This window comes from Mytilus californianus, unplaced genomic scaffold (genome assembly GCF_021869535.1).
Source record: "Mytilus californianus isolate M0D057914Y unplaced genomic scaffold, xbMytCali1.0.p SCAF_4, whole genome shotgun sequence".
Taxonomy (NCBI): Eukaryota; Metazoa; Mollusca; class Bivalvia; order Mytilida; family Mytilidae; genus Mytilus; species Mytilus californianus.
The window spans coordinates 21,363,319-21,435,407 of record NW_026262690.1 but is presented as its reverse complement, the minus strand read 5'-3'; the positions used below and the strand labels follow the sequence as shown (position 1 = coordinate 21,435,407).

Sequence of the window (72,089 nt, the reverse complement as noted above, 5' to 3'; positions counted from 1 at the left end):
TTCTAGAGGTGCATTGAATGGAATGAAACCAAACATGGCATAAATGTTCCTAATGAAGTGCTGATGAAGTGCTGCTACTTTGTTGCCGATTTACTGTTCAAGATGGCCACCAGGATTTTTTATTAAATTACAGGGCCAATATTAAACCAAATTTGGCCTCAATCATTATTAGGGTATCTGTTATGATTTTAATCTATTTTAACATGATTTCCAAAACCAAAGTAGAATCAGGTGAGCGACACAGGCGCTCTATTTTAACATGATTTCCAAAACCAAAGTAGAATCAGGTGAGCGACACAGGCTCTTGAGAGCCTCTAGTTTTAAAGAGTTATGACTCTTGGAAATATTAAATTTATGGAAAATGGCCTTGTTAGTGCTCTCACAGGTACAATTCTTGCCAGATTTTTATAAAACTTAATAGTAAACTATCAGTAATGCCCTTGAAGGTCTGTTTGAAATATTTAGTATAGAATAAAAAAAATTGTTTTGCCCCCGCACATGCTTTTTATTTATAAATTATTTTAAAGAACAACAAAAAGTGTTTTTTTTTTTTAGTTATTGCCCCTGGATAGATAAAATATGTGCAATGCGGGGGACATTGGAACTCTGTTCTTTTATTTTAAATGCTTTTATTCCAATTCTTTCCTTTGGCAAGTAAGAGGACTGATACAATACAGTATGATAGATAATTGTCATTAATTACAAACAATTTCACTCAAAGGTGAGGAGTATTAATTGGAATCAATGCCACTGTAATGCCAATCTTAATTGACCACAGTTAATATCTCTTGTGTTACATAATTAAATACATACTTTATTTAGAGACATCTTGTGATCAATTAATTTGGCAATCGTCAATGGCAGTCAGCAGGGTTTAAGAACATCAGTTGTTCCACCTGTTAGTCAAATGCAATTTGTTAAAATATACTTTTCATTTTTTTGGTCTTTTGGAAAATGTTGTTTGTGCTGTATTTAGACCCCTCTACCAAGAAATTTGTTTTACATGCACATGTATAAAAATTGCGATGTTTATACAATGCAATCATAGGTTTTAATGTTGTTTTCAATTTAGACTTCTTTATTTAGACAGCTAACTTAATACACCTGACCTCAATAGTATACCTATAATTACTTTTGATCTACTCTACATGAAACTATGTCTCAAAGATGAATGTTGAAGGATTAAAAAAATGCATGTTTTTGCAAAGAAAAGAAAAAAAACAAAATATGTTTAAAAAATGCAAGCAAGGTCTATTTTACTTGTAAAATCAGTGTTATAATCTTCTATTATTATTCAATAATTTAGGTTAATTTAAGTTACAATTATAATTAATTTGCTGGAAACAAAAAAACAAATATGCATAATAAAAGCAATGTTCCTTTGCTTTTTGTGTGTTTTTTGCTGTGCATGTATACTGATTTTGTGTCATGGATGGATATCCCATATCCTTTGTTTTTCTATCATAACTCTAACCGGGGCATTTATTTGTTTATTCCCCATTAAATTGCTATTTAAACAGTGTAAGGTATTTGTACATGCATTCTAATACTGTTTTTTTTTTCTCAATGAAGAATAAACACCAATTAAAATAAAAATTAGTTATTTAACTTTTGTTGTTGAAAAAGTGCATTTTCAATGCCTGTCTCTGAAAATTATTAAGTAAAACTTCAATTAATATTATACTACACATTTTACTTTGAACATTTCTTTTTCCAATCATGTCCAAACCATTCAATTAAAAAAAAAAAAGATATTAAAAATCAGTACCCCTTCTAAAAATTGAAACATCAAAAGAATTTGTATCAATATTGAGAAATTCTCCATCTTTGGGCAATTGAATACAATTTTCTTAGTAGTATCATGAATGTGAAATAAAACTCTTCATCTTCAGTGTCATATACTTTTTCATCAAAAATCAATAAGTGATCTTAGTAAGATGAGTTAGAAAATTGCATACCAATGTTTAAACATAGAAATATTCCCAAAAGCAACCATTTACTTGTAAATTTAGGGAGACAAGCTTGTATTATCAACTGAAAAAAAAGAAACGGTTATCTTTCTGAATTTAATGAAAGTGATATCTATATCAAGTTCTTTTTTGTTCACCACAATACCTGAGAATATGATTTGAAATTATGCACACAAATCGTCGAGTCTTTCCATTAGTGATTTCGATAACTTTGATTGTCAGAAGTAACTTAGAAGAAGTACATTTTTTTTCTGAGAATTTCATGAGCAGAAAGAGTGATTTTAGAAAGGAAAAATAATGCTTATCTAAAGTTGTGATGTTTGTCTCTATAAAAATGTCTTACAGAAGCTTGTATAAAGTAAGAAATATTAAAAATGAGTCAAAAAAAATGTCCAACTAACTGTTGAGAAGTGTTGACCTTATAAAAATTGATTATTTAGATTAAGTACTTTAAAAAAAGCATTCAGAGGAGCAAAAAAATACATTTTGAACACATGTATACTCTTCTAAACCATAGATGTTCTAATTAAGTACACTAATGACATGTATAGGTATGCATTAGGTCCTCTTGTGCTTAAAATTCCCCATGAAAAGTTGGCAGGTATGAACTGTAGCTAAAATGGCTGGATCACAGCACCAATGATGCTTTGATTCTGAATATTTGATCATTTGACATATATTATTTGAAATGTAATATGCAATTTTTATTACACATCATATACAGGTCACACTATAAGCCTTCCCAAAACAACAATTTTAATTGCTATATATATAAACACCAAGCTCATCTATTGTTTGACACTAGTTCGATAAATGTGAATTCAATTTTTCAAATGTTGGAAAATTGTAAATAAGCCATTTGCATAGTATAAAGACATCCAAGGTACTCAAGAATGTTGTGTTAACTTATTAAATCTATGAATCAATAATTAAATTTTATCTGTTTGTGTTGAAATATAAAGATACTATGTATCTTAATACAAAGTTTTGAATAAAAAAAAGGTTGTCATGCATAATCTCCCCCTTAAGTGGAGCTGGAAAGAGGGAGTTCTCCCACTTTGTAGCTCCAAAAGACTGTCAGGTATGTAAATTCAAATTCAAGTAGGAAGATTCATAGTTGTCTACATTTATTTTACAGTAAGAAACCTGTTGTACAAGGAACATCCATTTCTAAGGATATGAAATTAGATAGACATTCTGAATCATTGCTGAAAATACTAAATACAACAAATACTGATGGATTTGACAAGACACTGACAGCTATAGTTCAACTAGTTAATCCAGATAACCAGATGTTTCAGATAGGCATGCATGTTGTTTGTTTGTTTGTTAAACAGTAAGTTGTTAATTATATAAAAGTCAATAACTAAAAAAATAAAAAAAACTTACAAAGTGCTCTCGTTGGAGCCAATATAATAGAAATACAGACTATTTAGATGCTCAAGTTTTAATTTGTTATCACAATTTATATAATAAGTGATATCTCTGACATTTAATAGAAAGCTGATCAAACCTCAGCATATATAAGGTAAGAAAGCAAACTTAATTTTGGTTAGATATTAACTATGTACAAGTGTATGTATATGAGAGATATGATATAAAAATCACTGATATAGTTAATATCCAAAGATATCCCATGAAAGTGTTACTACTTATTTCCTAAGAGGACCATTGAGTGTATAAGGTTTCAATTTCATTATAAATAAAAAGATGCAACATGGTATGATTTATAATTGTATTAATGGTAACAGAATCAAAAGGACTCATAGAATTTATGTTTTTTTTAGATAAAGCTACATTTTTTGTGGAAAACTTCCTGATCTTTTATTGATTTTAGTCAGTTTTAAAGGGCATTTTTGTCTTTGTTGCCTGAGAGGTATGCCTTTTTGATTCTTTGAATGACAAAATCACAATGTTCTGATCTTATGTTATATTCATGATGATGGGTGATTTTTCAAGATTTTTTTTTGGAAGTTCTCAGGACCATAACTAAATTGTTTTATCCTTTTTTAGCTCACCTGGCCCAAAGAGCCATATGAGTTATTACCATCACTTTTGTGCATCATCAGCAACCTAGTGTCTGTTGTCTCTTGTCTCTCTGCGGTCTTAAACTTTTTTAGAAAATCTTCTCTGAAATTTCTTGGCCAAAAGTTAACAAGCTTTACCTGATATGTTCCTTAGGCAATTTGGTTTTTAAAAATTGTAAGTAGGGTTTTGGATCCATCAACCAACATGGCTGCTGTTGCTAAAAATAGAACATATCAGTAAATCCTAGCTTTTACTTATATCTCACAATCTTATATTTTAAAGTTTTTGGTTTTTCTCTTGAAAATTATTACAGAGAGAAACTTTTCAAAGTAAAAATGACAAGAACAATAAAATCAACAAATAAGTCATCATGGCCAAAATCGTCAGTTGACCCTAAAGAGGAGTAATTACCCTTGAAGGATTACTTATTTCCTATTTTTTGCAGAAACTATAGCAGATCAAGAGAATCTGTTTCAAACAGAGAAATGGTAAATAGTAAAAGTGTTCAGATAAATATGCTCTAAAAATAGGTCAAACATGACCCAAATTGTCAATTGTCCCCTTATAGGGATTAAATTTTGTAAGGCAATTTTCACTGTTTTTATCAGAAACTATAATTAACAAAAGTATTCATCACAATAAAATAGGTTTATGGTTATTGACATTTAATGACAGTTTTAATTATTTGTTAGCTCACCTGGCCCGAAGGGCCAAGTGAGCTTTTCTCATCACTTGGCATCTGTCGTCCGTCGTCGTCGTCGTTACCTTTTTACATTTTGAACTTCTTCTAGAGAACCACTGAATGGAATGAAACCAATCATGGCATGAATATTCCTTATGAGGTGCTAACCAAGTGTTGTTACTATGTAGCTGATCCATCATCCAAGATGGCCGTCAGTGGGGACTTAGTTTAACATAGGACCCTACGGACAATACATACAAATGTCTTCTTTTAGAGAACCACTGAATGAAATGAAACCAAACATGGCATGAATGTTCCTTATGAGGTGCTGACCAAGTGTTGTTACTTTGAAGTCAATCCATCATCCAAGATTGCCGCCAGTGGGGACTTAGTTTTACATAGGACCCTATGGGAAATACATACAAATGTTTTCTTTTAGAGAACCACTGAATGGAATGAAACCAAACATGGCATGAATGTTCTTAATGAGGTGCTGACCAAGTGTTGTTACTTTGTATCCAATCAATCATCCAAGATGCCTCCAGCGGGGAACTTAGTTTAACAAAGGACCCTATGTGAAATACATACAAATGTCTTCTTTAGAAGAACCACTGAATGGAATGAAACCAAACATGGTAGGAATGTTCCTTATGAGGTGCTGACCAAGTGTTGTTACTTTGTAGCAAATCCATCAACCAAGATGGCTGCCAATGGGGGACTTAGTTTAACAAAGGACTCTATGGGAAATATATACAAATGTTTTCTTCTAGAAAACCACTTAATGGATTGAAACCAAACATTGTATGAATGTTTCTTTTGAGGTGCTGACCAAGTGTTGTTACTTTGTAGCTGATTTGTCATTGTCCTTATAAAGTCATTTTCTACAATTTCAATGAATTTATTGGTAATTTCTGTAAACTTTACAAAAGTCTTCTGCTTTTGAATAAATTATGGGGCCAATGTTAAACCAAATTTGGCCTCAATCATTATTAGGGTATCTGTTACGATTTTAATCTATTTTTACAAGATTTCCACAACCAAAGTAGAATCACGTGAGCGACACAGGCTCTTGAGAGCCTCTAGTTTCATTATTGCCTAATATCTTAAATACTATAATAGATAGATAGAATCTTTAAAAAGCAAAAATGTCAGCACAGCAAGATCTACATATAAGTTATCATGACTGAAATAGTTAGTCGACTCCTTATTGAAGTGATTGCCCATTAATGACAATTATTCCCATTTTATCTTATTTTTGCCTATTATCTTGAGAATGGCAATAGATAGAAACTTTAAATAGCATAAATGATCAGAAAGACTAGATCTAAAATAAACCATAATGGCCGAAATCTTCAGTCAACTCGTTATTTGAGTTTTTTCCCTTTAATGATGATTTTTACTAAAAAGTGGCCATTGTTGAAGATGCCGGTGACCGACACAGGCTGTTTAGAGCCTCTAGTTGTCTTTCCTTGAAATTAAGTATGCTGTTTCCATCAGTGTCAGCAGCAGTATCAACAATGTATTAGTATGTTATTAGGTCAGTTTAAGGGGCACCACTAGTGGTAGGTCAATGATATTTGGTATGCAGTTGTATAATCATTGGCACATCTCATTTCCATGGAGATTATCTGGCATTGCCCCCTCAGTCATGGTCTATTGAATTGATACTTTTGCATAGTTTACATGTCCAAGTTTGTGATTAGGTCAGTTTAAGAGGAACCACTAATACTTAGTTAATGATATTCAGTATGCAGTTGTATTAGCATTGGCACATCTCATTTCTATGGAGATTAGTTGGCCTTTCCCCCTCAGTCATGGTCTATTGACCAAGAAACTTTTGCTTACTTTACATGTATTAGTTTTTGATTCGGTCAGTTTATGGGGAACCACTAATGGTATGTCAATGATATTTGATTTGCAGATGTATTAGCATTGACACATCTCATTTCCAGGGAGATTTTTTGGTTCATCTCCCTCAGTCATGGTCTATTGACTTTGAATGTTTTGCATAGTTTGCATGTTAAAGATTGTGATTAGATTTTAAGATTTTAAGATAAACCACATATATTAAGTCAATGATAGTTGGTATGCAGTTTTATAAGCTTTGGCATTTCTCATTTCCATGTAGGTTCATTTTGCCCTGCACCTTCAGTCATGGTTCATTGACTTTGAATGTTTTGCATAGTTTACATCTTTAATTATAGCCTGAATAGTTTAATCAGTAATTAAATGCTTAAAACTGGTAATTGTGCAAATCTTTGGCAAATCAAATAATTAACTGGAAAGGAGAAAACAAAATTTAACTGGAAAGGAGAAGAAAAAGGTTAAATTTAATGAAACATGCAAACCCAGCAACACAAAAAGCCTGAAAACAACAAAATGTTATAATTTCCTGCTATCAAAACACAGGTTTTCTTTAGTTCTTATAATTTGCGTCTTTAACCAGGAAACAACAGCCTTAAAATAAACAAGGAACAACACAAAGAACTGCTTTATTGATAAAATATTCTTATATCAAATGTAAAATGCAATGAACATTTATTCCCAGTGAATTTTTACACCAGTAAAATCAATGATTTCCCTTATATACCTAGAATTTATTATTTTTTAGAGGAACAGTTGAAACAGACTATAGATGTTTCCGAATAAATGTAGAATTTGATGGTATGTAATGTTTATGCATCTACATATGTTTGTCTCATTGACGGTGAATTGATCCTGAATGATAATCCTTGATAATTTGAAATAGATGCAAGGAAATTTTCAACCTTAGTGAGCATATGTTGAAAGATGATTATGTCTCTAAGGAGTACAGAGACATTGCTTTAGCTGTATTCCTTTTCCTGTTTGTCAAGCCTGCAACATATATGTGTCGATAGCGAGACATAGCGATCCTAGATTCTGTTGTCCGCAGCGTCAACATTTAGGTTCAGTCATCGATAACTTTGTCAAACCTTAATGGAATTTTATCAGATTTTGGCATAAGCTTGTTTATTATCAAAAGACTGTAACCAGAGCAAAATTTTGAAAATATTTATTTACATTTTTTCCATCTTTTAACTGATAATTGGACTTTTTTTTTTTATGCCCCTGCTGTCACAAGAGGGTGCATTTAATGTAACCCTTGTCCGTTCATACGTATGTACGTCCCAACATTGGTACCCTTTCTCTAACTTGAGTTTGCCTTAACCAAATGATATCAAGAAACCAAATGATATCTAGACTTATACACAATGCTTATTACTTCAAACCGCCGCCGTGGTCTAGTCGTAGCGTGTTCGCCTCGAGTGCGGGAGGTCGTGGGTTTCAAACCCAGGCCCGTTCAAGCCAAAGACTTTAAAATTGGTATTTGCTGCTTCTCTGCTAAGCGTGCGGCATTAAGGAGTAAGAGCGAAGACTGGTCGGCTCGGAGTCAGAATAATGTGTCCGGGTAAGGTGATATATCTTCCTGCGGACTGTTTGTTACCTTGTGAACTAGCACGTTAAAAATCCGGCTCAGCGTGTCGGTCTAGTACAAAACAGAGTTAATATTCATATCACATTAACATGTTCTCATCCTGAATACGCATATTAATTTGACTGGACGTTAAGCAGCTATCCATCATCATCATCTTATTACCTCAAAACACAGATCAAGTTCGAATTTGGGTGGCTTTTACCTTTCTCGAGTTATGTCCCTTTATAACTTTATATGCAAGCGGGGCATCATCTCTGTCCCAAGGACACATTCTCCATTTATTTACATTATCAATTAAATACAGTCTGGGGTTAAAGTTTGTTATACATCAATTACTTTGTCAAACCTTTATAGAATTTTATGAAACTTTGGCAGTTGCTTTTTAGCTCACCGGGGCCCGAAGGGCCCCATGTGAGCTTATGCCATCACTTGGCGTCCGTAGTCGTCCGTCGTCTGTCGTCGTCGTCATCTGTCGTCGTAAACTATTTCAAAAATCTTCTCCTCTGAAACTACTGGGCCAAATACCTTCAAACTTTAAATAAATGTTCCTTAGGGTATCTAGTTTATAAATTGTATCCGAAGTTTTGATCCATCGACAAACATGGCCGCCATGGCTAAAAATAGAACATAGGGGTCAAATGCAGTTTTTTGCTTATATCTCAAAAACTAAAGCTTTTAGAGCAAATCTGACATGGGGTAAAATTGTTTAATTGGTCAAGATCTATCAGCTCTGAAATTTTCAGACGAATCGAACAACTCATTGTTGGGTTGCTGCCACTAAATTGGTAGTTTTAAGGAAATTTTGCAGTATTTTGTTATTATCTTGAATATTATTATAGATAGATATAAACTGTAAACAGCAATAATGTTCAGCAAAGTAAGATCTACAAAAAAGTTTTTATATGACCAAAATTGTCAATCGACCCCTTAAGGAGTTATTGCCCTTTAAGACAATTTTACACAATTTGTTCATCAAGTTTGCTAACATTTAAAAATCTTCTCCTCTGAAACTACTGGGCCAAATACCGTCAAACTTCATCTTAATGTTCCTTAGGATATCTAGTTTATAAATTGTATCCGAAGTTTTAATCCATCGACAAACATGGCTGCCATGGCTAAAAATAGAACATAGGGGTCAAATGCAGTTTTTGGCTTATATCTCCAAAACTAAAGCTGTTAGAGCAAATCTGACATGGGTTAAATTGTTCAATTGGTCAAGTTCTATCAGCCCTGATATTTTCAGACAAATCGAACAACCCATTGTTGGATTGCTGCCACTAAATTGGTAGTTTTGAGGAAATTTTGCAGTTTTTTGTTGTTATCTTGAATATTATTATAGATAGATATAAACTGTAAACAGCAATAATGTTCAGCAAAGTAAGATCTACAGAAAAGTTAAATGACCAAATTTGTCAGTTGACCCCTTAAGGAGTTATTGCCCTTTAAAGACAATTTTACGAAATGTGTTCATCAAGTTTGCTAACATTTAAAAATCTTCTCTTCTGAAACTATTGTGCCTAATACTTCTTAACTTTGAAAGAATGTTCCTTTAGGAATCTAGTTTATGAATTGTATCCGAAATTTTGATCCATCAACAAACATGGCTGCCATGGCTAAAAATAGAACATAGTGGTGTAATGCAGTTTTTGGCTTATATCGCAGAAACTAAAGCATTTAGAGCAAATCTCACAAGGAATTAAAATGTTCAAAAGGTCAAGATCTATCAGCCCTGAAATTTTCAGACACACCGAACAACCCATTGTTGGGTTGCTGCCACTAAATTGGTTGTTTTAAGGAAATTTTGCAGTTTTTGGTTATTATCTTGAATATTAATGAAGATAAAGATAAACTGTAAACAGCAAAAATGTTCAGCAAAGTAAGATCTTCAAAAAAGTTTAATATGACCAAAATTGTCAATTGACCCCTTAAGGAGTTATTGCCCTTTAAGGACAATTTTACACAAGTTGTTTTATGTTTTTTAACTTTAAAAATCTTCTCAAATGAATCTAGTATAAATTTTGTATTTCATTTCCTTGTACGTCAAGAAACATAGACACTATGGCTAAAATTGAACATATGGGTAAAAAGCAAAAATAATCATTGATGAAAGATTTAAGCAAAAAAAATAACAGGTGAGCGATTCAGGCTCTTGAGAGCCTCTTGTTTATGATAAGAGATAATGTCCGAAACAAAGTTTTGAAAATAATTTTTTTTCATTTTCAGTATTTTTCTGATAGATAGACTTAAGTTTTTTACAGTTAACATTTATTGACAGTCTGGGAAGTTTGAATTTTTTAAAATTCTGTATTTTACTGATAAATTGACTCACTTTTTAAGTCAACATTACACTTTTACACTGACAGCACCAATCGCTGGCGAGACACAGGGTTTCTCATGAACCCCTCATGTATTTTTGTTCTTCTTGTTTTGAAGGCTTTTAATTTTGGTTCATTTATATGTTTCAGAGTTTAGTGTGAATAGATATAAGAAGATGTGGTATGAGTGCCAATGAGACAACTCTCCATTCAAGTCAAAATTCATAAAAGTTAAAACCATTATAGGTCAAAGTACGGTGGTCTTCAACACAGAGCCTTGGCTCACACCGAACAGCAAACTATAAAGGACCCCAAAAATTACTAGTGTAAAACCATTCAAACGGGAAAACCAACGGTCTAATCTATATAAAAAAACGAGAAACCAGAAACACTTCTGAACCACATCAACTAACAACAACTAGATTCCTGACTTAGGACAGGTGCAAACAATTGCAGCGAGTTTAAATGTTTTAATGGTACCAAACCTTCACCCTTATCTGAAACAATAGTGTAACATCACAACATAGAAAGACACACTATGAAATATCAATTGAAGTGGCTTAACTCAATCAAAAGACATATTAACACCAGTGAAGTCCATTTTCGCTGAACTAATATACATTATTGTTTAGGGGCCAGCTGAAGCCTATCTCTGGTCGCAGGAATTTCTTGCCGTGTTGAAGACCCATTGGTGGCCTTGGGCTGTATTCTGCTCTTTGGTCGGGTTGTCTCTTTGACGCATTCCCCATTTCCATTCTCAATTTTATTTATTGCATTTGTGTGGTCCCTACATTTGTTAGTGACCAAGATCAACATATCATCCTACCAAACTGGTCAGACTAGATTATACTACTGCCAAGTTAAATATTAATTTTTTTCTAATAAACTTTGAAAAGTGGTGGAATTCCATATATTTTGTTCATCATTGATAAAAGATGTAACATTTATTATGAAAAGAATAGTCAACTCATTTTGGAGTTATTGCCCTTTAATGATAATGTTTACATTTTTTTGCATTTTTTGCCTATTATCTTGAAAACTATAAAAGATAAATAGAAATTTTAAAAAGGAAAAAATATGAGCAGGATAAGATTTAGAAATATGTCAACATTACTGAAATTGTCAGTTAACTCTTAATACTTTTTACTAAAAATTGGCCATTGTTGAAGATGCAGGTGAGCAACACAGGCTGTCATAAACAGAGAAATTTCATTACATAAACTTGCAAATTCCCCAGAAATCAGCCATTTTACTTGAGTCTTCTTGAGACAATGAATAAAAACTGAATAAGTTCAACTTGATTATGATTTACCATACAGATTTGTTTGGAGGATAGAGACTAATTAAAATGTAAAAGTATTATATGACTGATCTTCTTTTTACTTGTGTTATTATTTACTCAATTATTTTCTAGCTGACTTATATAAATAAGGGTCTAATCTTGTACTTGTTAAAAAAAAGTGGGGACACTTGTACACACGAGTATTGTGAAGTAAATAAAAGCAAATGACCGATTTGTTAAAAAATTATCTTTTCTGTGTCATTGAATTATAAGAGTTATTTTGAAGTCCCAATTGTCAATAGCCTTTCTAACAAGTTTTCAAATAATGACCTCAAGGTAAGATAACTTATTTTCTGGGACAATTTCTTGTCTTGGGCATAATTTATTTAGGCCCCAAATGGCTAAATTTGAGTTTCATACTTGTTAATTGGTCTTTGCAGGAGTTGTAGGCCTTGGACATAGATAAGTACTTAAAAATTTACATTTTTCTCACTTTTAACTATAATGCTTGATGAGTTCAGTTATAAAGTCCTATCATAAGTAGTTACAGATTAATTTTGAGTTTTTTCCAGAACTTTTTGACAGGTGGAATAGAGTAATGGATTTCTTTCACAATTTGTCATGCCTGGGCCTTTTAGAGCAAACTCTACAGTATGGGTTTTGCTCATTGTTAAAGGCTGTACAGAGCCCTGTATTTATTTTCATCCTTGTCCTTTGGTTCTGTTTTGTTTTCTTTTTCCTGTACTTTACTTTATAAAAGGACATATTTTTTGTTGTTGCTGTTAGCATCAAGATACAGTCTAGGGTAAAAAAAAATTTAGACATCAATAATTTTGTCAAACCTTCATAGAATTTATTGAAACTTTGAAAGGAGCTTTTTTATGATTAAGAGATACTTTCTGAAAAATAAATTTGAAAATAAAACATTTCTTTTTCTTTTTTAAGGGGGTAGGCCTTGGTAACCCCAAAACTTTCCTGTTGTAATTTTTCTTATATTTATAATATTGAAAGGGTAGGGGTCCATGCATCAGCTGGCAAAGTCTTGTTGAAATTCACCGTTGCATTTTTGTGTTTAGGGTATATTGAATATGACTGGTTTAGGGTACTTTAAGGAAAGATAAAAAAGCACTAGTAGGCATATAATAATGTGTGTTTTTGCACATGTTTTCATTAGGAATACCCAATGATGACTATATATTAAAATCAGGGGTGGATCCAGCCATTTATAAAAGGGGGGTTCCTAACCCAGGATAAAGGGGGGTTCCAACCCATGGAACACCCCCCCCCCCCCCTCTCTGGATCCGCCACTGAAAATGCATATTAGAAACGTATTTTAAAGCAAATCTGAAATTTCATGGTAATATTTTTACCTGAATGTAAATGAATTGTGTAAAATTATAGAATAAGTCAAAAATTCTGGGCAGCTCAGATATTGCATTTATTTTCCAAACTTTTCCAGAAAAAAAATTTATCTTTAAATTCCGGCAAAAAATTGCTGAAACAATTATTGTTTATAAACCTTAAAAATCACAAACTTTTATTGAATTTGACCGTTTGAAATTTACAAAATCTTCAAACAATTTGGCTTACGAAAAAAAATTATTTTGACAAATTTTTTTTTTTTTATAAAACCTTCTAGTACAGTTTCTCTTTGCATTATTTTTGTGTGCATAAGTGAAAATTGTATGGTCCCAATTATAATTGTAGTCAAGTGTATAATTTTATAATTTTTTTCAGCTTTTGATTTTTGAATCTTTATATATAAGAAATGCAATTCCTTAATTTAGTGCTTGGTTGAGTGAACATTGTACAATTTTCTTAGAAGCTCCTGCATCATTCTCAAAACAAATGTAAACAACATAAATGTTTAACCTTTGTTTCAATAGACTATTTTCACATTACTGACTTTTGACTCCAGATTATATAATTTTTCGACAGGTTACTCTTTCTGTGGTAAGACATCCTGGTACTCTGTCAAGTAAGAGCAACCAAAATAAGTAAAATCAAACATATAATTGGTGTTATTTGAGGGGAAAGTTTATTGTTTTCCGATGATTTTGTCGTGTAAAGAAAATATGAAGCAGTTAATTTTTCCCAAAAATTGTACCGATTGAAAGCTCGATTTTACTTCTTTACGTTGCTCTTACTTGACTTGGTACCAGGATGTCCTACCACAGAGTAGGTAACCTGTTGAAAAAATATAATCTTCAGAGTCAAAGGTCAGTAATATGAAAATAGTCTATTACTGCTAGGTTAAAACGCACAAATGACTTCCAATACCTCTGTAAGAGTAAACCTTCATGGAATGTTATTAAACTTGGACAGAAGCTAGCTTCTTCAAAATCAAGACTTGGCATCTGAAAATAAAAATTCTATTTTTTATTTTACTTTTCCCGTATTTTACTGATAAATTGAATAAGTTTTTTGGATGTCAACATTACAATTTTACACTGACAGCAGCAATCGCTGGCAAGACACAATGTTCCGGTGAACCATTTATGAACATTTTATTGTATTAATCACAAAATAATCAATGTGTAAAAGTACTACGCCAACAAGGCTCATATATACTTTATACTTTAATGACACACACTAGTGAAATACATATGACAAATTTTTTTTACCTGTTTTTTTGCAGTGCTCAAGTTACACAAAAGGTTAACTAAGGTAAAATATGAAAAGAGTGTTTTTTTAATGTTTTGAAATACTAGATAAAGATTTTTTTTTATTTATTGAAAAAATGAAATATAACTGAAATTGCTTTAAAAAAATTCATGCGATATAGAGAATGAATTAAAAACTGGACTAATACTAATATTTTCTTTGAAATTTGTTGTTTACGGCTTCTGATGAGAGATTTCTTTTCAAGGTTGAACTTTATATTTAAATATATTACATAGATTTAAACAATTATTTCTTTTGCAGAATGATGGACGATTATTTGAAAGTCCCACATTTCCAGGAGGTTCTGAAATTGTTTGCATAAAGGACAAGTTTTGCCATATCAACCTATACACAGAACACAAATCATCACCAAACTGGTGCATATTATATATATACGGTGCAGTCCAGTGTATCCGCGCACCCAAGACTTATGACTTCACTTCATTCAACTGATAAAACCAATAATTGGATAATATTGTGTGAACACATTCATAACATACTTTTATTTCATAAAATCTTCTGTTTGTATGGTTTCACCCTCAGGTTTTGTGTAATGCGTGTCCAAAATTAGGGAAACCCCTGTTCTGAGAGTTCCTCCAATGTCCGGTGATTTCGCACATGCCTTCCAAAAATAGCTTATTTTGAATAAAGGAAAGATTTTATACTATGAAATATAGCTGAATTTAAACCAATCACACTGCCAAGGATGCAGAGCAAAAAATATTTCAATCTGATTTAAATTTGACTAAATTAAAACAAATTTAATCTGATGATGTAACTTTTTTAATGGAAATTGGCCAAATATTGTAAATCCCGGGATTGCAGTAATTAATTAACTCTTGAACTTATCAATTTTATTCTTTTTTTATCCCTTGGGAAGGCTAAAACAATAACAAGAACGATTTTATTTGTGTTACTGTGTTGATATGAAGAAATCGGCTAATGCGCGATATCACCGGCCGCGTGGACACCGGGGACTCCACTGTATATAAGATCTATAGATCTTTTATATGTTTGGATTAATTGATTTTTGTTTGCTTAATGTCCATTGGAAGATATTTGATAAATATTCATTAAATAAATGAAAAAAATCATACAAACTTCTTGATATGGTTGACAAGGATGAAGGGAGGAAAAATTTGGACTTGTACTGAAAGACAAGAAAACATTGGAAATTGGGCAAAATTTTGCCTTGAAATTTATACTTAAGGTTGAACAATTTTTTTATTTTGTAATTTTAAGGTCAAAATAATAGCTCTTGTTTAGTTCTTCCTGATGAAATAGTTTAAACATTGTTATTGTTTGGTCTATTAATTTCCACAAGTCCTATAACTGATTTAATAATTCCATTATTAATAATACGTTTTTTTACAGTTTACCACCAGTGTTTCAAAGTGATGCACCCTGTACAGTCTTCGGACCAGTACAAACTGAATTTTACCTGAGTGGTGGTGGTACAATTTGTCATTCTGATATTGCTTACAGTACAGGAGGCTTGGCCGTTGGAACAAAAAAGGATATTTGTTTTCAGGCAAGGTAAGAATATATACATGGATTTTATTCTTAATTGTTCTGATTAGTTTGTGGCTTTTGTATTGTTTAATGGTAATTTGCATATGGTCAGTAAATGAAAACAAATTGAGGTACCTTGTATAGTTCCTTGGATGTGGTCAAAACATTTCTGATGAGGACACCTGACCATATGAGATCACTTTTTTATGCCCCTGCTCCGGCATAGTGGGGCATTAAGTGTTACCCTTGTCCGTTCATCCGTCTATACATCCCAAAATTAGTTTTTATTCTCTAACTTTAGTTTGCCTCCACCAAATGTTATGAAACTTCTACACAATGCTTATTACCACAAAACTCAGATCAAGTTTGAAATGGGTTGCGTCACTTTTACAGTTCTCTATTTATGTCCCTTTATAATGTTATATGCAAGCGGGGGTTATCATCTGAGTCCCATGGACACATTCTCCATTTATTTATTTCAATCATCTGTCTGTCTTAACCCTGTTAACTTCCTAGAATATCTTTCACGTAACCATTTTGAAACAATCTTGGTCTTATTGAATCCAGAAGCATAGCAAGAAGATACTCAAGATGGCACTACAATTTTGAGACAGTTATTGGCAGATGGCCATAGATAAGACGGAAAGACCACAAATAACAAAACACTGAACAAACAACTAAAGATTGAAAATAAATCAAACAAATATCTGAGTCTCTCTGGATTTTACTTAAGATACTAGGTACAAATCTACTGTTAATTTGCATTTGATTATACTCATGAAAGTAGATCAGGATATGGCTATGGCAGAGGGAACATACAGGTAACATAGTACATTGTAATTAAAAAACTGTGTTTACTTATCCTGTCAGCCTGCAAACATGTCTGTTCTTATTATAAATTGAACATATGTGACAGATATTGAAAAGTGTTTTTGCTACCCTAGCTAGCAAGAAAAGTATCGATGGAATGGTCTGATAAAGATTTATAAAATTATTCATGTGTGCCTGGTACTGTTATTAGAATATTTAAATATAAAGTGTCAGTACATGATAAGACATATTAATCAAGCAGGATTGCTTCATTTGAACTGTATCACTCTATCTTCCAAAATTTATATATTTTGATTCATTTCTATCAATTATTAGCTACCTTTATTAAACCTGTAAATTACTATTTGGACCAGTTATTATTGAATGATATGAGATAATTAACTTCAAGAGGACTGATGAACTATCAGGTTATGATGACTGCCATGCTAGGATTAAAAAATGTGTTGAAGAATTATTTTGAATACAGAGAGAGTATTAAGTAAAGTAAATGATAGATTTTACTAGTTTGTTGCTTTTAAATATGTTCATTTTTGGAACTGACATAACCAATAAAGAAAAGTTCTGATCATTTGGCCTACTTGAAAGTCAGTGTTTGCTGTCTTTTAGCTTCTGTCTTCTGTTCCACACAAACGTCTTCTCTAAAATGCTAAAACCAACATTCTATCAGAGTACTTGGAACAAAACCTGTCCTGCATTTCATGCAGATTCACAGGTGAAAGTCATTTATCTAGAAAAGAACATAGTGTAAATAAGTAATAAATACAAATGATAATTCTATTTGTAAATACTAGTAGTGGAGTGACCAAGCCAACAAATTTGCAACTTTAATGGACCACCCTACCTGCAGGCTAATTTATGATTTTTCGTGTAGAGAAATGTTTAAACTTTAATTTTTGCCTGGTCGTAGAATCGAAAAATGGTGCAATTTTTTTTAATTTGAAGCCAAAGTTCGGTAGTTGAGTTTTTCATTAGTGTTAAAAATTTTCACATGGGGTTATAAAAAGTCAGAAAATAATATTTGAAATATGAAATAGGCATGACATTATTCATTTAACGAAAGAATAAACAATAGCAATTCATTTTCGAGTCAATTTGAAAACTATGTCATCACCAAATGCAAACTTTTAAGGGAAATTTTGGTGGGCAAGAAAAAGCAAACGACGAAACAGGAAATGGCTTTCAATTGATATTTTTTACATAACATGTACACATGGTACATTTAAAGATATATTTCTGAATTGTAAGCAATTTTTTATAAAAGAATCGAATATAATTTGATTCTGTTTAATTATTTACAGGTTGCCAGCGGCAAATATTTCACTAGGTAACTGAATAAAATGGTTTAAATACTTGTACAAGCTAAATTCTGTCTGTAGCATACTCAACTTTTATTTCAAGCTCTTTACCCTTGCATGTTAAAATAATGTCTTGAGGGATATCTGATGACAAAGGTCCTTCGAAGAAAACTGGTAAGTGTTCTCAATTCTTCAAACAAATGTGTTGTCTTTAAAAACAGTAAAGAGATCTTCAATGCCTTCAGTGATTTTGAATGAGACAAAAAATGAGCTATGACAGTCAAGGAATGCCTTCCATACATTTGGTACAATACTTTTTATACAGTTTATGTCTCTGTATCAATTCAAAAATGCTTAAATAAAGGAACCATGAGAGCCTCATAGGGCATTGTTAATTCTGGAACTCCACGATTAAACTGTTTGCAAATAAGAATCTGTTTACTGCATAAATTCCAGAGTCAAAACATAATCGAGTCATGTAGCCCAGCTGAAGTTTATAACTTATCAACTGTTGCTATATTAAAGATGAAAGACTATGAAATCCTCACATTCTATTAATGTGGGAGTATAAAACGCCTGCCATAGACCATTTTTGTTGTTTGGCAACAGCATACAATTGCTGGTTAAACGTTTGCTCTGCATTTTGCTGAACATACCTTGTTTCTTCATATGCCATTTTTAGCTCACCTGACCTGAAAGGTCAAGTGAGCTTTTCTCATCACTTTGCGTCCGTCGTCCGTCGTCCGTAAACTTTTACAAAAATCTTCTCCTCTGAAACTACTGGGCCAAATTTGACCAAACTTGGCCACAATCATCATTGGGGTATCTAGTTTAAAAAATGTGTCCGGTGACCCGGCCAACCAACCAAGATGGCCGCCATGGCTAAAAATAGAACATAGGGGTAAAATGTAGATTTTGGCATATATCTCTGAAACCAAAGCATTTAGAGCAAATCTGACATGGGGTAAAATTGTTTATCAGGTCAAGATCTATCTGCCCTGAAATTTTCAGATGAATCGGACAACCCGTTGTTGGGTTGCTGCCCCTGAATTGGTAATTTTAAGGAAATTTTGCAGTTTTTGGTTATTATCTTGAATATTATTATAGATAGAGATAAACTGTAAACAGCAATAATGTTCAGCAAAGTAAGATCTACAAATAAGTCAACATGACCAAAATGGTCAGTTGACCCCTTAAGGAGTTATTGCCCTTTATAGTCAATTTTTAACCATTTTTCGTAAATTTTTGTAATCTTTTACAAAAATCTTCTTTTCTGAAACTACTAAGACAAATTTAACCAAACTTGTCCACAATCATCATTAGAGTATCTAGTTTAAAAAATGTGTCCGATGACCCCGCCCGCGAACCAAGATGGCCGACATGGCTAAAAAATAGTACATAGGGTAAAATGCAGTTTTTGGCTCATATCTCTGAAACCAAAGCATTTAGAGCAAATCTGATGAGGATAAAATTGTTCATTAGGTCAAGATCTATCTGCCCTGAAATTTTCAGACCAATCAGGCAACCCGTTGTTGGGTTGCTGCCCCTGAATTGGTAATTTTAAGGAAATTTTGCCGTTTTTGGTTATTATCTTGAATATTATTATAGATAGAGATAAACTGTAAACAGCAATAATGTTCAGCAAAGTAAGATCTACAAATAAGTCAACATGACCAAAATGGTCAGTTGACCCCTTAAGGAGTTATTGCCCTTTATAGTCAATTTTTAACCATTTTTCGTAAATTTTTGTAATTTTTTACAAAAATCTTCTCCTCTGAAACTACTTAGACAAATTTAACCAAACTTGTCCACAATCATCATTAGGGTATCTAGTTTAAAAAATGTGTCCGATGACCCCGCTCGCGAACCAAGATGGCCGACATGGCTAAAAAATAGTACATAGGGTAAAATGCAGTTTTTGGCTCATATCTCTGAAACCAAAGCATTTAGAGCAAATCTGATGAGGATAAAATTGTTCATTAGGTCAAGATCTATCTGCCCTGAAATTTTCAGACCAATCAGGCAACACGTTGTTGGGTTGCTGCCCCTGAATTGGTAATTTTAAGGAAATTTTGTCCGTTTTTGGTTATTATCTTGAATATTATTATAGATAGAGATAAACTGTAAACAGCAATAATGTTCAGCAAAGTAAGATCTACAAATAAGTCAACATGACCAAAACGGTCAGTTGACCCCTTAAGGAGTTATTGCCCTTTATAGTCAATTTTTAACCATTTTTCGTAAATTTTTGTAATCTTTTACAAAAATCTTCTCCTCTGAAACTACTAAGACAAATTTAACCAAACTTGTCCACAATCATCATTAGGGTATTTAGTTTAAAACATGTGTCCGATGACCCCGCCCGCGAACCAAGATGGCCGACATGGCTAAAAAATAGTACATAGGGTAAAATGCAGTTTTTGGCTCATATCTCTGAAACCAAAGCATTTAGAGCAAATCTGATGAGGATAAAATTGTTCATTAGGTCAAGATCTATCTGCCCTGAAATTTTCAGACCAATCAGGCAACCCGTTGTTGGGTTGCTGCCCCTGAATTGGTAATTTTAAGGAAATTTTGCCGTTTTTGGTTATTATCTTGAATATTATTATAGATAGAGATAAACTGTAAACAGCAATAATGTTCAGCAAAGTAAGATCTACAAATAAGTCAACATGACCAAAATGGTCAGTTGACCCCTTAAGGAGTTATTGCCCTTTATAGTCAATTTTTAACCATTTTTCGTAAATTTTTGTAATTTTTTACAAAAATCTTCTCCTCTGAAACTACTAAGACAAATTTAACCAAACTTGTCCACAATCATCATTAGGGTATCTAGTTTAAAAAATGTGTCCGATGACCCCGCTCGCGAACCAAGATGGCCGACATGGCTAAAAAATAGTACATAGGGTAAAATGCAGTTTTTGGCTCATATCTCTGAAACCAAAGCATTTAGAGCAAATCTGATGAGGATAAAATTGTTCATTAGGTCAAGATCTATCTGCCCTGAAATTTTCAGACCAATCAGGCAACACGTTGTTGGGTTGCTGCCCCTGAATTGGTAATTTTAAGGAAATTTTGCCGTTTTTGGTTATTATCTTGAATATTATTATAGATAGAGATAAACTGTGAACAGCAATAATGTTCAGCAAAGTAAGATCTACAAATAAGTCAACATGACCAAAACGGTCAGTTGACCCCTTAAGGAGTTATTGCCCTTTATAGTCAATTTTTAACCATTTTTCGTAAATTTTTGTAATCTTTTACAAAAATCTTCTCCTCTGAAACTACTAAGACAAATTTAACCAAACTTGTCCACAATCATCATTAGGGTATTTAGTTTAAAACATGTGTCCGATGACCCCGCCCGCGAACCAAGATGGCCGACATGGCTAAAAAATAGTACATAGGGTAAAATGCAGTTTTTGGCTCATATCTCTGAAACCAAAGCATTTAGAGCAAATCTGATGAGGATAAAATTGTTCATTAGGTCAAGATCTATCTGCCCTGAAATTTTCAGACCAATCAGGCAACTCGTTGTTGGGTTGCTGCCCCTGAATTGGTAATTTTAAGGAAATTTTGCCGTTTTTGGTTATTATCTTGAATATTATTATAGATAGAGATAAACTGTAAACAGCAATAATGTTCAGCAAAGTAAGATCTACAAATAAGTCAACATGACCAAAATGGTCAGTTGACCCCTTAAGGAGTTATTGCCCTTTATAGTCAATTTTTAACCATTTTTCGTAAATTTTTGTAATTTTTTACAAAAATCTTCTCCTCTGAAACTACTAAGACAAATTTAACCAAACTTGTCCACAATCATCATTAGGGTATCTAGTTTAAAAAATGTGTCCGATGACCCCGCTCGCGAACCAAGATGGCTGACATGGCTAAAAAATAGTACATAGGGTAAAATGCAGTTTTTGGCTCATATCTCTGAAACCAAAGCATTTAGAGCAAATCTGATGAGGATAAAATTGTTCATTAGGTCAAGATCTATCTGCCCTGAAATTTTCAGACCAATCAGGCAACACGTTGTTGGGTTGCTGCCCCTGAATTGGTAATTTTAAGAAAATTTTGCAGCTTTTGGTTATTATCTTGAATATTATTATAGATAGAGATAAACTGTAAACAGCAATAATGTACAGCAAAGTTAGATCTACAAATAAGGCAACATGACCAAAATTGTCAATTGACCCCTTAAGGAGTTATTGCCCTTTATAGTCAATTTTTTACAATTTTCATAAATTTTGTAAATTTTTGTAAATTTTTACAAAGTATTTTCCACTGTAATTACCGGGCCAAGTTCATTATAGATAGAGATAGTAGTAAGGAGCAAGAATGTTCAGTAAAGTTAGATCTACAAACACATCACCATCACCAAAACACAATTTTGTCATGAATCCATCTGTGTCCTTTGTTTAATATGCACATAGACCAAGGTGAGCGATACAGGCTCTTTAGAGCCTCTAGTTGTCTATTTCCAAATGTTTTAAGCTAGTGTTATATATTCGTATTTCTGAGTATGATTCACAAAAGCCATGGAAATTTTGATTGTCAAACATATTTTTTTATTCAAACTCATTCAAGCGAACGTTGTAGTTGTAATGCCAACTCAAGATGAAATGGGGTAAAAAATTGTTAGCTGTTTAAAATAACTACACATCTGCTATTGACAAGATTTTTCACATCTTGGGTTCACCAGGTCCAGAAGCATTACCCTCACCATTGTAAGCTTAAGAATCAATTATTCACAACAAAAATTTTGAAAGTAAGAAAGAAGTGTGTTGTTTGTTGTGGGGAATATGAAATAGATATTTCAGATGGTGTTGGGTAAGTCAGATTTGATATATCTAAGGACTGCATTTAACTAGGAACTGTTGAAGTGGCTGCATGTAATGTTTGGTCTTAATTCATAGTAATTTATCTCAATATCAGTTTCAATTTCCGACAGTATTTATCAAGATTTTAAATGGCTAGCTTCCTGAATGGCTTCATACATCAACATTGAACTACTGAACCCTACATTTGATTCTTTTTGCTGTAACAGTTTCTTTTTCCGTATAATGATTGATTTTCCATAATGTTTTTCTAACCTACACTGCAGTTTGGTTGAAGCGAACATTGTTTTCAATTCACGAAGTTGGAAGCAGCAGTATTTTCCCAACAGAAAAGACATGACATAGCCATAGGCTTTTTGTGAGCAAGCAAGTCTTCATGGATGTTACCAATTAGGCTATGAGAATCCTTCTCATTAAATATTCAACTCGTCGTTTAATGTTTTTTTTTTACCGGAATGCTAAGAAAAAAATAACCATGCAAGTCTTGAAGTAAAGGGCCTATGTTTTAAATTCTTGTGACAAAGGAGTGATTTTATTTCTAAATGTCACTTTTTAGCTCACCTGGCCCGAAAGGCCAAGTGAGCTTTTCTCATCACTTGGCGTCCGTCGTCCGGCTTCGTCCGTCGTCGGTGTTAACTTTTTACATTTTGAACTTCTTCTAGAGAACCACTGAATGGAATGAAACCAAACATGGCATGAATGTTCCTTATGAGGTGCTGACCGAGTGTTGTTACTTTGTAGCCGATCCATCATCCAAGATGGCCGCCAGCGGGGGACTTAGTTTAACATAGGACCCTATGGGAAATGCATACAAATGACTTCTTTTAGAGAACCACTGAATGGAATGTAACAAAACATAGCATGAATGTTCCTTACAAGGTGCTGACCAAGTGTTGTTACTTTGTAGCTGTTCCATCATCCAAAATGGCCGCCAGTGAGGGACTTAGTTTAACATAGGACCCTATGGGAGATGCATACAAATGACTTCTTTTAGAGAACCACTGAATGGAATGAAACAAAACATAGCATGAATGTTCATTAGGAGGTGCTGACCAAGTGTTGTTACTTTGTAGCCGATCCATCATCCAAAATGGCCGCCAGCGGGGGACTTAGTTTAACATAGGACCCTATGGGAAATGCATACAAATGACTTCTTTTAGAGAACCACTGAATGGAATGTAATAAAACATAGCATGAATGTTCCTTACAAGGTGCTGACCAAGTGTTGTTACTTTGTAGCTGTTCCATCATCCAAAATGGCCGCCAGTGAAGGACTTAGTTTAACATAGGACCCTACGGGAAATGCATACAAATGACTTCTTTTAGAGAACCACTGAATGGAATGAAACAAAACATAGCATGAATGTTCATTAGGAGGTGCTGACCAAGTGTTGTTACTTTGTAGCCGATCCATCATCCAAGATGGCCGCCAGCGGGGGACTTAGTTTAACATAGGACCCTATGGGAAATGCATACAAATGACTTCTTTTAGAGAACCACTGAATGGAATGTAACAAAACATAGCATGAATGTTCCTTACAAGGTGCTGACCAAGTGTTGTTACTTTGTAGCTGTTCCATCATCCAAAATGGCCGCCAGTGAGGGACTTAGTTTAACATATATAGGACCCTATGGGAAATGCATACAAATGACTTCTTTTAGAGAACCACTGAATGGAATGAAACAAAACATAGCATGAATGTTCATTAGGAGGTGCTGACCAAGTGTTGTTACTTTGTAGCCGATCCATCATCCAAGATGGCCGCAATCGGGGGACTTAGTTTAACATAGGACCCTATGGGAAATGCATACAAATGACTTCTTTTAGAGAACCACTGAATGGAATGTAACAAAACATAGCATGAATGTTCCTTACAAGGTGCTGACCAAGTGTTGTTACTTTGTAGCTGTTCCATCATCCAAAATGGCCGCCAGTGAGGGACTTAGTTTAACATATATAGGACCCTATGGGAAATGCATACAAATGACTTCTTTTAGAGAACCACTGAATGGAATGAAACAAAACATAGCATGAATGTTCATTAGGAGGTGCTGACCAAGTGTTGTTACTTTGTAGCCGATCCATCATCCAAGATGGCCGCAATCGGGGGACTTAGTTTAACATAGGACCCTATGGGAAATGCATACAAATGACTTCTTTTAGAGAACCACTGAATGGAATGAAACAAAACATAGCATGAATGTTCATTAGGAGGTGCTGACCAAGTGTTGTTACTTTGTAGCCGATCCATCATCCAAGATAGCCGCCAGCGGGGGACTTAGTTTAACATAGGACCCTATGGGAAATGCATACAAATGACTTCTTTTAGAGAACCACTGAATGGAATGTAACAAAACATAGCATGAATGTTCCTTACAAGGTGCTGACCAAGTGTTGTTACTTTGTAGCTGTTCCATCATCCAAAATGGCCGCCAGTGAAGGACTTAGTTTAACATAGGACCCTATGGGAGATGCATACAAATGACTTCTTTTAGAGAACCACTGAATGGAATGAAACAAAACATAGCATGAATGTTCATTAGGAGGTGCTGACCAAGTGTTGTTACTTTGTAGCCGATCCATCATCCAAAATGGCCGCCAGCGGGGGACTTAGTTTAACATAGGACCCTATGGGAAATGCATACAAATGACTTCTTTTAGAGAACTACTGAATCGAATGTAATAAAACATAGCATGAATGTTCCTTACAAGGTGCTGACCAAGTGTTGTTACTTTGTAGCTGTTCCATCATCCAAAATGGCCGCCAGTGAAGGACTTAGTTTAACATAGGACCCTACGGGAAATGCATACAAATGACTTCTTTTAGAGAACCACTGAATGGAATGAAACAAAACATAGCATGAATGTTCATTAGGAGGTGCTGACCAAGTGTTGTTACTTTGTAGCCGATCCATCATCCAAGATGGCCGCCAGCGGGGGACTTAGTTTAACATAGGACCCTATGGGAAATGCATACAAATGACTTCTTTTAGAGAACCACTGAATGGAATGTAACAAAACATAGCATGAATGTTCCTTACAAGGTGCTGACCAAGTGTTGTTACTTTGTAGCTGTTCCATCATCCAAAATGGCCGCCAGTGAGGGACTTAGTTTAACATAGGACCCTATGGGAAATGCATACAAATGACTTCTTTTAGAGAACCACTGAATGGAATGAAACAAAACATAGCATGAATGTTCATTAGGAGGTGCTGACCAAGTGTTGTTACTTTGTAGCCGATCCATCATCCAAGATGGCCGCAATCGGGGGACTTAGTTTAACATAGGACCCTATCACTACACACCAGTAAAAGTCTGAAATGGCCTATATCTGTACTTGACTGTACTGATTTTTACTCGACCAGTCTGAATTGGTCTGAATTTTACTCGACATTACTCGACCCCAGTCTTAACCATACTCGACTGTACTGATTTGTACTTGACCCTTTTCTTTGCCATTGAAAATAGTCTGAACTATTACTCGACCAGTCTGAAACAGTCTTAACCCATTCTCGACCTGTACTCAACCTATTTTTTTCAGTCTAAACCATACTCGACCAAAGGTCTGAACAATACTCAACCAGTCTGAACCATACTTGACCAAATAACCTCTACTTTTTCTAAATTTTAACTGTTAAAATAAATTTCTTTTTAACTGACATGACAACCATGACAACAGCCACAATAAAATAAAGATATATTATAAAAACAGATTTTTACATTCTTACATGATTCTCAGATTTATCGAAAAGAGATAATTAAATCAAATTATCTTATATAATAATTTAATTATATTAATTTTAAAGTTTTAGAGTTTTGTTAAAAGAAGATTTTCTTTTACCTAAAAACCACACCTATACTGAGGGTAATTAAACCTTATTAAGGTGCTTCTTATTTGGCATGTGTTTTTTTTTAAAATTAATTTTCCTAAATTCTTAAATAAAAACTACATAGGTTTCGTGGTTACATACAAAAAATGTACAATAGTTATATAATTATCTTTTTAATGAGGTAACAACAGCCAACAAAATCACTGAAATTGTTTAACCTTATTTTAGAAATATATCTATTATTATAATTTGGGATATATTATATACAATATATATCAAAAAGGGATAAAAATTAAAGAAATTAATAAAATTGTTCTTCTGATTAGTGGTGAAGTATAAAGTAATACCTCCTGCTTGGGGCAAACTCATGAAAAAGATCACACTTGGTCAGAGAGTATTAAATTCTAAATAACATTCATTCAAAATTGCAACATCCTGTGAAACTTAAATCGCAAGGCCTTTTGAATTCACCAGATAAGTAATACAGTAATACACAAGTTTAAGAAAAATAGGGCTTTCTTTTTACCTGTAAAACACACATGTACTGAGGTAATTAAACCTTATTAAAGTGCTTCTTGAATGCCATGTCTTTAATTTTGACAAAAATTATTTAAATTTAATTGAAATAAATTTTTACTGCAACTTTGGAACACATTTCCTTTTTTAAAAGTTTATCACAGGATTACTATGGAAGTTCTATTATCATGATTATATTAAATTCTTGGTTTAACAAAACAAAGGTGTCATTTTTTAAATTTATTAAGTTGCTTTATATGCTATTTTATATATATTTTAATAAAAAAAAATGTTCACTGCATTATTAACTAAACTCAACTGACACCATAAATCTATATAAGGCTAAAGTTAATGGTGAAAATTGTCCAGTAACCATAAAATATATCTGAAACATTCAAAAAAATTTTGAATAACATTGAAAATATTAGTCACAATTCAGTTTTGAGATTATTTGATCAGCTTGTTTTATTCTTATTTTAAAGGTGATATATATGTATGTATATAAGTGTTGATGAATATGGTGATGAAGTTATATTATGTTTATTGTGAAATTTTGGTTTCAATCCTATATTGAATACATTTTTAATTTCAAATTGTTGTTTCAAATTTCTAGCCAGGGGAAATAGCTGTTGTTAAAAACAGTTCCTAAATTGATGAAATACAATAGATAGATACAAAAAATAGGTCTAGGTTGATTAAGACTTGGTCGAGTATGGTTCAGACTAGGTCGAGTATGGTTCAGACTAGGTCGAGCATGGTTCAGACTAGGTCGAGCATGGTTCAGACGCGTATAAAATGGTTAAGTACTGGTCGAGTAAGGGTCGAGTACAAGTTCAGACTGTTAAGTATGGTTCAGACTACAGTCGAGTATTATCAAGTATATTTCAGACCAATTCAGACTGGTCGAGTAAAAATCAGTACAGTCGAGTACAGATATAGGCCATTTCAGACTTTTACTGGTTTGTAGTGTATGGGAAATGCATACAAATGACTTCTTTTAGAGAACCACTGAATGGAATGTAACAAAACATAGCATGAATGTTCCTTACAAGGTGCTGACCAAGTGTTGTTACTTTGTAGCTGTTCCATCATCCAAAATGGCCGCCAGTGAGGGACTTAGTTTAACATATATAGGACCCTATGGGAAATGCATACAAATGACTTCTTTTAGAGAACCACTGAATGGAATGAAACAAAACATAGCATGAATGTTCATTAGGAGGTGCTGACCAAGTGTTGTTACTTTGTAGCCGATCCATCATCCAAGATGGCCGCAATCGGGGGACTTAGTTTAACATAGGACCCTATGGGAAATGCATACAAATGACTTCTTTTAGAGAACCACTGAATGGAATGAAACAAAACATAGCATGAATGTTCATTAGGAGGTGCTGACCAAGTGTTGTTACTTTGTAGCCGATCCATCATCCAAGATAGCCGCCAGCGGGGGACTTAGTTTAACATAGGACCCTATGGGAAATGCATACAAATGACTTCTTTTAGAGAACCACTGAATGGAATGAAACAAAACATAGCATGAATGTTCCTTACAAGGTGCTGACCAAGTGTTGTTACTTTGTAGCTGTTCCATCATCCAAAATGGCCGCCAGTGAAGGACTTAGCTTAGTTTAACATAGGACCCTACGGGAAATGCATACAAATGACTTCTTTTAGAGAACCACTGAATGGAATGAAACAAAACATAGCATGAATGTTCATTAGGACGTGCTGACCAAGTGTTGTTACTTTGTAGCCGATCCATCATCCAAGATGGCCGCAATCGGGGGACTTAGTTTAACATAGGACCCTATGGGAAATGCATACAAATGACTTCTTTTAGAGAACCACTGAATGGAATGTAACAAAACATAGCATGAATGTTCCTTACAAGGTGCTGACCAAGTGTTGTTACTTTGTAGCTGTTCCATCATCCAAAATGGCCGCCAGTGAGGGACTTAGTTTAACATAGGACCCTATGGGAAATGCATACAAATGACTTCTTTTAGAGAACCACTGAATGGAATGAAACAAAACATAGCATGAATGTTCATTAGGAGGTGCTGACCAAGTGTTGTTACTTTGTAGCCGATCCATCATCCAAGATGGCCGCCAGCGGGGGACTTAGTTTAACATAGGACCCTATGGGAAATGCATACAAATGACTTCTTTTAGAGAACCACTGAATGGAATGAAATAAAACATAGCATGAATGTTCCTTACAAGGTGCTGACCAAGTGTTGTAACTTTGCAGTCGGTCCATCATCCAAGATGGCCGCCAGAGGGGGACTTAGTTTAACATAGGACCCTACGGGAAATACATACAAATGTCTTCTTTTAGAGAACCACTGAATGGAATGAAACCAAACATGGCATGAACTTTCCTAATGAGGTGCTGACCAAGTGTTGTTACTTTGCAGTCGGTCCATCATCCAAGATGGCCGACAGCGGGGGACTTAGTTTAACATAGGACCCTACGGGAAATACATACAATTGTCTTCTTTTAGAGAACCACTGAATGGAATGGAACCAAACATGGCATGAATGTTCCTTATGAGGTGCTGACCAAGTGTTGTTACTTTGCAGTCGATCCATCATCCATGATGGCCGCTAGGGGGGGGGGCTTAGTTTAACATAGGACCCTATGGGAAATACATACAAATGTCTTCTTTTAGAGTACCACTGAATGGAATGAAACCAAACATGGCATGAATGTTCCTTATGAAGTGCTGACCAAGTGTTGCTACTTTGTTGCCGATTTACTGTTCAAGATGGCCACCAGGATATTTTATTAAATAACGGGACCAATATTAATCCAAATTTGGCCTCAATCATTATTTGGGTATCAGTTATGATTTTTATCTATCTTTACATGATTTCTAAAACCAAAGTAGAGTCAGGTGAGCGACACAGGCTCTTGAGAGCCTCTAGTTGTTCGATATAGCGTTTTGGAGTCCTTGGTCTGTTTCAGTATATCATAGATGTGTGTCCCGTTTCTACAATCTGTGCTTGCAGAAAATACTAGCAGTCCAGTCAAAGGCGTGGACATTGATCTGGTAAGAACAGACCAGGAACAACATGGTTGATCATCAGCTTGGAAAGTATCTGTATGATCATCTAAAATACCACGCTGTGTAAACTTTTCTGAATATACTATACTAGTGTATGATTTGTTACAAGATTTGTGATAATGATACCTATATATATATATGAACAGCATCAGGCGAACTATACTAACTTAATGTCATGGAGTCAGTGAAACACATCGTCTTTTCTTGTATTCACGGCATTATAAAAGGTTCCTTTTGCAGTTAGACATGAAAGTTTTTTTTGAAAATGCCAGTTCTTTGAAGCACGGCTTCTTTTAGCTTGCAAAGATGTCAGCATTAGTGGACTATTAAAAGTAGATATATCCTGGGAATAACACTTATGTGCTCCAATTTGACATTTACTGTTAGAAAAAATCTATTTTTAACTTTAGAAAAACACGATAAAATATCTTTTTGACCAAAATTTGTCAGTCAAAAAACTTTTTAAAACATTGTTCAATAAACCTACATGATACAAAAATATCAATTCTTACATATTCAATTGGCACAAACACGAACAATGGTATAATGCAGTGCTGAAGCGATTCGTCAATAAAAAGTTAATTTACTTCGTATTGGTAAAAGAAAAAATCCAGAAATTCACTGAATTAAAATGTCTATCAAAAGTATGTCGAAAAAAGTGAATTTATTAGAAAAACCGATACGGAGAGGTCTTATAACTTTACCAAATGAGGTTTTGTTACTTTTTAACACAAAACATTTGGAAGATATCGATGTAATATAAATTTACAAATGTTGTTACCACTCAGTGGAAATGAAACAGATTGTATATTCTTAAAACTTAGTGAAAACGAAAAAAATAAGGTTAAATATAAGGAATTATAGTTTTACCAAATCAAGAGTTTAAGGACTATAAATAAGAAACAAAAGTAAACATTTTGTCCAGTTGCATTTTGAATGAAAAAAATCAACATGTCTTTTTCTTCCCATTTTATGAAAAACTGCATCGTAGGAAATGTCTATGACTGGGCAAAAAAGTAAGATTAAGGTATTGGCTTTGCAAAAAAATCATTTTTTAGCCCCCATTTCTGCTGGTCCATTAAAGTCGTAAAATAAGCACCTTTTTCTTGATTTGTCACTCCACTATAGTAATCAATGAAAGGAGTTTAGGATTTACATCATTGAAACATAAACCCAACAGCTCAAAACCCATACAAATTAAGTCATCAACAAACTAAGAACGATTTGATAAATTTTGGTGAAATCAGGTAATGAGTGTCAACCTTCAGTTTCAATGGATCAAATAGAAAAAAAGCTTGTTACAATCATCAATAGGATAACAGTGATACATTCATGTATATTATTATGAAAATAAGCCAGATGAGAGATAAGTAATATAGCCATAAGTTGAGTGTGGGATAGATTTTCTTGCTTGATTTAGTTAAAATCAACTTAAATATAATTTGAATACACAATTCTTACATATAAAGTTAATGAAATAACTTATTTTCAGTCAAGACGGAGAGACCAGATGTTTTCTATTGCATATAGTAGCCAATAGTAAAGGTTAGTTGTCATCGTGTACATATGAGACTTGAAAGTTAAGGTGAGTTGAAAGTTTGTTCAGATGAGACTTGATAGTAAAGTTGAGTTGTCATTGTGTACATATGAGACTTGAAAGTAAGTTATGTAGAGTTGATATTGTGTACATGCGAGACTTGATAGTAAAGGTAAGTTGATATTGTGTACATGCGAGACTTGGTAGTATAGGTGAGTTGACATTGTGTGCATGTGAGACTTGATAGTAAAGGTAAGTTGATATTGTGTACATGTGAGACTTAATAGTAAAGGTAAGTTGACATTGTGTACATGTGAGACTTGATAGTAAAGGTGAGTTGATATTGTGTACATGTGAGACTTTATAGAAAGGTGAGTTGATATTGTGTACATATGAGACTTGATAGTAAAGGTAAGTTGATATTGTGTACATGCGAGACTTGATAGTAAAGGTAAGTTGATATTGTGCACATGTGAGACTTGATAGTAAAGGTAAGTTGATATTGTGTACATGTGAGACTTGATAGTAAAGGTAAGTTGATATTGTGTACATGCAAGACTTGATAGTAAAGGTAAGTTGATATTGTGTACATGTGAGACTTAATCTAAAGGTAAGTTGATATTGTGCACATGTGAGACTTGATAGTAAAGGTTAGTTGATATTGTGCACATGTGAGATTATTAGTAAAGATAAGTTGATATTGTGTACATGTGAGACTTGATAGTAAAGGTGAGTTGATATTGTGCACATGTGAGACTTTATAGAAAGGTGAGTTGATATTGTGCACATATGAGACTTGATAGTAATGGTGAGTTGATATTGTGTACATATGAGACTTTATAGAAAGGTGAGTTGATATTGTGTACCAATGAGACTTGATAGTAATGGTGAGTTGATATTGTGTACATGTGAGACTTGATAGTAAAGGTGAGTTGATATTGTGTACATATGAGACTTGATAGTAAAGGTGAGTTGATGTTGTGTACATGTGAGAGTTGATAGTAAAGGTGAGTTGATATTGTGTACATGTGAGACTTGATAGTAAAGGTGAGTTGATATTGTGTACATGTGAGACTTGATAGTAAAGGTGAGTTGATATTGTGAACATGTGAGACTTGATAGAGAAGGTTAGTTGCCATTATTTACAGGTAAGACTTGATAGTAAAGGTGAGTTGACATTGTGCACATGTTAGACTTAATAGTTAAGGTGAGTTGACATTGTGAATATATGAGATTTGAAAGTAGAGGTGAGTTGAAATTGTGTACATGTAAGACATGAAAGTAGAGGTGAGATAACATTGTGCACATGTTAGACTTTATAGTAAAGGTGAGTTGACATTGTGAACGTATGAGATTTGAATGTATAGGTGAGTTGAAATTGTGCACATGTGAGACTTGATAGTAAAGGTGAGTTGAAATTGTGCACATGTGAGACTTGATAGTAAAAGTGAGTTGAAATTGTGTACATGTGAGACTTGATAGTATAGGTGAGTTGACATTGTGTACATGTGAGACTTGATAGAAAAGGTGAGTTGACATTGTGTACATGTGCGACTTGATAGAAAAGGTTAGTTGTCATTGTTTGCAGGTGAGACTTGATAGTAAAAGTGAGTTGATATTGTGTACATGTGAGACTAAATAGTATATGTGAGTTGACATTGTGTACATGTGAGACTTAATAGTATAGGTGAGTTGATATTGTGTACATGTGAGACTTAATAGTATATGTGAGTTGACATTGTGTACATGTGAGACTTAATAGTATAGGTGAGTTGACATTGTGTACATGTGAGACTTAATAGTATATGTGAGTTGATATTGTGTACATGTGAGACTTAATAGTATAGGTGAGTTGACATTGTGTACATGTGAGACTTCATAGTATAGGTGAGTTGACATTGTGTACATGCAAGACTTAATTATATTGGTGACTTGATATTGTGATCATGTGAGACTTAATAGTATAGTTGAGTTGACATTGTTTGTAATTCCATGAATAGTAGTTATGTATCACTTATACATTGATACTATTGACTTATTTCAAATACATAGATTTTTCTTAAAAAACTATTTGTTGTTGATACATAAATTTCTGTTTTAATGATGTAAAATAATCATATGGTCGCTGACTTTGTTTTTGGTGTATTAAAAAATCTGTTACCTAGTTGTTAGAGAAAAATGTCAAAAATCAATGTTTTATAGCCTACAACACAATAATGTTACAATTGATTCGACTATTTTGTGGTACATTTTCACCTAGAACACCACTTTGAATGATGTATACTGTTCAAATGAAGATGGTGACTATTATTATTTTACATCATAAATATTAGAGTAGAAAATAATGTACCAACAACATATAGTTTTTTAAAGAAAAATCTATGTATTTGAAATTGAAGATTTTATGATTTTAAGACAAATTTAAGAATATTTTTCACCGATTTTAATGTGCTTTCTATTAAAATGTTAACCTATTTTGAAAGAATTCAATCAGTCATATTTCAGAAAATAAAAGAGATAAATGCATTATTTTTTCGATTTTCAGTTATAGTTCAACAAACCAAAACTGTATGCAAAATTTTACCAAAATCTGTGACATAGCCCTTTTACTGTAACTTGACATTAAAACAAAACCAATTCAGACCTAATAAAAAGAGTTCTATAATTATTTTAACTGACTGGATTTTGTTTTGTAGATCCCTGTTCATCAAATCCATGTCAGAATGGTGGTTTATGTGTTGCCTTGTCAGATGGTACACATTCATGTATCTGTAAATTAGGTTTCTATGGAAACAGTTGTGAAATAGGTATGGTGTGATATGAATTTACTATATTTCAGTCTTTTCTTTTAATGTTAGGTAATTAGGATCAGTAGATTTTCTCTAATATAAATGCAATAAAATTTTGAACACACATCAATTAGAAAGCAACCGATTAACAGAAAAGAAACGGAAAAAAAATCAATGAATAGTCTTCAACTATAGACGTGTTTATATCATATATGTCATATATCAAATTCTAAATCACACTCCTCTAGTGTCTAGAAAAGTTGTAACAATTTGAAAAAAGACTGCCATCCGTAACCATTAACAAACATAAGGTATTTTATTTCCTTCTATGATAAAATGAATGAGATAATCTGTTGAATGCTTCCATTGTGATTTCTGTGAGGCCAGTGATAGACTGCATCAAAGTTATAGTGTTTATATTAAGCATCTCATTGCAGATGTTTTGTGTACCCCACTACAGTATTAGTACAGTATAATCATTATCTAGGTGCAGAACCATAGCTCTTAGGTCCTTATGATATATTTTGACAATTTGCTGACCATAGATCTGCACAAATCAGAAAACATTATTAAATATGGACCTTTAGAGTTTTGCATTATAATATATTTGTTTAATTTATATATAGGTAGTTGTCCTGCCACAACATCTAATCAACAATATTGTCAAAATGATGGACATTGTCACACAGATAGTATCAAGAAAACATGTTTCTGTAGACTTGGAAGTATTGGCTCACAGTGTGGACACAGTCAGTATTTATCTTCTTCTTCTAGTAAACATATATATTATGCTTAGTACTCTCAACAAATGCATGATTTTAGAATGTAGTGTGCATTCACAATAGATATACCACAAAAAAACCTTTGGAAATCTACTTAAAACACAAGAAGAGGAATAACAAGTATATCTATTATGTACTGTTAGATGAAGGAAACTATGATAATATTAAAGGATCAAGAATGGAAACTTTTCAAAATGGTTCTGACTTCAAACAATTACACTTGTGGTGATCTAGTAGACTCAGTCAAGCATTGATGTGTATCAACCAAACAAACTATATTTCTATTGGAAAAAAAGATACAGATCGTTGTTCATATGGATAAAACCTAGAATACAATTAAATATGTGAAAAGCTAGTGGTAGTAGCTCTGTTATTGCTTATTTTAATGCAATTCTTATTAAGCAATTTTTTTCATTGGCTAAAATTTTCCCTTAAATCCAGATCTAGTTGACATGTTGTAACTAAGGAGTGAGCTGCCATATTGAATTGCTTGAATCAACAAATGTTCAATTAATACAATATCCAAAAATAAACAGCATCTACCTCAAAAACACTTTTGATTTGATATTACCCAAATTTGAATCGTAGAAGTAAAGTAATAACCTTCAGTCTGAAAGTTTTCATTTCTATGATGTCATGTTAAGCCATGACATTTATGCACCAAAATCATTCATGAAGTTTCACAGAATTAAGGTAAGGTTTGCGTACACAGGGAGATAACTCAAATTCAAATAATTAAAAAATGGAGGGACCCGCCATTTTAAATTGCTTTGATCAACCAATGTTCGATTACTACAATCTTACCGAAAATAAAACAACACCTACCTCAAAATTGGCGTTTTGATGTGATTTGATCAAAATTTGAATCGTAGAAGTAACGTTATGACCTTCAGTTTGTTAGTTTTCATTTATATGACGTCACGTTTAGCCATAGCGTCTTTGTGCAAAAACCATTCATGAAGTTTCGCGGAATTTTATTTTATTTCATAAATGTACATTTTTATGCCCCCGCCATAGCAAAGCGGGCATTGAGTTTTATTCTTGTCTGTTTGTACGTCCATCCGAATGTACGTATCATAGTGTACGTCCGTTTTTACAAAATTGGTTTCCGTTCTCTAACTTTTATTTGCCTCAACCAACTGATATGAAACTTATGCACAATGCTTATTACCACAAAAACACAGAACAAGTTTGAATTTTGATGTCGTCAGGTCGGACAGGGGGTACCTTTTTCCTTTCTCCCATGTCCCTTCTCTTGTCTCCCGCCGTAAAACCTTAAAAACTTATGTATGGGAAGCTCCTTTCAGAAGATAGAAGTGTGGTTTATTCTTTTTTAGCTCACCTGGCCCGAAGGGCCAAGTGAGCTTTTCTCATCACTTGGCGTCCGTCGTCCGTCGTCCGGCGTCGTCCGTCGTCGGCGTTAACTTTTTACATTTTGAACTTCTTCTAGAGAACCACTAAATGGAATGAAACCAAACATGGCATGAATGTTCCTTATGAGGTGCTGACCAAGTGTTGTTACTTTGTAGCTGATCCATCATCCAAGATGGCCGCCAGCGGGGGACTTAGTTTAACATAGGACCCTATGGGAAATGCATACAAATGACTTCTTTTAGAGAACCACTGAATGGAATGAAACCAAACATGGCATGAATGTTCCTTATGAGGTGCTGACCAAGTGTTGTTACTTTGTAGCCGATCCATCATCCAAGATGGCCGCCAGCGGGGGACTTAGTTTAACATAGGACCCTATGGGAAATGCATACAAATGACTTTTTTAGAGAACCACTGAATGGAATGAAACCAAACATGGCATGAATGTTCCTTATGAGGTGCTGACCAAGTGTTGTTACTTTGTAGCTGATCCATCATCCAAGATGGCCGCCATCGGGGAACTTAGTTTAACATAGGACCCTATGGGAAATACATACAAATGTCTTCTTTTAGAGAACCACTGAATGGAATGAAACCAAACATGGCATGAATGTTCCTTATGAGGTGCTGACCAAGTGTTGTTACTTTGTAGCTGATCCATCATCCAAGATGGCCGCCAGCGGAGGACTTAGTTTAACATAGGACCTTATGGGAAATGCATACAAATGACTTCTTTTAGAGAACCACTGAATGGAATGAAACCAAACATGGCATGAATGTTCCTTATGAGGTGCTGACCAAGTGTTGTTACTTTGTAGCCGATCCATCATCCAAGATGGCCGCCAGCAGGGGACTTAGTTTAACATAGGACCCTATGGGAAATGCATACAAATGACTTCTTTTAGAGAACCACTGAATGGAATGAAACCAAACATGGCATGAATGTTCCTTATGAGGTGCTGACCAAGTGTTGTTACTTTGTAGCCGATCCATCATCCAAGATGGCCGCCAGCGGAGGACTTAGTTTAACATAGGACCTTATGGGAAATACATAAAAATGTCTTCTTTTAGAGAACCACTGAATGGAATTGAACCAAACATGGCATGAATGTTCCTTATGAGATGCTGACCAAGTGTTGTTACTTTCCAGTTGGTCTATCATCCAAGATGGCCGCCAGCAGGGGACTTAGTTTAACATAGGACCCTATGGGAAATACATACAAATGCTTCTTTTAGAGAACCACTGAATGGAATGAAACCAAACATGGCATGAATGTCCCTTATGAGGTTTTGACCAAGTGTTGTTACTTTGTAGCCGATCCATCATCCAAGATGGCCGCCAGCGGGGGACTTAGTTTAACATAGGACCCTATGGGAAATACATACAAATGTCTTCTTTTAGAGAACCACTGAATGGAATGAAACCAAACATGGCATGAATGTTCCTTATGAGGTGCTGACCAAGTGTTGTTACTTTGCAGTCGGTCCATCATCCAAGATGGCCGACAGCAGGGGACTTAGTTTAACAAAGGACCTATGGGAAATACATACAAATGTCTTCTTTTAGCGAACCACTGAATGGAATGAAACCAAACATGGCATGAATGTTCCTTATGAGGTACTGACCAAGTGTTGTTACTTTGCAGTCGGTCCATCATCCAAGATGGCCGACAGCAGGGGACTTAGTTTAACAAATGACCTATGGGAAATACATACAAATGTCATCTTTTAGAGAACCACTGAATGGAATGAAACCAAACATGGCATGAATCTTCCTTATGAGATGCTGACCAAGTGTTGTTACTTTGTAGCCGATCCATCATCCAAGATGGCCGACAGCGGGGGACTTAGTTTAACATAGGACCCTATGGGAAATACATACAATTGTCTTCTTTTAGAGAACCACTGAATGGAATTGAACCAAACATGGCATGAATGTTCCTTATGAGTTGCTGACCAAGTGTTGTTACTTTGCAGTTGATCCATCATCCAAGATGGCCGCTAGGGGGGGGGGGGGGGGGGGGGGGGGGGGGGGGGCTTAGTTTAACATAGGACCCTATGGGAAATACATACAAATGTCTTCTTTTAGAGTACCACTGAATGGAATGAAACCAAACATGGCAGGAATGTTCCTTATGAAGTGCTGACCAAGTGTTGTTACTTTGTTGCCGATTTACTGTTCAAGATGGCCACCAGGATATTTTATTAAATAACGGGACCAATATTAATCAAAATTTGGCCTCAATCATTATTTGGGTATCTGTTATGATTTTTATCTATCTTTACATGATTTCTAAAACCAAAGTAGAGTCAGGTGAGCGACACAGGCTCTTGAGAGCCTCTAGTTTTTTTATGGATGCATTAAAAATGTGTCTTTCAGACACAACTATAGTATTGTGTCGTCCTTAACATGCCTGAACTATTTGCCACCGGACATTTTACAACCTCTTATCAAACAAACTTCTATGCATATCAGTCAACTTTGAAGCAATTTATCTAAAAGCAAGGATGGTAACATGTGTCTCTACACATGCACGGACTCACTATAAAATCCAGGAAATTGTTAGTTTTTAGTCTTTCTCCGTATATAAGAGCTCAAAATGAAGCTCGGGGTATTTTTATGAGGTCGATTTCTGAATTTTTCGTCTCTGTTCTAAACCTCTAGTTTGCTTCAACCAAATGTGATTCACGAGATGATTTTTTTGTCAATCACGATTCACAGAAAATAAATTTCCATGATCACGGATCACGAAAATATAAAAAAAAATAAATCTGTAGAAAAATGGATCACGATAGCGAAAATGCGCCGATCACAAAGAACGAAAATAACCCATCAGGCCCCTCATCATGTATAGGAGCATGTAGTTTGTTTGTTTGGTCAAAGACTCCAAATCTGAACATCATGTGTAACAATTGGACAAATCAGATTTAAATGAACGGAATAAACACGGCTGCTGTAAATGACTTTACTAGTCAAAACTGATGTTTTTTCATCCAATTTCTGCATACAAACAATTAACAAAACATGGGGCAATAAAGCAATTTTCATTACTTTTAATGGCAATTAGAATGCTATCCTAATATTCAAAATATTACAGTTTGAAGCACTGAAAGAAAATAAGTGTTTCCTTCAAAATCAGAGTCTTGTACATGTATTAATACAAAAGTATGACCAAAGTTTAACACTTCCCCTTCGACTGATAGTTATGGGCATAAAAGTCAATGGTAGACATCAAAAGTTCAATGTAGGATAAAAAAAAATTAATTCACATAGTTTTTTTATCCCCCCCCCCCCCCCCCCCCCCCCCCCCCCCCAAGCCCCAAACTATTTGTTACAAGACAAAATGATTCTTTGTAAGAAGATGCTATTAAAGATGACATTCTTCTTTGCAGATCAACAAAAAAAATATTTTTGTGTTTTTAGAAATGACAAGATGAAATGTGATGTGCACATTTCCGTAAAAAGAAATTCAGGGACATACCAATTTTATTAGCTCATTATAATGCAAATAGTTAAATACTTAAGTTCACAGTTTTTTACAAAAACGGTGGACCCGGAAAGGGGATATTTTTGGCTTTTTGTTGTCATGGCAACGGAATTTTTTTAACCCAAAAATTAAAAAATCTTGTTTTTAGGAACTTTTTTAAGAACTTTTGAATTAAAATTTATCATTAATGAATGGACCACAATTATTTATACATGTTTTATTCAGTTTTATTTTTTTATAGTCACTTGCATATATTATTATTTCAGAAGAATTTAAATACAATTTTCCCTAAAAAACGTCAAAAATTGCAATTTTGAGCTTTTCACTTGAAAAAAACGGGACGGGCGATTTTCGATTTTTTTTCATTAAATGATTGGGCACTCCTCCCTGAACAAAATGATGTATCATATTGGTATAATATCACTAAGAAAAAAATCCAGTTATCATGCAAACCTTACCTTAATATTTTTTAATTTTTTTGTCATTTGATAGAATTTATTTTATTTCAGATTTATACTTTTTTTCAAGCTCTAATGTATTATTACTGTTTTAATGCATTAGAATCGGAATAAAAGTACTGTGGTTGAAAAGTTGCCACTGACTGCCTTCAATTGGAATTTGACAGTCCAAAATTTCTGTTTCTCTTCATTTGTGACTGCCAAATCTCCATGGTTGCGACAACTCTTCAACTACAATACTGTTATTCCTTTAATTTTAATGCTATTATTATAATCCCTCAGTCATTTTTCATTTGATTGTCTCTCCATCTGCACCTTTTACTGACAACACCTCCTAAACCATAACTGGACTTCAATGAAACCCTCATAGAATCTCCAATATCTAATGGCATTGTATAACTATAATATTTTTCATGCCCCTGCCACTTAGTGTAACCATTGTCCTTTATCCCTTTGGAAATTTAATAAAAAAAAATTGTATGCCTGCTGATTTTTAGTGCATTTGTGTATAATGATGACTTATAGATCAAGTTTGTTCTAGTTTTCTTACTTTTCTCGGAATAAAGAGGGGCAAAAGGACCTTTTTTGTAAACCTCAGGACTGGGCGTTTATTTTGAAGGAATTCAGGATTTACGCTTATTGGGACTCGGGGAATTAATGTTTAAATTTTTTTAAACTGTGGAAGAATGCTTTTTTTTCAGGAAATTTCGAGATTCAGCATTTATTTTTTAGGGAATTTTGAAAGACACAGCCTACTACCTCCCTCAATATAGGACTTACTTGCAGGCCTATTTGTGTTTTGTTCTGTAACTGATTTTTTCCCTGATTAGACTGCAGGTGGGGGTTGTCCATGCTGACACTTACTACCTTAAATAATAGTATATATTTATTTTTATCGCTATTTTGTGTATTTTTCCTTTGATCTTTTTTTGTGATAATTTTTCATATCATGCTTCTTGCTTGAGATAAAAAATTATCGTCAGAAACTAAGAGTGCATGTGCCGTTGTCAATGTAAAAATTACTGATGTCATAGGCCAAATAAGGATAAACAGATTATCAAAGGTCTTTCAAATTCGAGGATGTTTCTCGGCCACATCTCATCTCAGGGCTGTGGCCCTTCGATGAGATTGTAGCTGAGAAACACCCTCTCGTTTGAAAAACCATCAATAATCTATAATTATCGCTAGAAATTAAGGGCGCCCATGCCGTTGTCAATGTAAACATCAATGTCGTCATAGGCAAAATAGTGATAAACAGATTATCATTGGTCATCTCAACTCGATTGCTTTTCTGACTTTCGCCGTACCGGAATCTCATTGCGATGACCAACAATAATCTATAAATACATGTTGTTTTATATTTCAGAGACCACAGAAAGTTTGACGAACCCTGCAACAAGTGGAGTAAGTACTTTTTATTCTTTTAATGTTTTCTAAATTTATATTTCATTAAATGTAAAATGGTTTCAAAGATGAAAGTTTCATAACTCTAAAATGAAGTTCGATATGGTGTGTGTATTTAAGTGTCTGTATCAATTTCATGTTTCTGTAATTTACTTTTGCAGGGACATCAGATAAAATGAAAGTGGGTTTAAAATACAAGAAATATACAATTAGGAAAAAAGACAGAAAACAAATGAACACAAATACCGCAAAAAAAAAAAAATCTTCTGTAAGAAATGTGTATGACAATGTATGTGACACTTGTTGTTTCATTTATATGTAGGCTAAGTTTATTGGATCATCATTACCAACAACAATTAAATGTCATCTTGGAGATCCATGTGATATACCATCTGTTTTGACTGGAGATCCTAATGTAAAGTAAGTCCTCTAATTCTTATTGGTACAAAATCCTTCAAAACCGTAGTATATTAGCTAAATCAATAATAACATGTATAAAAGATGCATTAGCCTTGATAGTAATAACTATATTGATGAGAGGAATTGAATTAGTGTGTTGTATAAGAGATGCATTAGCTTTGATGGTAATAACTATATTGGTGAGAGGGAATTGAATTGGTGTTTGTTGTATAAGAGATGCATTAGCCTTGATAGTAATAACTATATTGGTGAGAGGGAATTGAATTAGTGTTTGTTGTATAAGAGATGCATTAGCCTTGATAGTAATAACTATATTGGTGAGAGGAATTGAATTAGTGTTTGTTGTATAAGAGATGCATTACCCTTGATAGTAATAACTATATTGGTGAGAGGGAATTAAATTAGTGTTTGTTGTATAAAAGATGCATTAGCCTTGATAGTAATAACTATATTGGTGAGAGGGAATTAAATTAGTGTTTGTTGTATAAAAGATGCATTAGCCTTGATAGTAATAACTATATTGGTGAGAGGAATTGAATTAGTGTTTGTTGTATAAGAGATGCATTAGCCTTGATAGTAATAACTATATTGGTGAGAGGGAATTGAATTAGTGTTTGTTGTATAAGAGATGCATTAGCCTTGATAGTAATAACTATATTGGTGAGAGGAATTGAATTAGTGTTTGTTGTATAAGAGATGCATTAGCCTTGATAGTAATAACTATATTGGTGAGAGGAATTGAATTAGTGTTTGTTGTATAAGAGATGCATTAGCCTTGATAGTAATAACTATATTGGTGAGAGGAATTGAATTAGTGTTTGTTGTATAAGAGAAGCATTAGCCTTGATAGTAATAACTATATTGGTGAGAGGAATTGAATTAGTGTTTGTTGTATAAGAGATGCATTAGCCTTGATAGTAATAACTATATTGATGAGAGGGAATTGAATTAGTGTTTATTGTATAAGAGATGCATTAGCCTTGATAGTAATAACTATATTGGTGAGAGGGAATTGAACTAGTGTTTGTTGTATAAGAGATGCATTAGCCTTGATAGTAATAACTATATTGGTGAGAGGGAATTGAATTAGTGTTTGTTGTATAAGAGATGCATTAGCCTTGATAGTAATAACTATATTGGTGAGAGGGAATTGAACTAGTGTTTGTTGTATAAGAGATGCATTAGCCTTGATAGTAATAACTATATTGGTGAGAGGGAATTAAATTAGTGTTTGTTGTATAAAAGATGCATTAGCCTTGATAGTAATAACTATATTGGTGAGAGGAATTTAATTAGTGTTTGTTGTATAAGAGAAGCATTAGCCTTGATAGTAATAACTATATTGGTGAGAGGAATTGAATTAGTGTTTGTTTGTATAAGAGATGCATTAGCCTTGATAGTAATAACTATATTGATGAGAGGGAATTGAATTAGTGTTTGTTGTATAAGAGATGCATTAGCCTTGGCTTCACACCTGTATTTGGCCAATTCGATACAAATTCTACACATTAGCCTTTGTATCTTATCCCCCAAGTTTTAATTTTTATATTTATATGAAAAGGGGGATAACTCAATTTTAATTTCTAAAGTGTCAAACAGCTGTTAGTCCCCAGTTTTTCCAAGTTGTAATTTGTTTATGTAAATATGTATATATGTTGTTAGATTAGAATGCTTAGTTCATAATAAAATGTTTCTTTTATCCTATTGTTGTTAACATATATAGATTCAAAGTATGAGAGAGGTGCTGGTATAAATCCGTGAGACAGCAAAAACGAATAGAATCTTGTATACATGTTCTTAGAAGCAGCATCAGTTCAAACTTGGCAATAGTTTATTTAATACTACAGTATAGGACTTATAAGTTGGTATAGTTTGCTCAGGTCACAATGTTGTTGGTCTTTAAGTCATGCAAGAAATAGTAATAGGTTGGTAAAGTTCAAAAGATTGGCTTTCTTAATACATGTATCCAGTTTTGTTATTGTGGTATATGACATGAGACATTTACTAGTTTGTTCGTACATGTAGATATCTGTATATTGTCTTCATTTTACATTAGGAAATAACTGGTCTATAAACCTTGATAGTAATAACTATATTGGTGAGAGGGAATTGAACTAGTGTTTGTTGTATAAGAGATGCATTAGCCTTGATAGTAATAACTATATTGGTGAGAGGGAATTGAATTAGTGTTTGTTGTATAAGAGATGCATTAGCCTTGATAGTAATAACTATATTGGTGAGAGGGAATTGAATTAGTGTTTGTTGTATAAGAGATGCATTACCCTTGATAGTAATAACTATATTGGTGAGAGGAATTGAATTAGTGTTTGTTGTATAAGAGAAGCATTAGCTTTGATAGTAATAACTATATTGGTGAGAGGGAATTAAATTAGTGTTTGTTGTATAAAAGATGCATTAGCCTTGATAGTAATAACTATATTGGTGAGAGGATTTAAATTAGTGTTTGTTGTATAAAAGATGCATTAGCCTTGATAGTAATAACTATATTGGTGAGAGGAATTGAATTAGTGTTTGTTGTATAAGAGATGCATTAGCCTTGATAGTATAAATAACTATATCGGTGATAGGGAATTGAATTAGTGTTTGTTGTATAAGAGATGCATTAGCCTTGATAGTAATAACTATATTGGCGAGAGGGAATTGAATTAGTGTTAATTGTATAAAAGATGCATTAGCCTTGATAGTAATAACTATATTGGTGAGAGGAATTGAATTAGTGTTTGTTGTATAAGAGAAGCATTAGCCTTGATAGTAATAACTATATTGGTGAGAGGAATTGAATTAGTGTTTGTTGTATAAAAGATGCATTAGCCTTGATAGTAATAACTATATTGGTGAGAGGGAATTGAATTAGTGTTTGTTGTATAAGAGATGCATTAGCCTTGATAGTAATAACTATATTGGTGAGAGGGTATTGAATTAGTGTTTGTTTGTACAGTAATTACTCCTCATGGCACTTATATGGCTGGAAAAGTATACACATTCTTTATGTGCCTGTCCCAAGTCTGGAGCCTGTAGTTCAGTGGTTGTCATTGGTTCATGTCAGTCTGTCATATTTGTTTTTCATTAATTGTTTTGTTATAAGTTAGGCCGTTAGTTTTCTCAATTGAATTGTTTTATATTTTTCATGTTGAGGCCTTATATAGCAGACCATACGGTATGAGTTTTTCTCATTGTTGAAGGCCGTACGGTTGCCTATAATTGCTTACATTCACTTCATTTGAACTTTTTTGGGTAGTTGTCTCATTGACAATCATACTACATCTCCTTATTTTTATATATGTGGTAGTTAAAGGTCTAATCAAAAAGAGACTTTCTGAACTTATAAAATTGGTAAACCCATAATGTGCCTGGATCTGCCTCATCTCAACCAGACTCAAATTAAAAATGGCCAACAATTCAGAAAAATTCTTGTTTTGGATCTTATGGTAAGTGCGTTTTCCACTATTTTGTTTGAACCACTAAAATGTTATTGATAAGCTAATATATCTTTGATTTTTGTTAAACTAGCATGAAGGAATGTAAGCATTTTAGAAACTATAAAAACTCAACACTCATCTTTAATTGGATGACCTTTTTGTGAAATGCCAGGCAAGTTTTCATGTTTTATTTTTTTATATTTTCAGACCCTCAATGAAGAAAGGTTTTGTGGACTCCAGTGTTGAAGTTCAGGGCATGAATGTGACTCAGGATAAAAATAGCACACATGTATATCATACTGTTACTACTATATTGCCAAAACAAACAGGGAACCATAAAGTTTGTGTACAAAATGTGAATGCTGCTGGGTAAGTTTAGGAGAACCTGGGATGACCGTTTAATTTTCTGGGGGAGTGGCAAGGAGAATTTCAAGAGGACTCAATATTCAATTAAAAGGCTTATTGCAGGAATATTTGTACTTTTCTATTTACACAATTATATATTTGTAGGACAAAATATGCATTTTAATTCTTTAATAGGCAATTATTTATTTTCAGTTCTTACCAGGCTCTGTGTCGAATTATGCAATCTCATTAAAATGGTACAGCTGGTTTTATATTACAATTTTAAACAAGAAAATAATTGTTTTGAAGCGGCATGAGAATCAAGCTATATATAGGTTACTGTTAACTTTAGTTTGACTAAAACCAATTATCAAATACATCTCTTATGTTTTCAGTCAAACAGCAGATGAATTGTGTTATTCAATAGAAGTTACAGCTGGTAAGATCGATGTTTTCAATTTTCAAAAGATTTAATAAAAGTTTTATTATTATTTGAGAAAATTAGATAAATAATAAATTAATATAAAATGCTGTAAACAAGATGTCATTTTTTTTGTTGTTGAATATAATTAATATGGCTTATGGCTATAGAAAGAAAAATCTGGAGATCTCTTTTTAAAAAAATTTCAAGAGGCTTCTACAACATGTACATGTTATTGTTACAAGGGTTATGTCCCATTTTCATTTCTGGAAGGAGTAGGACATAAGCTACAAAGTAAAAGCTCAACTTACTTTCATTAATGATTCTTCAAATTGAAGCATTCATAATAAATGATATGTTTTACTTTCAGAATTACCCAAACCAGTTTCTGATGTAAGTTTGATACTCATTTGGTTCATAACTCATTATAAAGCCTGCATATAGATTAAATCTTTGACACAAGCTGCAATATTTTAAGCTGAAAATCCTTTTGGACCAACTGTTGTTGAAATGGTTCTATTTGTTCTCTTTAAGAATTATTGTATGACATGGCTACCAGAGCTATAATTGATTCCTATTGGGCCATTTAAAAAATTTCTGTGAAACTGCAAGGCAAAGTGTTTGGAAAATTTAGGAGATTGATGATGGAAAGCCATTTACAATTGATTGTAATTTTATATTAATCAGATGAAAAACATGGAATCGTTAGCAGATTTGTGAATGAAAACCCTCAACTAACAATCATCATTTAATGTTGACGGGGCTGCAAACATTAGGGGAATGGTGGCATATGCTTCTTATTGAAACCATATTGAAAAATCATCTTCTCTGAAACTGCTTGGCAAATTTTCATCTTCTAGTCTTTTAACAATTTGGTCACTTTTAATTTATTTTATTTTCTAAAGGTATTATTCAATAAAGCCAAATTTAGATATTTTCAACCTCAGTGTGGAAAACATTACCATCAAAATGAAAATAAATAACTAAAATTAAAAATTTCTTTAAACACATGTGTCTTAAACTCTCTCATATTCTTACTAGCATTAATGTGTTTTAAACAGACTTGAAAAATAAAGATAATTTATTGCAATAATGCCTAAAATTTCTTCAATGTAACTTTTTAGGTTGCTTAAGAAATAATGATTGTTAAGCATAATGTTCCCTAAAATTTCTTCAGTGGAACTTTTTAGGTTGACTTTGAATTTAAAACAAGTCAACAATTTTCTCTTTACATAATGGAAATTCTATCATTATTTGTTATTGTCATGTTAATTTGTTTTGTCTCTATAGAGAAGGCCACAGTTTATCTCCCCCACTCTACCAGATGGCAGTAGTATTGAATGTTCAGTAGGCGAAGCTTGTCATATGATTTTATGGATAAAGAGTCAAGTGTATAACCCAAACTGGTAATACTCTTTTAAGATTTCAATATTTTACAGGCTGTTGTGATGTAAAGGATATTCTTGCATCTGCATAGCAGGTTTTTTCCACAGGGTTCTTATTTTTGCATATTTGAAATAAAAAATGCTTTTAGAAATAAAACATTTTTTTATTTGGCAGAAGCATACCTTTGAATTTTAATTTAAAATACTTATTGCCATACTTATAACTTCATAAATGCAAGGCTTTCTATAGCCTATGTATTAAAGAGCATCACAGATAAAAGGTTCATTGAAATTTGCTAAATTTGATTTCAATTTTAGAGCTAGACAATGTAGGTTTACTGTTTATATATTTAAAAAAAAAAACCATTGAATTTAAAAAAAAAATATTTTCAGCCCATTAGTGGAGTCTGATATGAAAGCCCCAGATGGAATCTTTGTTTTCCAGTCAGATAAAGACCCAAGTCCATGTTCTACTGATGTATCAATACACACAGATATAGAAAGGACAATTAGTGTTTGTTTTACTTTAATTACTCCTCCTGAAAAAAATGCACATGGGTAAGATATATATTCAGTAAAATTGTATGCTCATCTTTATATATCTTCAAGTGTCATGACAAAATTACATTTCAATATAATGTGGTTACAACGCATGAATTGCATTACAGTAGGCTGTTTTTGTAAATATACCCTCACCCTAAAGGAGGGGGTACCGAATTCAGGCTTGTATAGTCCGCGGTTTCATTCTCCAAAATTGAACCTGCCAGACAGGGGTGCGGACTATAGAGTACAATAATCAAGAAATAAGAGAAATAATTTCGATTTCGCGATGTTCGTTTACGTTTTGCCATGTTTGTTATTGAAATGGTGGAGGGCGCTCTTATCATTTTCAAAACTAATAATTTTACCTAATCCATATTAATATGTACTTTTTATTCAATATCAAATATAAACTGATAAATTTCAAAATTAAATGCTTCACTACAAATTTCTCATTTCTTTTCACTGCATTGCTTAAAATAAACTGGAATCTGCTTGAATTTAAAGGAAAGAAAAAAGTGTAAAAGTCAACTGGGAACCAGCTTATGCATAACGATGTATAAACTACAAAACGTAATCGGTTATTAGTTCCGTTTTGGTGTTTCATACTGACTCATGTGTTTTGTTTTAGCTTAAGATCCTTCAAACATTAATGTGATAGATATGTTAAACATTATTTTACTCAAGAATGGAACTGTTTTACTTTCAAAGTCGTATTCTAGTGATATCTATTAAGTACGGATTTTCCATACACTCTCACTGTCTATTTATTTCTATTTACACGTGCTATTCGAACTTCCGGTTTAAACATACACAAGTTTCTAAATTGTTTTTTAACACTCGTGAAGATGATGGAAAACAGGTTTTTTTTCCATGAAAATATTGCAAACGATCAGACACTATTTGAAATTACCGGAGTTTTATTAGACATTTTCTAACAGTTAGAAAAAGTTTTTTTACCTGAATTCTCGTGGCGAGAAGGGGGGTGCGAACAATGTACCAGTGTGAACTATACAAAGCTGATTAAGGTATACTGTTTCACCCCTCTCTGTCTTTTGGTCTATCTATCCCATGAAATTTCTGTGGTATTTTTCTCAGAAAATACAAATCAGAGCTTCCTGAAATTTGTGATATGGCTTCATGTCTGCATGCTATACTCAGTGATGGGTTTTGGATTCATCGCTCATCAATTTCATGTATTCTGAATACCATATTTGGGTGTATCATACACACATTTATATACAACTGTAGACTGCAATGGCTAAAATACAGATAAATTGTATTTGATATATTTGTTAAGATTGTCAAATTTGAATCTTTATATAAACCAGAAAACTAATGATTCATTTTATATAAAATACCTTTTTGTTTTGTAGAGGAGAAGGGGAGAAAAGGTGTTACAGTATTATGATAACCAAAGAAACATTACATGGTACATATATTTTAGATGGCAACTTCTTTAGCCACTTGCCTTATAAAATTAACTAAGAGATGCAATATTACATCTACTCTATTGAACATAAAATGTTTTTAATTCTCTTTGACAACAATAAGTATAAAAAATTATAGAATTACTGTTTAATAAAGACAGTAGATTTTAATCATACCTGCCAACTTGTGAAAAGTTACATGGGATTTTGAGTGACAATATTTTTAAGGTTTACAATTTTTCCAACCTATTTGTTTGTATGTTTTTTCTCTCTAGAACTAGTGTCATATATTTGTTCTTATGGAATGTTGATAATGAATTCATGGGCCTTCTTTATTTAATTGCATGATTCTTGTACATTTTTATATGCCCGTTTACGGGACGTATTATGGTATTCCGTTGTCAACATGTCGGACAATAGCTCAAAAATGCTTTGAGCAGTTTTCATGAAACTTTGATGAACTGTTTATATCTATTGAGGTGAGCTCCCTTTCAATTTTTTTGAATTTTAGATTTTACGTTTCCGAGTTATGGGGTTTTATTCAATACAAAAGGGGGATTTTCCAGTTTTCGGACTATAACTCAAAAATGCTTTGAGCAGTTTTCATGAAACTTTGGTAAATTGTTAAAATCAATTGACGTGAGCTCCCTTTTGATTTTTATGAATTTTAGATTTTACCTTTCTGAGTTATGGGGTTTTATTCATTAAAAAAGGGGATTTTCCAGTTTTCGGACAATAACTCAAAAATGCATTGAACAGTTTTCATGAAACCTTGGTGAATTGTTTATATCTATTGACGTGAGCTCCCTTTCTATTATTATAAATTTTAGATTTTACTTTTCTGAATTATGGGGTTTTATTCATTAAAAAAGGGGGATTTTCCAGTTTTTGGACAATAACTCAAAAGTGCTTTGAGCAGTTTTCATTAAACTTTGGAGACTGGTTTATATTTATTAAAATAACCTCCCTTTAGTTTTTTTATAAATTTCTGATATGACATTGAGGAGTTATGGTACTTTATTCTTTGAAAAAGCGACAGTCGTATCATGCGCTCATGGCGCAGCTCTTTATTTTTTTTTGGGGGGGGGGAGAGTTGTTGGGGTTGTTTATATAACCTTAGCTAGATATTTTGTTGTGTAACAGCAACTGACACCATTGAGAAGGTACATTCCTAATCTTTGTCAGTAGAGAAAGTTAATGACAGACTTTGAAGGTGTTCTGAGCCTGGAAATACATGTGATGGAGAACAGTAATGCTTTGACACATAATTCAGGCAACCATGGTCAACTTTGAAGTCTCTTTTGCCAACTTCATAAGGCATGTGATATCCATTCAGTTGATTTGTCATTTACACATCACAGTCTCCCATGTATCATAGTAGCAGCACACAAGAACACATATTTTTTCTACATAAACTGTGTAAAAACAGTTTTGCAAGTGAACAATTGTCCAACATGATCACAACTTTTATAAATTATGTTGGGAGACTATTTGCAAAAGGGTTAAAAAGCTGTGATTTATTTGGTCTAGTTAACGTTTATTTTATTCCAGTAAATGTTCCATTTTTATTGGACCAGGAACCATTGAATTTTAACCTACGAGACATTGTTTTGTACATGTGTGAAATAAAATTAGGTTTTCTGCCTATGCCTCTCTTTGAGAACGCTCCCTGATATCTGCAAGTCTGCCCTGTATCATGTTGAAGTTTGGGTTTTAGGTTGTTTAACATGAATTTTTTTACCCATACACTAGTACTTTTTATGTAAATAGTTTATGAGCAAAATAACAATTTACATTTTATTGTTTTCTTATGATTTAGCTAGAGGACCATGTAGCAAACTGATCTGTATGAACCAAGGTTTCTGTAATGGCAAGGGAAACACAGGATTCTGTCAGTGTCCATCTGGATATTCTGGAACTACATGTCAAGTTGGTAAGTACAAGAATGTCATACATAAGAATTTAGAACAGATGAAATAAGTTAATCCTCCGGTTATAAAGGGGAATGATACTGTAAATACAGAAATTAGTTTATGCATTTATTATTGCGATTTTTGATAAATAGACAAAAAAGCAAGATTAATTATTGCGATTTCAGGAAAATCACCATACAGATAATGTATCCCACATCAGAATGTGAGTTCTTATTTTTATGATACTCAGGAAGTCGCATTAATAAAAACCTCACAATATTTTTTGAATTTACAGTAGTCTGATCGTTACACCATTAACTATTGTTCTAAAAATGTTTCTGACAGATTTCAGGAACAACAGCTGCTATGGTGTTTTTTTATCATAACTAATTTAAAATCATTTTGGTGCCTTGCCTTAGATATGGCTATCATGCTCGTAGATTTACCCTTAAATGTAAATATGTATCTCCAACCTTATTTGACTTAAGTTTCAATTTGTTTAAGTCTTAGGAAAGTATTGCCAATTATATTTCACCTCTGCAATCCTCTTAAGTTCAGCAAAACATAGTTGATCATCATAACATTCATTTTTTACTTGCCTGTATTTTTTATTTTAGTCAAAGTCCAACTGCCAGTTTTTTTTCTTCACAAAATCATTTCATGTCTCATTTTTTGCCATGGCATTGTCAGTTTGTTTTCGACTTATTAGTTTGAAGATATATCCCTTTGGTGTCTTTAGCCTCTCTTTGAATTACAAACACATCTGAAAGATATTCAAGTTTACTGCAAAACTACTGCCATTAATACGGATATGATAACATCTTGATATGTAAATTTGTCTTAAGAGTGAGACTTTGAGGTTATCTCTTAGTATTTTAAAGTGAAAAAATATGACATATATCTGAATATTTAATATTTTTTAGCTCATGGTAATTCACTCACAGCTCCACACTCACAGGTAAGTACATAACTTTTATTTCATTTTCATTGGTGGAAGCTAATGAATGCATCCAGTCTGTTTACTTTTATTTCATTTTCATTGGTGGAAGCTAATGAATGTTTCAAGTCTGTTTATGATCATTCCAATTTAGCTGAGAAAGTAATACAAGTATGTTGACTATTTTTGTCATGCCTTGACGGAGTCAAAAAGCGAGACATAGGTATGCTGTTTCCGGTAGCGGCGTCAACAATGTATTCGTTTGTGATTAGGTCTACTTTTTATGTTGAACATCTAGTGATAGGTCAATGACATTTGGTATGCAGTTGTATAAGCATTGGCATATCTTATTTCCATGGAGATTATTTGCCCCCCCCCCCCCCCTCAGTCATGGTCTATTGACTTTGAAATTTTGCTTAGTTTACATGGTTTAGTTTTGATTAGGTCAGTTTAAGGGGAACCATAAGTGGTAGACCAATGATGATTGGTATGCAGTTGTATAAGCTTTAGCACATCTCATTTCCATGGAGACTATTTGGTTCTTACCCCTCAGTCATGGTCAATTTACTTTGAAACTTTTGCTTAGTTTACATGTATTAGTTTGTGATTAGATCAGTTTTAGATGAATCACTAATATTAAGTCAATAATATTTGGTATGCAAATGTATTGGCATTCGCAAGTTTCATTTCCATGGAGATTATATAGCCCCACCCTCTCATCATGGTTCATGACTTTGAAACTTTTACATAGTTTACAAGTTAATGTTTGTGTTTAGGTTTGTTTAAAGGGAACACCTTATGATAAGTCAATGGTATTTGGTATGCAGTTGTATTAGCATTGGCACATCTCATTTCCATGGAGATTGTTTAGCCATTTATCTTCAGTCATGGTTTATTGACTCTGAATATTTGAATAACTTTACATGTGAAAGTATTGCTATTTTAATTAAAACATTTGCATTATCAAAATAACAAAAAGCGAGACATATCTCTGTGTTAACAGTTTATTTATCATTAAGAGTCACCCTTGACCGTCCTTCTTTCTGTCTTTCTGTCTTTCCATCCTTCCATCCTTCCGTCTTTCCGTCTTTCTGTCCGTCCGTCCCAGTGTCAGAGCTTGAGTGGGGGCTTTCATGTACTCAGACGCATTCTTATTTTACTTTATACTGGAATTGAAATTATAAATATAGTATTTCATAGTACTTGACTTACTCGTATACACTAGTCTCCAACCTAAAACATGTCACTTTGACCTACATTTTATGTTTCATTGACTTGTGTTAAATTTCACATAAAATCACAGTAATCAGATACTTGATATAACTTTGTGTATATTAATTTAGGCAACTAAAAGAGTATCTCATAAGGAGTTCAAGCTAACTCTTAGTTCACTTAGGTGAAGTTTAATTCTCTCATACTTGATGAGCTTCAGTCATAACTTGAAGGAAAGTAGACAATAGACAGTAACCCAATGACATAAATAATCAACAATCAATAGGTCTACAGCATGTCAAGCATAAATTACCATGTTTGCTAGTTACACAGATCTGTTTCAAAAATATATATTTTTGAAAGTACCAAGGGAGAATTTTAAGGCTTTTAATGTGTTAAATGACAGAATACATAAAGCAATATGATAAAATGCAAATCTGATTGTATGCTTCATCTGTATGTAAAAGATTGTAAAATTTGTTTCTTATATTAGAATTTGTAATTTCAGCCAGGTGCCAAGACAGGAGACCATGTATTACCACAGAAAGTAGTATGTGTTTTGCATGAGGAATGTTCTATCCCTTTTACAGTCACATCAAGTGCTCAGTAAGTAAGAGTAACACAAAGAAACACTGCATTTTTATAGCTGCATAGTTAAAATATCCAAACTATTTGAAAGGAGATTAGAAATGTTTCATTTATTGAAATGATTGGGCATTTATTTATGAATTCTATGGATTAATGTTTTGTTTCCTACTTTTATTTGGATTTCAGAGGGGGGAGCAGATTTTGGCTTTTAATGTCCAATAAAAAAGTTTAATTTTGTAATAGAATGTAAAACAAGACATTTTAGAATACTCAAATGCTCTAATTATTCTCTATCCCCAATTGTTGGTACCTGTATCAATGAATTTGTGACCTTTTCCTATTACAAATTTGATAAAGCAATAAATTGTGACACAAAAAGTAAAGAGATAAAAATAGACATTATATGAATTACAAATATTCACATTAATTTTACAGACCACCTTCAGTAAGACCTGGACATACTGAAGCAGGACTGTCATCAAAAGGACCAACAATAATACCAGATCCCAAAAATCCTGGTACCTTCCTATCTCACTTGAATGTTGTTGGTACTACACCTGGTGTACATAAAACCTGTGTACAAACAGGTGATACTAGAGAGTAGGTATTTTGATACAAATGCAGTCAGATAGTACTATGAGTTGCATAGTTTTTAAGAAGTGAAACCTTGGGGTCACTTTGAAGTTATTTTACTGCCGTCTGATGATCATTAGTTTATTTTAATGTCTTTGATTTATTTTTTATGTTGAATTTATGACACTGCAATAAATAAAAGCTTCGAAGAGTATGAAATCAATGAAAGTGCTGGTGTCTGAAAATATTTTTTATAGTTTCCTTAAGCTCGTAAAAATCTTAGTAGTATTTCAGATTTCCAGAAAACTGTAGGAAACATAATATTTGCTTTTGCAAGATACATTGTACTGGTAGTTAAAGGGGCATTAGCTACGAGATATATAAGAAATATAAAATATGATTTTTTTTGTTCAATCATTAATAAAAGTGAAATAGTGAAATAATATATCGCTTTTAGCAGCCAGTATGGTTCAATTTTGTCAAAATAAGCTAAGAAACATTGATTATGAATTATTCACTTGCAAGTGAATAATTCGACCTCATTGAATCAGTATTCATGTGAACTGCAATTTAACCCCTAAGCTAGAGATGGATAACGCATGAAACGTGCGTGCTGAGTTATTTAAAGGAAAAGAATGTCAACATTGAAAGTGAAACAAAGGTACATCATTTGATTGACTGATTCGATCCACAAATAAATCATTCTTATACAGGTAAAACGATGATTAATATATATTTTTAATCTATAATATGAAATATACAGACCTAGAAAAATCCAATTGCACGAATCCGGTTTCTATTTATATCTATATTTATGTTTATATTGCTTATAATATATGTCCATCGGAGGTATTCGGAGGTCAACTCGATAGTTAATAAGATGGTGTCTAGACTAAAAAACACACGAAACGAAGCTACATATTATCAAACCCATGCCCTGTAAATTGATTATTTTTGACTTTTTATAATTTGGATAAATGTTTTACATTGTTATAAAATAAATATGAGAATTTGAGTCAAATCGGTGAACAGGAATTTGACAGCTAGTGCCCCTTTAAGGAGAGACTATTGAAGAATATGATTTAAAAATAAGCAGATGTGATATGATTGCTAATGAGACAACTACCCACCAGAGGCCAAAGGACATGGTAAACAACTGTCAGTTGCTGTATTGCCTTTAACAAAAAGGAGATCCACACCGTAAAGCCAGCTTTAATGATAGATTTGATATACCAGGAGAGACATGAAGATAATTTCATTTCATCATATCAGGGAAAAGTTGAAGATAATTTCATTTCACCATCATATGAATATGTTAGATTGATTTGGTTCTACTAAGGGTAATTGCTGATAATAGATTGCAAACCTTATCAGGGTTAAGTTGACAGCTTTATATGATACATAACCTATCCACATCTACACAGTTCTTTTTCTGTTTTCAGGACAACTAGCGATGAATTTTGTTTTGAGGTTGAAGTAAAATCTCCAGGTAAATATCTGGCAATGCAATAACTAGTACATTTTTATTTTTCATGCTACAATGATATTAAAAAAGATCTGGATTTGTTAAAGGACTAGGTTCACCTTTTGCAAAATATGGCCTTGAATTTCAACTTTATCATAAAATACCAAAAAGGTCCAAATTTTGTTCAAAAGCATGATTCGTAAGTAAAACAAATCTTTACATATTATTACATTATAGGCTCTAAAGTCAGCACACTTTGGAGATCTTGCCAAAATATGATGATTCTGAGGATTTTTCAGATCTAAAAGTTTTAGGAAAATCTTGGCTGCAACCTATGATCCAAAATGTTTTGTTACAATTAGGTGCCAAGGTTAATGGTGAATCCCTAGACACAAACAAATTGTGGATTGGGGATGGTAGCAAAAGTAAATTATGCTAAAAACTGTTATAAATTGCGGAAAAATTGGACCAAGACTAATGTTTCAACACAAATCATGCACAATTAGGGGGTCATAACTTTATAATTTGTAATGTGAGGGGCCAAAAAGTAGGTTTTTTTTGTATAAATAGAAATATCACACCTAATTCTATGTAAAATTTGTAGTATTTTGGCCTGATTGTAAAATTAAATACATATTAGGGCCAATTTTAGCTGTTCGTGAACACCTTCTCCTTTTTTCCACCTTCAAAAAATATGGCTTAGACTTTGTCTGTTTTCATTTAACAACATTCTGTATGTCAATCTACATTTTGTTGAATGTAAAAGAAGTGTGCATGAGTTGTTTGACTTTGACTGTTTCCTGCCTAATGTAGCTAAAAGACACTAAGTGAATTCTGCTTCTCTGTGACCACATGGAAGAAGCTTTAATACTTAGTGATATTATTTGTTAACGTGTAGGTGACTTCATTTTACTGTCATTGTAATTTCACAATCTTTTGAGGGAGATTTGGAACTTTAACTATTTTTTGTCTACTGGAGCATAACTACAATTTAGACCTTTTGTATTTCTTCTACAACCTGAAATTGTCTGCCAATTTGGTCACCATTCTATAATTTCCCAAAAACGGTGAGAATTATGCCAGATTTTCATGATAGTCAAAAAATTTCATAATGGCTGCATTTTCCTTTCAAATGGCAACAGTTTTGGGAATTGATACAAAAACTCAAATGTGTGCAAAATGGTAAAGTTTTTTGTGTGAAGCTGCCTACTTTTGACCTGGTACATTTTGCTTTGATGTAGCAATCTTGTTGTTTTTGTCGAGGCCTGCGACTTTTGTCGCAGAAAGCTCGACATAGGGATAGTGATACGGCGGCGGCGTTAGCTAACTTCTTAAAAGCTTTATATTTTAGAAGCTAGAAGACCTGGATGCTTCATACTTTGTATATAGATGCCTTATGTTGCGAAGTTTCCGTCTGTCATATGTCCATTGTCCTTGACCTCATTTTCATGGTTCAGTGACTACTTGAAAAAAAAAAGTCAACATTTTTTGTAATGTTAATTTCTTTCTTGTTATGAGTAATAGGATAACTATATTTAGTATGTGCGTACCTTGCAAGGTCCTCATGCCCGTCAGACAATTTTCATTTGACCTCGACCTCATTTCATGGATCAGTGAACAAGGTTAAGTTTTCGTGGTCAAGTCCATATATCAGATACTATAAGCAGTAGGTCTACTATATTTGGTATATGGAATGATTGTAAGGTATACATGTCCAACTGGTAGGTGTCATCTGACCTTGACCTAATTTTCATGGTTCAGTGGTCAAAGTTAAGTTTTTGAGTTTTGGTCTTTTTTTCTAATACTATAGGCAATAGGTCAACTATATTTGGTGTATGGAAATATTTTATGATGTACATGTCAGTCTTGCAGGTTTTATTTGACCTTGACCTCATTTTCATGGTTTATTTCTCAGTGTTAAGTTTTTGTGTTTTGGTCTGTTTTTCTTCAACTATAAGCAATAGATCAACTATATTTGTTGTATGGAAGGATTGTAAGGTGTATATGTCTGTCTGGCAGATATCATCTGACCTTGACCTCATTTTCATTGTTCATTGGTCAATGTTAAGTTTTCATGGTTAAGTTTGTTTCTTAGATACTATAAGCAATAGGTCAACTATATTTAATGCATACATTGATTGTAAGGTGTACATGTCTGTCTGGCATGGTTCATCTGACCTTGACCTCATTTTCATGGTTCATTGGTCAATGTTAAGTTTTCTTGGTTAAGACTGTTTTTTAGAAACTATAAGCAATAGGTCAACTATGTTTGGTTTATTGAATGATTGTAAGGTATACATGTATTTCTGGTTTGGTTTATCTGACCTTGACCTCATTTTCTTGGATCATGTTAAGTTTATGTGTTACTTGTAGTAAAGCTTTATATTTAGGACTATCAACATAAAATCAATGGTTAGTAAAGAAGGCGAGACATTTCAGCGTGTGCACTCTTGTTGTTTGTAGGTTTATATTACAGCAGTGCATGGTGGTTTAATGTTATATTTAAAATAGTGTTTTCTAGATACAATACAATATATTCCGCCAATGGCAGTCAGCAGGGTTTAAGAACATCTGTTGTTCGACCTGCTAGTCAAATGCGTTTTGTTAAAATATACTTTTTCACTTTTTTGATCTTTTGGAAAATGTTGTTTGTGCTGTATTTAGACCCCTCTACCAAGAAATTTGTTTTGCATGCACACGTATAAAAATTGAGGTTTTTATCCAACGCAATCATAGGTTTGAACTTTGTTTTCAAATTAGACTTGTCAATACAATATATTTACACTTAATGGAAAACAAAAGGATATGGGGTATCCATCCTTGACACAAAATCATTACATGCACAGCAAAAAACCCAGTTTAGTCATTATTACCTATATTTATGTTATTATAAAGTTTTGTGTTAACATCTCTATTTTTTAGATGTCTTAATGAATCAGAAATATTTCAGATGTCTACCCTATTTGAAATTGAATGTTTTACATTGATTCTTGGTACTGCCAGACAATATAAAGTGATCAAAATATCTCAATGTTAACTATTTTTGTCGCAGTATGCGAGACATAGGTACTACTATCCGGCGGCAGCGGCGTAAACTATTTGTATAAAGCTTTATATTTCAGAAGGTAAAAGACCTGGATGCTTCAAACCTTGTATGCAGATACCGTATGTTACAAAGTTTCCATCTGTCATATGTCTATTGTCCTTGACCTCATTTTCATGGTTCAGTGACTGCTTGAAAAAAAATTACAGTTTTATTGTCATGTGAATTTCTCACTTATTATGAGTAATAGGATAACTATATTTTGTATATGGGTTCCTTGCATTGTTTACATGTCTGTCAAACAGGGTTAACCTAAGAATAAGAATAAGAATATTTATTGAATCCAATTAAAGGGCCCGTTTCCGAGCATATACATATATATATAGTATTAATTATACAGTAATCTTTAAGATATATATATACCAGATGGTGTTTGAAAATAAATAAAATAGAATATTAACCCTCTCTAATACATAAAAAATAAACTACATCATTACTACATGTATATTTAGTTTCTGGAATGCAAATTTTCTCTTATTTCAAAACAAGTACTAATAAATCTCGACATTGACATATTAACATTTTCAGACTCGCAGGACATCAACCAAATAAACTGTTTGTACTTTGAAATATAAGGGAAGTTTTTACATTGAATGCATGCTTCATTAAGAATAAAATTCCTTTCCTTTTCGTATGCAGTGCATTCCATTAACCTGACCTCGACCTCAATTCATGGATCAGTTATGTGATTAGGTCTGTTTCTCAGATACTACAAGCAGCAGGTCAACTATATGTTGTGTATGGAATGATTGTAAGGGGAACATTTCTGTCTGGCAGGTATTATCTGACCTTGACCTCATTTTCATGGTTCATTGGTCAATGTTAAGGTTTTGTGTTTTGGTCTATTTTTCAAGTACTATAAGCAATATGGCAACTATATTTGGTGTATGGAATGATTGTAAGTTGCACATGTCTGTCTACTAGTGTCATCTGACTTTGATCTCATTTTCATGGTTCATTGATCAATGTTAAGCTTTTGTGCTTTGGTCTATTTTCAAGTACTATAAGCAATAGGTCAAACATATTTGGTTTATGGAAAGATTGTAAGGTGTACATGTCTGTCTAGCCGGTGTCATCTGACCTTGACCTCATTTTCATGGTTCATTGGTCAATTTTAAGTTTTTGTGTTTTGGTCTGTTTTTCAATTACCATAGCAATAGGTGAACTATAATTGGTGTATGGAAAGATTGTAAGGTGTACATGTCTGTCTAACCAGTATCATCTTCATGGTTCATTGGTTTACATTATTTTTTGTGTTTTGGACTGTTTTCAATAACCATAAGCAATGGGTTAACTATAGTTGGCGTATGGAATGATTGTAAGGTGTACATGTCTGTGTGACAAGTTTTTATCTGACCTTGACCTCATTGTCATGGATCATTAAAAATGTTAAGTTTATGCAATACTTGTGGTAAAACCTCTATCTCAGACTTTCAACATAAAATCAATGGTCAGTAAAACAGGCAAGACATTTCAGCATGTGCACTCTTGTTATTATTCAGAATCTCTTTTGTTAATAAAGAAGTTCTTGTCTTTTGTAGATTCTTACCATCATGAGGTGAAGACAAGTCAGGTGTGTATGTGTGTGGATGGAAATTGCAATTTTGACTAAAATCCTACCTATTATCAGCTAATTGAAATAAGTTAAATGTGTCTCTGTTTTTGCTGTTTTGATAAATTTACAGGCCTTTTTAAAAACTTTTATAATACCAGGCTACCATACCCACACGTCTTTGACACAAATGTATTTGTGCCCCTCGTGTATCTGGCATTGACACAAAATGCTAACCTGTAAATGATACGAGAATGTAAAAATAACCTTGTGCTACCAGACCCCTAGTTTGTAATTTGTCATGGAAATGGGTAGAATGTTTATTTAGATTAAATTTCAGATAAATAAATGTGACTTCTGATGAAATTTCAAATAAATCTTTTTTTTTGCAGCCCTACTTTATAACACCAACAATACCACATGATTCTGTAACACAATGTGTACCAGGGAAATCTTGTCATGTCCTAATGTTTATGTCTGGTGGTGTTTACCCTGAATGGTAAGTTTTATACCAGGGAAATCTTGTCATGTTATCCTGTTTATGTCTGATGGTATTTAATCTGAATTGTTAAGTGTTTTATACCAGGAAAATCTTGTCATGTCCTCCTGTTTATGTCAGGTGACATTTACCCTGAATGGTAAGTGTTTATACCAGGGAAATCTTGACATGTCCTCCTGTTTATGTCTGGTGGTATTTACCCTCAATGGTAAGTGTTTATACCAGGGAAATCTTGTCATGTCCTCCTGTTTATGTCAGGTGGTATTTACCCTGAATGGTAAGTGTTATACCAGGGAAATCTTGTCATGTTGTCCTGTTTATGTCTGGTGGTATTTGATCTGAATTGTTAAGTGTTTTATATCATGGAAATCTTGTCATGTCCTCCTGTTTATGTCAGGTGGTATTTACCCTGAATGGTAAGTGTTTATACCAGGGAAATCTTGTCATGTCCTACTGTTTATGTCTGGTGGTATTTACCCTGAATGGTAAGTGTTTATATCAAGGAAATCTTGTCATGTCCTACTGTTTATGTCTTGCCGTGTTTACCTTGAATGGTAAGTGTTATACCAGGGAAATCTTGTCATGTTGTCCTGTTTATGTCTGGCGGTATTTAATCTGAATTGTTGAGTGTTTTATACCAGGGAAATCTTGTCAAGTCCTGTTTATGTCTGGTGGTATTTACCCTGAATGGTAAGTGTTTTATACCAGGAAAATCTTGTCATGTCCTACTGTTTATGTCCGGTGTATTTACCCTGAATGGTAAGTGTTTTATACCAGAGAAATCTTGTCATGTCCTCCTGTTTATGTCTGGTGGTTTTTACCAATAGAGGTAAGTGTTTTATACCAGGGAAATCTTCACATGTTTTGCTGTTTATGTCTGGTGCTATTTACCATGTATGGTAAAGTGTTTTATACCAAGAAATTTTTGTCATGTCATCCAGTTTATTTCCGGTGATATTTACCCTGAATGGTAAGTGTTTTTATACCAGGGAAATCTTGTCATGTCCTGGTGATTTTTTTCATGATCTGTAAGAGTTTTGTACTATAGAGAAATCTAGTCATGACCTCCTGTTAATGTCTTGTTATTTTTTTCATGGTCTGTGACTGTTGTATATTAGGGAAATGTTGTTTTAACTTTTGTTCAGAGTTAATGTCATGTGCTGATAAGCACTATTTGCAAGTGTTGTGTACCAGGCAAATTTTGTTATGCCCTCATGATGGTGTCTATCATGATTTGTGAGTGTTTTAGAGATCATTTCATGAGTGTGACTGTGTTATCCATATCTTCATTTCTGTTTCTTTAAACCATTCTTTTTTTACAATTACCACATTTCCCAAGTTTTCAATGTTTGTTATTTGTGGTATGTATAAGTTTATGCTGAGTTTGAAAACTGTAATAAATCCTGAACTTAATAAAAACAATTGTTTTTTTATCTGTAAATCTTATGGCATCAAAAAATGTATTACTATTTCAGTCCCTCTATAGAACAGACTCAAGGACCAACAGATGACCTCCATCTTTTTACATCTGCTGATAATTCTAAATTAATTGGTAACTGCACAGCAGACGTAACATTTACCCCGCCTTTAGGATCAACAGGAAAATACAGATTCTGTTTCAAAACATTTCTTCCAAAGTAGGTAATACTGAAGATAAAATATAATAGCTATCTGTTGATAATTAAGGTTTATTTTTGAAGACATAGTTGATACTACTTGCATAGAACACAAATTGGTACTAGCCAATTACTGGAAATTTAATATATCTAGACATATGTATTGGCTGATTAAATATTTTTTTTATTGCCATGAGTAAAAACTGTCCTGCTCTTTTCCTTCTGTCTGTCATAACAATTAATGAGAAATTTTACTTTGATTTCACTTTTGAAGTTAGAGTATATATCAACTTAGTAAAGGAGTACATAGTATTTACGTCTTACTACACACTTATTTTTAAGACCCACAACACACATACAGAGTTCGAATTTGGTCAGTGAGTCATTTAATGTTCTAGATTTATTCCCATTTTTAACTTGGAAAATTGCAAAGCTTCTGCAGGGCCATTCATGTCCTCAGACACATTTTTCTTTTATTTTTATGCCCGAGCTGCAGCGGAGGGGGCATTAAGTATCACCCTTGTCCGTCTGTCCATACATACGTCCCAAAATTAGTTTCCATTCTTAATGTTATAAAACTTATGCACAATGCTTATTACCACAAAACACAGATCAAGTTTGAATTTATGTGGAATCACTTTTACCATTCTAGAGTTATACCCCTTTACAAATGGAAAATTTGCTGAATTCTTCGTTTCCGTTCTTAAACTTAAGTTTGCCTCCACCAAATATTATGAAACTTATACACAATGCTTATTACCATAAAACACAGTTCAAGTTCAAATTTGAGTGGCATCACTTTTACAGTTCTCTATTTATGTCCCTTTATAATGTTATATGCAAGCAGGGGCATCATCTGTGTCCCATGGACATTTATTTTTGGTTATATTACATAGATTTTGTAAAAGAAGGAAGAGAAATGTGTTTGTTTAACAAGTTATTATGTATAAATGATAGCTTAAATGTTTTCTTCAGTAAACAATTGTCTATATTGATGCCAAGTTATGAATTTTATGTCTATAAAAAGTATCAAGGCATGAAAGTTATTAAAATATCTAAGGTAACAAAATAGTTTCATCTGGTAATCAGCTGATTGACGTTTTCATTTTTATGAAACCAGAAAGTTTATGACATTGTGATAAAATAATTCTTCAAATGTACCATGTCAATGAAGATGTATAAGTACATGTTTCCACTAAATTGTACCATTAGATATCAGATGTGAAAAAGGATGCATGGGTACCATATTTTGATATTGTTTAAAAGCTTTAAAAACATTTACAAATCAATTTTCTGGAAATTTGTATGACACATTATCAATACAAAGCTTTTATTGAATGTTTTTACTAAAACAAACTTCTTGAACTATATAAATTTATGAAATGCCACAAGATTCTTCATAGTAACAGACTACCATTGAAGATCAATGATTTTGGGTTTAATCTCAAAACTGATTAAACTTGAAAAATTTAGCAATTGCTCATATTTAAAAATTAAATTTTGAAAAGGTTTTCTGTTAAATTAACATCAAAAGCGATTAGTACAGTAACATGCTAGTGTCCCAAAAATACATTCATTGATTCCCATATCAGTGATGATCTCCTGTCAATCCTATATACTCATGGAATTTTGTAGGACATCTTCTATTACTTTTTCCTCCTGAAATGAACATTTAACATATCTTTTCAGTATACCAGGAGAAATTAGATGTTTTTATGTGAAATACATGGATTATACTGGTGAGTATGATAAAGTTAAGTAATATCATTGAGAATTTTTTGTCATAAAGTGTTCCACATCACCATTTAGATTTGGCAATTTTTGCAAGAGCTATGGGACTCTTTTTTTTAATGAATGAGTTGTTATAACATGTAATTTTTATTTTTTTTTTCTGACCTGATTGTACTCAAAATCGTCTTGCTTTAATTATTATTTTATATTACTGAGTTCAACATGATTGTTAAGTCGTGTGCGTCTGAGTAAGAATGAGTGAGTGATTGGATAGGTGTGAAGTTTACATCCTTATGTCTTGTCCTGCACATATTGTCTTGTCTTGTGTTAAACATGTTTGTAAAAAAATAAAACTCTGTTAATTGTGAATCTGTATATATCTATGTTGAGGAGACCCACACCTAGCTTCTGGCTGTTGGCAATCCTCTTTAAATGAATAAAGAATAAAATTAACATGTTATTGTTCTATAGCTTCAGTCTTTACCATTTATAATGCCTTCCTCGAAATTTCAAAAACGTCCAATCTATATACAGTTTTTGTTACTGTGTATATAACTGGCTCTGTTCTTTCAGAAGACCAATGTGTCTTATTCTTACTGTTTGTAGCTTCTTTTAACAATAAACTAACTGATTCATATGAAGCATCACTTCTGTAATGTACTGGTACTAAAAGTAAGGATTATTGAGATCTTCCTGTACACAAAGTATATGTAGTTGCAAAGTATATGTAGTTGCTAAAAGTAAGGATTATTGAGATCTTCCTGTACACAAAGTATATGTAGTTGCAAAAATGTACTGGGACCAGTTTTTGTCGAGCCTGCGACTTTTGTCGCAGAAAGCTCGACATAGGGATAGTGATCCGGCGGCGGCGGCGTTAGCTAACTTCTTAAATGGTTGATATTTTAGAAGGTGGAAGACCTGGATGCTTCATACTTTGTATATAGATGCCTTATGTTACGAAGTTTCCATCTGTCTCATGTCCATTGTCCTTGACCTCATTTTCATGGTTCAGACTACTTGAAAAAAAAGACAAAATTTTTTGTAATGTTAACTTCTCTCTTATTATGAGTAATAGGATAACTATATTTGGTATGTGCGTACCTTGCAAGGTCCTCATGCCTGTCTGACAGTTTTCACTTGACCTAGACCTCGTTTCATGGATCAGTGAACAAGGTTAAGTTTTGGTGGACAAGTCCATATCTCAGATACTAGAAGCAATAGGTCTAGCATATTCGGTGTATGGAAGGACTGTAAGGTGTATATGTCCAACTGGCAGGTGTCATCTGACCTTGACCTCATTTTCATGGTTCAGTGGTTATAGTTAAGTTTTTGTGTTTTGGTCTGTTTTTCTTATACTGTATGCAATAGGTCTACTATATTTGGTGTATGGAATGATTGTAAAGTGTACATGTCTAGCTAGCATGTGTCTTCTGACCTTGTCCTCATTTTCATGGTTCAGTGGTCAAAGTTAAGTTTTTTGAGTTTTGGTCTTTTTTTCTAATACTATATGCAATAGGTCATCTATATTTGGTGTATGGAAATATTTTATGATGTACATGTCAGTCTTGCAGGTTTTATTTGACCTTGACCTCATTTTCACGGTTCATTGCTCAGTGTTAAGTTTTTGTGTTTTGGTCTGTTTTTCTAATACTATAAGCAATAGGTCAACTATATTTGTTGTATGGAAGGATTGCAAGCTGTACATGTCTGCCTGTAATGGTTCATCTGACCTTGACCTCATTTTCATGGTTCATTGGTCAATGTTTAGTTTTCTTGGTTAAGTCTGTATCTTAGAAACTATAAACAATAGGTCAACTATATTTAGTGTATTGAATGATTGTAAGGTGTACATGTATTTCTTGTTTGGTTTATATGACCTTGATCTCATTTTCTTGGATCATGTCAAGTGTATGTGATAGTTGTTGTAAAGCTTTATATTTAGGACTATCAACATAATATCAATGATTAGTAAAGAAGGTGAGACATTTCAGGGTGTGCACTCTTGTTATAGTTTATGAGTTCTAACTACACGTATATTCAATGTCTGTTTAGCTCAGTCTCTTGTTGTAGAAAACTTTATTGTCAGTGTGAATGATTTCTAACTGTAATTTGTCTCCATTTAGCTCCAAGTCATTCTTGCATGGGGACCAGTTGTCTGGATGGCAGTGTTTGTGATGTTATAAATGGACAGCCAATGTGTATTTGTGCTTTGTTGCAGTCTGGACAAAATTGTCAGCAAGGTATTTATACAAATAAAAAGAATACCTAATTTTTGTTTTTGTTTTCTACTATACATGTGCTTTTATTTTAGAATTGAATTCTTTTCTTATATTCATTAAAAGTAATTCATTTTTATTCCCAATTTGACACTGTTTTCAAGGTGTGTGTTATACTGAAATTTGAATTGGTGTAAAATAATTAAATGAAAAGTTATTTTTGGTAAGGTAGGTATGCAACATTAATACTCCTGTATTTTCCATCCAATCAACAACAAACAAATAAGGTTTGTGCAGTCCAGTGAGCACAGGTTGGATGTGCTATCTTTTTACTTTTAACCTATAGATTTGAATTTGTCCTCTCAACATGCAGTACTCCTTGTGATCAAGTCACAGTACAATTCTAACATATTTCAGCTATCCCAATTTATAGTACACAAGTTGCAGCCATTAATATCTAATGTATGGAGATACAAATTGAAATAACAATTGGTTAAATAGTCAAAGATAAAGTTCAGAGATCAGTTGCAAAAATTTGCTTATTACATTTATGGTTTCAGATGTAAAAGTTTGTTTTCCCATCACAATGTTACCTCTCTTACTAAACACTGTTAATTCAGAAATTTTTGTTTGCATCCATTAGTTATTCCAATTGTTGAACTATGGACTCAAAGCAAAATAAACTATTGTAATTTTAGGCAATGCTGGGCGTCCAAATGGGTCTTTGCATCGGAATTAAACATATTTATTCTAAAACCAGTTGTTGGCATGACACGGGTTATGTTCTTCTCATATATTTTATGATGGTATGATACTAAACCCCTAACAGGAGGGATTGTGCCTGATATTCTTATGATGAAGACATAATCTTTCAATCAGTTTAATTGAGGTGTGGAGCTGGCATGTCAGGAACTTCTAGTAGTCTGTTGTTATTTATGTATTATTGTCATTTTGTTTATTTTCTTTTGTTTCCTATTCTGACATCGGACTCGGACTTCTCTTGGGCTGGGTTTTGCTGTGCGTACTGTTGTGCGTTTGTTTTTTCTACATTGGCTAGAGGTATGGGGGGAGGGGGGAGATCTCAAAAAACATGTTTAACCCCGCAACATTTTTGCGCCTGTCCCAAGTCAGGAGCCTCTGGCCTTTGTTAGTCTTGTATCATTTTTAATTTTAGTTTCTTGTGTATAATTTGGAGTTTAGTATGACGTCCATTATCACTGAACTAGTATACATATTTGTTTAGGGGCCAGCTGAAGGACGCCTCCGGGTGCAGGAGTTTCTTGCTGCATTGAAGACCCATTGGTGGCCTTCAGCTGTTGTCTGCTCTATGGTCGGGTTGTTGTCTCTTTGACACATTCCCCCATTTCCATTCTCAATTTTAATCCAAATTTTGATGTGTGAGCTTTTATTTTTTTGCAATACATATTCTGTCACTATATCGCAATAATAAAAACAGAATATGTATTGCCCTATTTACAGAACTGTTAATGCCATGTATGTGTCATAATTTTTCTGTTACAGCTGGTTCTTCTGGTAGCCCTCATACATCATCAACACCAACTATTACCGATTTACCTCTACCTAAAGTAATCAGATGTGAAGTTGGTACATTTTGTGTAATACCTATGTTAGTAAATGGAGACATAAACAATCCGTAAGTTGTTGTTATGAGAGATATCATGATGTATGTTATATTCAAGATATTATACATAATTCTGTGCATATTAAGTTTGCCACCATTCTAGTTGGGAGGGACTTATTGAGTATATGTGTGTTATTGAGCCTTTCCAGGACTAACATTTTGATGAATCAATAATCGTCTTTCTGTCCGTCCATTTTTCCGTCCTTCCCATTTCCGTTTCTGCACTCTAACTTAAGTTTGCCTCATGCAAATTTTAACTTTTGAAACTCACACACAATGCTAGGAACCAAAACTACAGAGTTCAAACTTTGGGCAGTGAGTCATTACCCGTTCTAGAGTTATGCCCCTTTATAACTTCAAAAATTTCAATTTTTTTTCGTTTTTGCTCTCTAACTTAAATTTGTCTTGTCCAAATTTTATGAAACTCCTACACAATGCTTATAATTACAACATGCAGGCAGAATTGGAATTTGGGCAGTGAGCCATTTACCATTCTAGAGTTATGCCTCTTTTTAACTTGGAAAATTGCAAAACTTGAGTGGGGGCACTTGTGTCCTCAGACACATTCTTCTTTTTATTTTACTGTTAACAATCAGATTCAGTCTGAGGTTAAAGTTTTTCAGTCATCAATAACTTATGTCAAATCTTCATGGAATTTTATGAAATTTGGACAGAAGCTTGTTTTTTAAGACCAAAAGACAGTAAGTATCCAGAGCAGGCAATTTGTTGAATTTTGTTTCAAAATTTCAATCATACTACAAAATAACTAGGTATTTTTAGTTATTTATACATGTATAATGCTTGTCAAAGTTAGGTATTTTATAAATTGCCTGAAAATTCAGTTATTTTTCAAAATGCCTAAATTTATTAAAAGTCGGCAACATATATAAGTTAATGATTCTTCAATTTTTTTACTTTCCACAGGCCAGTAGTAACAACACCTAGAAGTAATCCAAATATGATATCAGCTCCTCCATCTATCAAACCAGATAGCAAATATCCCAAAGGAACATACAAAGTTAATGGTTTAGTAAAAGTTACAAAAGAAGGAATATATGAACAGTGCATGATTATAAAGAATGGTGGGTAGGTATTGTACTAAAAACATTCTAAGTTAAACTATTTTTGTTTCGAGCCTGCAACTTCTGTCACAGAAAGCAAGATATAGGGAAAGTGATCCATAGATGCCTTATGTTATGAAGTTTCCGTCTGTCATATGCATGTCCATTGTCCTTGACCTCATTTGCATAGTTCAGTGACTACTAAAAAAAGATAATATTTTTTGTAATCTTAATTTCTCTCTTATTATGAGTAAGAGGATAACTATATTTGGTATGTGCGTACCTTGCAAGGTCCCCATGTTTGTCAAACAGTTTTCACCTGACCTCAACCTCATTTCATGGATCAGTGAACATGGTAAAGTTTTTGTGGTCAAGTCCATATCTCAGATACTATAAGCAATAGGTCTACTATATTTGGTGTATGGAATGATTGTAAGGTGTGCATGTCCAACTGACCTTGACCTCATTTTTATGGTTCAGTGGTTAAAGTTAAGTTTTTGTGTTTTGGTCTGTTTTCCTAATACTGTATGCAATAGTTCAATTATATTTGGTGTATGGAAATATTTTACAATGTACATGTCAGTCTGGCAGGTTTTATTTGACCTTGACCTCATTTTTATGGTTCATTGCTCAATTTTAAATTTTTGTGTTTTGGTCTGTTTTTCTTAACTATAAGCAATAGGTCAACTATATTTGGTGTATAGAATGATTGTAAAGTGAACATGTCTGTCTGGCAATTATCATCTGACCTTGACCTCATTTTCATGGGTCATTGGTCAATGTTAAGTTTTCCTGGTTAAATTTGTTTCTTAGATACTATATGAATAGCAACTATATTTAAAGTATGTAATGATTATAAGGTGTACATGTTTTTCTGGCTTGGTTCATCTGACCTTGACCTCATTTTCATAGTTCATGTTAAGTTAATGTGATACTTGTAGAAAAACTTTAAATTTAGGACTCTCGACATAAAATCAATGGTCAGTAAAGCAGGCGAGACATTTCAGCATGTGCACTCTTGTTTGTATGTTTTATGTTCATCTGTTTTTGAAGATTAGTTTTTGGCAGTCTTTTCATATCATAAACTGGTAAGTGCAGCATATAATTTACTTATGTGTATGCTAAAATAGTCATCCAGATGTTTAGATTTTTTTATCAATTTTGTATGTTACACTCCATGAATAGAGCATTAGAATTGAAACATTTCAAAACTCTGTGTTAAGGAAACCATATTGTTTATCAAACTTTTGTAATATATAACTTGAAATGTGTTGCTGTTGTATATCATCAATTATCAAATTTTGGTAATTAAAGTTAGACATATCAACTCAAACCGAAATAGTGTATAATATCTATTGTCTTCAACCTACACAATTTATAACATGTGCTAAATGACAAACTTTACACACACTACTATAAACCAACTTATTTTTGTGGATATATTTCTAGTAAACTTTATGATGATTTATTTTCTCTCATTTCTATTTCTTTTGATATTATCATGTTAGAAGATACGATTCAAGTTTGACATCTTTATGATGATTTAAATATGTATTATATTTCTAATCTCAATGTCGCTGAAAAATAAATGGCTTGTGAATATTAATTGGTTATTAGTACAGTCGAACCTCGTTGTGTCGAAAACTCGGATGAGTCGAAGTAATTTCTCGGTCCCGGTAAATTCCCGTTTGATCAATGCATAATTACCTCTGATGAGTCGAACTCGGTTGATTCGAATACTCGGTTAAGTCGAGTAGATTTTATAGTCCCGTCGAAGTAAAATTTATTTAATGTAAATTGACCCCGATGTCTCGAAGTTCCAAAGTAAGAATTTTCGAAAGATGCAGGCCTAATGATAAAAATTTAAATCGGATG

The 72,089-nt window shown here is 33.2% G+C and overlaps 1 protein-coding gene and 1 long non-coding RNA gene across 5 annotated transcripts; both read left to right on the top strand.

Annotated features, from left to right (window-relative positions):
* Window positions 1–23,493: 23,493 nt before the first annotated feature.
* LOC127737675 (uncharacterized) lies at window positions 23,494–38,122 on the top strand. 4 transcript variants are annotated; one of them, XR_007999748.1, is made up of 4 exons: window positions 23,494–23,590; window positions 25,757–26,088; window positions 29,117–29,282; window positions 37,400–38,053. It is a non-coding gene; the product is annotated as an uncharacterized LOC127737675 (long non-coding RNA). The 4 variants fall into 4 exon arrangements; XR_007999749.1 differs by lacking the exon at window positions 23,494–23,590 and adding an exon at window positions 38,063–38,122 and having other exon boundaries at window positions 25,578–26,088; window positions 37,400–37,731; XR_007999746.1 differs by lacking the exon at window positions 23,494–23,590 and having other exon boundaries at window positions 25,578–26,088.
* An 8,077-nt stretch (window positions 38,123–46,199) lies between these two features.
* Window positions 46,200–70,243, top strand: LOC127699255 (uncharacterized). Its single transcript, XM_052203007.1, has 15 exons — window positions 46,200–46,354; window positions 46,726–46,769; window positions 47,122–47,144; window positions 48,042–48,157; window positions 48,530–48,650; window positions 54,677–54,774; window positions 55,192–55,356; window positions 56,772–56,818; window positions 61,439–61,470; window positions 61,842–61,948; window positions 63,424–63,585; window positions 65,254–65,303; window positions 67,419–67,535; window positions 69,033–69,165; window positions 70,078–70,243. Exons 1-15 carry the CDS (start codon window positions 46,200–46,202, stop codon window positions 70,241–70,243), a joined length of 1,536 nt encoding a protein of 511 aa, XP_052058967.1.
* The last annotated feature ends 1,846 nt before the right edge of the window (window positions 70,244–72,089 follow it).

Bases quoted from the DNA above. Each gene is read 5' to 3' on its own strand.
- LOC127699255 (XM_052203007.1), top strand. From the start codon at position 46,200: ATGAAGAAAGGTTTTGTGGACTCCAGTGTTGAAGTTCAGGGCATGAAT. The intron at 46,770-47,121 runs GTAAGATCGATG...TTTTACTTTCAG, and splicing joins TTCAATAGAAGTTACAGCTG to AATTACCCAAACCAGTTTCT. The intron at 48,651-54,676 runs GTTTGTTTTACT...TTGTAATTTCAG, and splicing joins ATATAGAAAGGACAATTAGT to CCAGGTGCCAAGACAGGAGA.